Here is a 57646-nt window from a genome sequence, read left to right on the forward strand (position 1 = left end):
CCTGGTTTATTACAAATCACCAGAACCCAACGGATTGCCTGCTTGAAGCAGAAGTGGTGCTCAGATGACCACTGCTGCCACCTAACAGACCAGTGGCATCATGTGCATTCATCACTTGGCTTTTCTGCAGCTCAGTCCCATTCAAGTAAGTTGCATTGGCAAGCACAGCTACTATGCAATGTACAGCACTGAGCTTGATACTCAGTGAAAACTCACCCAAATACAACAGTCTTCAAACTGCTGATCAGACAGAATCCCGAATTTCAGACCTGAACCAATCTAATATTAATGACCTGTCATATGGATCATGTAAGTCCTGGAAAACCCCTTTAGGCTCCACAGGCTGGAAACGCCAGGCTAAAGCGCTGTGGGAACAATTGCGGCGTGAACACATCGTGGTTCTTTCTGCAGCGCTTTGAACAGAAAGTTCACAGAGTTTTCCTCTGTTGACTTTCTGTTACAATTATATCTATGGGAAAGCCACTGGCATTTCCATAGATATAATTGACATGCTGCGATTTCCAAAAAACGCGCCGGTTTTATAAATCGCAGCGTTTCTGCGCTGCAGTTTTAAACACAAAGTGGACATGGGATTTGCATGAATCCCATCCACTTTGTAAGTACTTTGAAACGCCACAATTTTTCTTACGGCGTCTCCGCCGCAAGCAAGTCGCGGCGTGTCCGGCCCCTTGGCGCCCCGACCTTAAAGGGGTTTCCAGGATATTTTGGTACTTCAGCAGGTGGGTGGGGAAGGTGAAAAATTAAAAAAAAATCATACCTGTCCCCGATTCTCCAGTGTCCCATGGCCGGTATCCGGTCCCACGGCACTCCTGGGCTTTTCTGGTGGAAGTCGCTACTGCATGTGACTACTGAGGCTAATCAGCAGCCTATGGAAAAGAACCAGGACATCACAGGTGACGTGAGTGATGTCCCGTGTCCTTTCCTTAGGCCACTGAGGCCACTGTTTGGTCACATTCAGTGGCAACTTTTGCCGGAAAATCCCCGGGGCACTGTAGGACCTAACAGCAGCCTGGGACACTAGATCACTGGGTATAGGTGAGTATGTTTTATGGGAAAATAGAAAAAAATGAATAGTTCTGCTCACCTCTATATATAGTTGTTTGACGGTTCAATTCTTCGGGGTGCAGACACACACTCCACTCCTTGCGTGTAGTCAATATACAAAAATAGTAGGAAAAAGGATCATCCGGCAACTCTCCGATTAATAGTAAAATATAACTTTTAATTAAACATTATAAAATGACCGAAAAAACTAACAGTGATGAAAAAGATGAAACGCTATGAGGAAGGAAAATAGTTTGGAAACGTGACAGCGTTTTTTAGGGGGTTAATTTTTTTTTCCCTTTTTTCATCACTGTTGATTTTTTTGTCATTTTATGATGTTTAATTAAAAGTTATATTTTACTATTAATCCTACTATTTTCGTATGTTTTATGGGGGTTTTCTATTTATTTTTCACCTTCCCCGGTCTCCACAGAAAATAAACAGTTTTTCCTGAACAATCCCTTTAAGCATTTACATAACCGATACATTACTGTATGGCTGGCTTATATTAGTAATTGTCTTTACTACTAATCGCACCCATTGCTTCAGGGAGGTAACACGCTAGCCACCAAGCCAAAACAGGGACAAAGTATCCTTAATTCCAGACCAACCTAACATTTATCGAATAGCGATAACATCATCCGCATTCCAGACGAGCTATTTGTTACCCAGACTGTACGCATTCACACTGTGACTTTTGGAGCTTATTTCTATCATTTGATAAATCTGGGCCTATTGTAAAATTCCCATTGTCATGTCAGGCCAAATGAATAACAGAACGATACTTCAAAAGCGGCGACCAAAAACTTGAAGTCCATCGTCAATGGGGGGCCTAGCCTTCACTAATGTAGTCCCCGCCTTCTGGACGTGTGTTAGGAGGAGGGGGGTCTGTTTTTCTGGTATTCAAGCTCCTTGGAGAATTTCTTTACTTGTGTAAAAGGCATTTCCTCCTCGGTGATATCTAGCTGCATAAGACCTCCCCAGCCCCGCTTGTTTCCTGGACAGAGCTCATCAGATAGTACTGGTTGTCACAGCACAGCAGAGCAATCTAGACAACTGTCCTCTCCTCCATCTCCTCTAACTCCTTAGACTTCCCCTCTCTGAGGCTTTATCTCTCTCTCCCTCTCGTCTTCTCAAGAGGAACAAAATCTGGATTTCTGTCACCTTGTGACTGCTCCCAGCTCCGTGTCAACCCGTCCTGCTGTGATCTTACTTTGTCGCCTGCTCAGAGCTTTTTCTGAGCCGGCGCTCCTGGACACAGGCTAAGAGAGGACTTGAAGGAAGCAGAGAAGGAGACCACTAAGAAAGATGAAGGTTCTTCAGATGATTCTTCTAGTTCTCTGTCTCCGAAAAGGACATACGGGTAAGTTAACAACAATTGTGATGTCTATTATAACATGTATAGTGGTGACATATTCTATAGCGCTGTACATTTACTTGCTTCCTATGCCTGGTGGGTTTCACAATCTAATTTCCCTATCTCAAACACACACACTCTATAAGATCAAATCAAATGCAACCATAAACCACCTAGCATAACCTATTCATACAAAGCGAGACCCAGAGAGCTCACAATCTATTCTACATATAGTCTACATTCATACCGACTCCATGCATCCTAATTCCTAGACACTTTGCCTACTGTCAACAGGTTGATTTGGTGGGAATGTTACGACTAAAACATCTGCATTGGAAGGTAAAATTGAGGTGGAAATGAGTCAATGAAATGTAATTGTTGTCCTGATGTTGTGGAACTACTAGCTGGGGTACTACTACTCCCATCATAATAAACCAGCATAAGTATTGCCCATACAAGGCTCGTTTCTCATTGTTCTGGTGGGAATGAGGCACAGAAATAGTTAATTTTTTGGATACTCATTGTAGACCTATAAGTTCTAGACAGCTTTACCACTCGTTCTATCATTTCACTATTCCCTAGGACTTGTAGTTCACAAGATCTTGTGAGTAATACGTTGCTTCATCTTGAGTTCCCAGAATTTTGGAAGGATGATTGTTCTCAAGTAGATGAAATACCCAGGAGGACCAAGCTATGCACGCAAACAGATGGTTGTCACTTTGGGAGGAATTTTTAAGACTTGTAAAAGCAAAACAGGAACAAAATGCTTAGAATTAAGAACATGAAGGTTCATTGACCTTTCTGACTGAGTTTGTGGCTTGAACTTCACCATATATATTACATTTTATAGCACAGAAGTATCCTCCAAGATATCAGCTAGTAGAACCTATTACCAAAAGGTCAAGATGTGTGATGGTGACATCCACCCAAGAAAATGATTGTAGGGGGTTTACTTGTCACCAATAAAAGTAGGACCATAATGTTTAGAGCCATTTTAGGAAACTAAAGCTGTCATACACCTTGGACAAGTATTAATTGTTTGAATAACAGCTATTCCTTCAGACCCCTAATGCATATACAGACTTGGTTTGGCCGAATGTTCATGTGTTTACAATAGGATGAGGGAAGTAAGTCGAGCCCAATCCTTCTCTATCTCATCCCACAAATGGCTATTAGATCAAATTTGCCAAACCTGACAATTTCGTAAGGAGACAAGCACATACAACACTTCCAAATATTTACCCTATGGCCCTAAGAATTGGTCTTCTTAGGTATCTACGATGATCCATATGAACTCTATATGCCTGTGCTGTGTCCATAGTTGTGAGGAGTATACCTGAGTGGTAGGAAATCAAGTTTTTAGCCTAACATTCTAACTACACACATGAGCAGAGAAGGGATGAGTGCTGCTAGAAACCTCCAGCACCCTTCATGTCCATGATGACGAAAAGAAGATTCATCATGGCTCTTTTTTTTATCCTAGGGATGCCCATCAAATTTCACCAGCCCCTTTATACATTAGTGTCTTTGTAGACAATGAAAATTATGAGATCAACCAACAAAGATATAATGTCATACTCTTGTCATATAGTCTTAAAGAACATTGGATACTAATGCCTCTGACGGTGCCATTTTGCTTTTATTAGGTTTTTCTTCTTTCATTGAACTTGCTTTCCAAAATGATTTTGGGAATGTCTCAATCATACGGTTCTCATATCCCTGCACCACCTTACCCAGCTTCTTCTTCCATCTCCTCTCAACTTTGGTCTTTTCTACTTCCTCAGTAGGAATGAACCTACATCCATCCTAGTCACATGTACAAAACATCTATTTGTCAATTGACGGGTTTACTGTCTTTAAAGTGTACCTAAACTTTTAAAGCTTTTGTTATTTCACAAATCAATATTGCAAAAGTGCCTATTTTTTTCACTTATTTCCCTCCTTTTACCCCAGTTCAAAACCAGACATAAGTCTGTAGGCGGTCTTTGGAGAAGGTAGAAAGAGGACAGCTCCTGGAGGTGTGATAAGAGACCTCTCTAGACCCCTCTGTACTATACAGTGTTTTACCCCAGAACAGAGCTGGAATATCAGTGAATTATTATCCAGCTTTGCTGTGAGATAAATCACTCACTAAATGCTGTAGACAGTCTCTTGTCTCTCTCTCTTCCCTCTGTCTCACTTAGGCTGGGTTCCACACCAGCACTCGGTTGCAAGCAAGACTTTTCTCTCTGCATTTTTTAGGTAGAAACCAGGTGGACCTCATTATAGTCTATGGGGGCCATGGGTTTCCACAGTTAACCACTTTTTAAGTCAATTAAGTTGAAAGCTCTTGGGTCCCCAAGCGAACCCAAAGAATGGAAACTTGAGCACAGGAGTGAACCTAGCTTTAGCCTCTTTCCTCCATCTCCCTTCTCCATAAACTTCATCTGTTTGTGTGTGGGACTTCTCTGTACAGACATGATCAGTGAATGCAGAAAGAGTAATAAGAGTAGAGACAAGAAGAAAGAAATAACTAAAGAAACAGCCACTTGTCCTTAATAAAGTATATAACAACGTTTGTTACCTTCACCTGCACTATTGATTTATGACATACAGAGATGCAAAAGTGTAGGTGCACTTTAAAGAGGACCTTTCTCCACCTTTATCAACTCCAAATCTTTGCATCTTTAATAGGTGCCGATCCACTGATACTGGCACAGTTGGAATTTTTTCTCTAACCCCTACTGTTCCCAAGCAATTGGTACAGAGTGTTTTCATCCCCAACATGCAAATCATTCTTTATATTGTCATTTGGGTGGTCCTTGGCTGGAACAAATAGTTTGGGACCACCCACTTGACAGTAGAGAGCCTAATTTCCTTACTGGATGCTGAAAATAACATCACCAGTTGCTCAGGAACGGTGGAAGGTAGAGAAAAGATTCCAAGTGCATTGGAATTAGTGGTGCTGTGTTTAGTAAGGGATCTAGTTGGTGGATTGAAGTATTTATGGCTTATCCACAAGAAAATGTCTGCTAGGTACAGGTTTCACCTTGAAAGTCTATTGACAGTAGATTTGTCATGTGTCCCAGCACTGGATATGGTGGTCAATCGACAGGTTCTTACTGAGGTGAGGATTCTGGCGATCCTTCAACTAGTACCGGCATTATATATAACAGCAGTCATGTGAGGTCTTCTTGTGTTCTCCATGGTGTAGATTTCATTGTCACGTCTTGAAGCCAAGTGCTACAGTAAGACAGGATGCGACCACAAATAATAAACAGCTTGTCCAAAAAGGGACCCTATTTCCTGTTGACATAAAAACATTGTGTAACATTATACGGTATGGAATTTGTTTTACAGTTTTACTTTAGTACCTCCTATAAATAGTATATAGTGTCTTGCCCAGACCTCCTTCCTTTTTACCAGTGTTGCTAAATTCTATCATGTGATTTTGGTCCAGTGATTCGCCTTTAATTCAGATAATAAATTGCAGTAGTTCTATACTTATGGCACTAAAGAATGGGGCAAACCAGCCTCATTTAAAGGGGCTTTCCAATCTTTAGTGGGTGTTTGATATTAATGACCGATCCTTAACTTTTATGTCATATGTATAGAAATCAATTCCGCTTCCCAGAAACAGCGCCACTCTTGTCCATAGTCTGTGTTTGGTATTGCAGCTCAGCCTCATTCAAGTGAATGCAATACCAGATACAGCCCATGAACCAAAGGGGTAATTTTATGGATGAAAAGATCAATGGTAGAGTGGGACTCTGAGCTGATTTAGGGGCCCACTCTTATCTTTTGTACAATAGGTAAACTCCTCAGGGTCAAACCAGTTCCATCTGAGTTACCAGAGGTGAATCTGACATCATATGACCAGACTGTTGTTCCCCGTGACTGATAAATAACAGCCAGGAGAGGATATGGAGGAGGGAGCGACATGGTGGAGCCGACACCAGCTTTAATTCAGCTGTAATGAATCAAATCATGTCAATGTATGTTCTGTGAGCTCTCCAGCAGATGTGAGGAAGGAAGGCCGCCCTCGGTCACTTCTCTATCGCCGAGCACAATGGAAAGTTGCAATTTGTCCATTGCGAATGGACTGCATATTAGGGACACTTTTCTACTTTGTTTTCACTTTCTAGGGAAGCAGGGATACAACTATGGGGTGCAGAGGTATCCTGGACCCTGGATCTACAGGGACATAAAAACCTTTCTGTCACATAAGAAGACACTAGTATTATAAATGTGACATTACAGGTGGAGCCCTGATACATATTTGACATTGGGGCCCATGAACTTCCATTTATGTCTTCGGTAGAGCACTGTAGAGAGTCTTTCAGGTTGGGTCTTCCTTTTTAGCAGCGTTGACATTTCTCTTTGCTTCTTTATGTAGGCCCAGACTGCCATCACATCTTGTTCACTACATGTCTGTGCACACAAGCTTCCCATTACTCCAATCCCCTGTCAGTGCCCCCCACATAGTAATGGTGTCACCTTTTGTGCCACAGACTCCTCTCCCCCAGAATCCTGCCTTGACTGTATGCTGCTGACTAGAGACGCTCCATAGAAATGAATGGATGCACCTGGTACTTCCGCTTTGACGGCGGCCGGCCGCTTAACCCCCCGCGTGCCGGCTATGTCCATTCATTTCTATGCGAGCGTGCTGTTCGGATCGGCTGATCCGAACAGTACTCGCTCATCTCTACTGCTGACCAACTACTATGAAATGGTTTATTTACTCCTCTTGGAAAATGGAAGGCTGTGTATCTTAAATCTTCTCATCACATGGCTCCAGAGAACAGGGGTCATACATTAACCGTACTAGGACTGCCATCCATCAAAGAAGTTTATCTAGTCCTAGTGTATTGAGGGCGACCCCCTTGGCTTCTGAATCCAAAAGCAGCTGCAACCTTACAGTTAGGCCAGTGGACTGCCTGCAATAATAGTGCTGTCTAATGGCCGTTAATAGTTGCAAATAGATTCCTATTATTATTACTTATATAGCACCATCATATTCCACAGCACTTTACAGTCACTTACCCATATAGGGCTCTCAATCTACATTTCCTATCAGTATGTCTTTGGAGTGTGGAAGGAAAACCACAGAAACACAGGGAGAACATACAAACACCTTGCAGATGTTGTCCTTGGCAGGATTCAACCCCAGGACTCAAGCGCTGCAAGGCTGCAGTGTTAACCATTTACCTGTGTGGTAATCCAGAGAAATTTTTTTTATGAATATGAAAGTCAGCCTGCAAATGCATGGAGAAGGGGATGGGTAGCCTGATTTACCTACAGTCAGTCCCAAGTATTCCAAATCTTTCTGGAATACCCATCCTTTTTGCTGGGATTGACATGTACTGGCAAAATCAGGCTCTGCCCCCAGTGCACCTGCAGGCTACTTTGTGTATTCATAAAACGATTATTATTTCTGCATTGCATCATTGCTTTGTGACATCAAATTTTATCAACTCCTCTTAAAGGCCTCTACATGGCACTGCTATTGTTTGGAAGCCAAGTTGATCCCAAGAAACTCCCTTTAAGCTCATTGCACGTGAGTATGTGACAGAATCAAGGAGTCAATGTCATACTATATACAATATAATAATACAGTATAATACTATAATACCATGTAATGTAATGCAATGATATAGTGGTTAGTACGCCTATATCCTTTTCTATATCCTATGGACTATAACAAGCTGGCGACAGTATAGAGGAGTTTACAGCCCCAAGAAACTTGTTCCAAGCGCCGCGTCTGTCCGTCTGCCTGGCTCCATCCTGTTAACATTTACTTGGGGTTGAAGTGCTCTTCCATCCTGTTTCTAGCTCAGCTCAGAGGATTGGGAGTTAGTGTTCACTGCTCTGGAGCAGACGCTCTGTGCTTTCAGTTCCTGACTTTCACATAAGTGCTTGGCTACCCTTTACATCATACAGACAAGGTGTACAGTGTATAATAGTAAAGTAGTGCAGGATGATTTCCTTCCTTGTGGAATTTACTATGTATCCTGATGTGTGGGTCTAGATAAGGGTTAATATACTGTATAAAGATCAATTGCCTAATATATTCCTATTATTGGAATCTCTCTTCCTACATAAGCTTCCACTTACAATCCTCCACCATTGGCCTATGAACAGAATGCAGCCTGCTGTTTCCAGGAGCCTGTAGTCTTCCTATAGAGAAGCAGACACAGGATGTCATAAAATTTCCTGTCTCCTGAGACAGGGCAGCCACTGGGAATACGTTTTCCTACAAAACAATAGCATGGTGCTGACCCTTGCCATCTGTATTGTTGGTTAAAGTCAGGTGCCTAAAGTTTTAGGAACAACACAGGTACTTCAAGACCTCCTTTAGGTCTGTATAGTGATGCATAAAATCCATACTGTTCCATAGGTACTCCAAGTAGCACTATAAGATACCTCCTTACAACACCACATCAGTGTTGGACTGGGTTTCCTTGAATCCCCCAGACAAAATGATTCTGGGTGTACACTCACCAACAACCCCTAGGAAATAGACCATAGCATGTCTCAACTTTGGGCATCCTCTACCAGACCATCCTCTGATACTGATACTGGTGGACCAGTCTGACAGTGCATCACATTCTCAAGTAGTGTTTCTAGGGGACTATACCACTGTACATTGTTTGATATAACTCTTCTCCACTGCAGCTATCTGCAGAAGATGGACAGAGATTCCAGTAATCCGCAGAGAACCCAGCAGTTGGACAACCATATTTTTTTTCCATATCTACCATACACCTCTCTGGAGCTATAGTGAGCATGCTCAGCCATTGCTTCATGTAGCCCCTTCTACTGCCACCATATTCAGGAATGGTGGCGGGTATCCTCGAGTTTAGTGAACTTCAGGGATCCCATCAGTTGTAACACTGTGGATCTGACAAGTAAACACACTTGGTTTTTTCAGTATCTACCATACACTTGTCTGGAGCAGTAGTGAGCATGCTCAGCTGTTGTGCCATAAAGCTTTCCACTACTAACATACACAGACAGACAGACAGAGAGTCTAATGATCTGCATGGTTTTAATCTTGGACCACCACTACAAAGAAGCAAACTTGTTTTTTTAACTTCAGACATACACAAACAGACATACACAGACAGACAGACAGTCTAATGATCTGCATGGTTTTAATCTTGGACCACCACTACAAAGAAGCAAACTTGTTTTTAACTTCCACAGAACGTCTGGAGCAGTAGAGAGCATGCTCAACCATTGCTCCATAAATCCCCTTTCTATAACTACAATGTATAGTAGGAATGACCGGTACCCTGTAGTCCAGGGGTGGGCAATTAATTTTCCCATGAGGCCACATGAGAAATTGTAACGGTTCTAGAGGGCCATGCGCAAATGTAGCTCCACTCACCTCTCCGCTGACTCCGCCCATTCTCAATCATTTTTCCATGTGCCCCACAAAGTAAAATCCTCCTACAGTCACCCTAACATTATACAACCCCACACTATAACGTTTCCCTCCAAATGTCCCACAGTATTAAGTCCCTCTCCTGGTGCCCCAGTATAAACTAGCACAAACTAGAGGGGACATTAAACTGGTGGCAACTAGAGGCAGACATGTCCCCCTCCAGCTACCCCCCATGGCGTAATATCCTCCTCCAGCTGACCTAGTTTAATGTCACCCTCCATCTGCCCCCTAGTTTAATGTCCCCCCTCCATGTGCATTCAGTTTAACTGGTCCCCTACATCTGCCCCTAGTCCTCCCTCTTGCTCACACATGCTGTCTCTTCTCTCTTTATCATCCAGCAGCCTCCATTGCCGGCAGCTTGCAGCAAGAACACAGTCCCGTGTGGCTCCGCCCACTAACGAGACATAGCCTATCCTGGTGATAGGCTGTGATGACATCATCACAGGTCCTTGAAAAAACTTCAACTAGCTATGCGTGCCGGATAGAAGCAGTCAGAGGGCCGGATGTGGCCCGCGGTCCGCACATTGCCCGGGTGTGGTCTAGTCTAAGGATCTGCAGTTATACTACCACTGATTAACATGTCACACTACTACATTGTTTACAAATCTACTTTACACTTGTCTAGAGCAGTAATGAGCATGCTTAGCCATTACTCTCTAATGTTCATATATACATATAAGAAAAGTGACAAGTACCTTCCAATCTTGTGGTCTGTAGGAATTCCAACTGTTGGACTTCTGCTACAACCAAGCAAACATGGTTGTCTCCATATCTCCCATAGACTTGTCCGGAGCAGTAGTAAGCATGCTCAGCAATTGCTTCATAAAGTTCTTCTCACCTCTGCCATATGCAGTAGCAGTGGCAGATATATCCTCATCTAGTGATCATAATCATCTCAAGAGCTGAACCACCACTAATGACATAGGTAAGTATACTTTGTCATTACTACATCTACAATAGTCTTTTCTGAAGCAGATAGTGAGTATGCTCAGCCATTGCTTTATATAATGCTTTTCTACCACCGTCATATACAGAAAGGATGAGATGTATGCCCCCCATTCTAGGGATTGTGGGGGTCTCAGTAGGTGGTCACTATCGGTCTAATAAGTGAGCACCTCATCTATCATAGAATTTTATGAAGTGAGTTGTGAGCAAGCTCAGACATTACTCCATACAGTTACCCTTTAGAGCCATTCACAGAAGGGGTGATAGAGATCCCTCAAATTTTTGCATTAAGTTCCGTATTAAATAAATGTATCAATTCAGAGGAGGAATCCATTTTCTTTCCGTGTTACATGCTTCCTCTCATTACTCTTGCCCTTGTATTTCTTTCCTCAAGTCGTGTTTCGACCCCTCAGACTGAACCCAACTGAGATCTCCATTCTTGGAGTTGTTTTGCTGATTGGTTCTTAGCTCTGGGGAGACACTAAGACGCGTCATGACGGGGAAGGGGTGACTATATTTATTTTTGCTTCCAGAGAACTTCCCTTTTTGCATTTTCCTCCCTATCTGATCCACCGAGTGCCTCTGTCCAGGCACCCGCCTGTGCGGCTTTATCTGATAATGATATAATGTGGTGCCAGCTGGCCTGTGGGTGACGCAGGGAACAACGCTGCAGAGGACTGGTCATGCCACTTTGCAGTCCTACTGGTTGGCTCGCCAAAGTTCACTCTTGACTTTGACAATGACAGTTGTGTTGGAAAGTAAAAGTAAGATTTAGTAGGAAATTCTATTTTATACAGTTTACTAGAAAGGACACTCGGCATGCTGAGTCAGTGTAGGATGTAGCCTCATGCGGCAACCAAGAATACCAAGGAGCAGCAAGCAGGGAGGCTGTGTAAGGAGCCAGTCTGGTGCATACAGATAAGGGTTGTTTTTTAGTGCTGGCAGGAAGCAGTGCACAATAGTGACTACTCTGGACTGTGACCCACTACAAGGTTTGGATGGGAGCCCCAGCCATTAATTAAACCTCCTATTAATCCCACATGGGGCTTCCGTGTGTCCATCCTCACCCCTGTTAGCAGGAAATTGCCCACACATCCAGAGGGCAGGAGGCTATTTTTACTATGCGTCTGACTGAAGAACACGTGGTGACACACAGGGGAACTCCAGCTCCCTAACATTGTCCCACCTGCTGTTGAGTGACACAGTAGGACTTGCCTGTCAGTCAGCGACTGTTCATGGAAACAAAGGGAAAACCAGCCGGCACTCTGCTACTGTCCTCACTAGGGCAACATATCGTCACCAGCTGTGACAGTCAGCATTCCTTACCGAACTATATGAACTCATGAAGATGAAAGCTTTGGTTGTGAATATGTTCTAATATGATCAGAAGATAATGTTGGTGGTGACGATGGTGTTTGGGAAAGGAGCCCCTTTGTTTGCCAAAATAGAGGGATGCTCTTAAAACCTTTGGCTTTGTTCTACATTTCCATATCCAGAAACTTCCATATAGTCTGTCCTCGGTCAAGGGAGATTCCTAAAGCCAATCAAACACATCCAAGCTACTCCATTTGAGGCCAACTTCCCCGATATACATGCAAGTTTGGTTTGGCTGATCATCTATGTGGATTTGATAGGGGGATAAGCCTACCCACCGCAGCTAATTTTCTTTACTTCATTCTCATTTTGATTCCCTACCTTCCAAAAAACATAATTTTTTTCCATTCACAGAGATGTATCGGGACTTATTTTTTTGTGGGACAAATTGCACTTCACAATTATACCATTTAATGTTCCATATGATGTACTAGCAAACTGGAAAAAAAACTCAGAATGGGCTCGAACTAGTAAAAAACTGAATTTTCACCATTTTCTTATGGGTTTTCTTCTTACAGAATTTATTGCAACCAAAATAACATGTGAGGATGGTTTCACATCCGCGTAACAGTTTATATTGGAGACTGCGTTGCAAAGACTGCCAAAAATCAGCAGAGAAAAAAGACTTTTCTCTGCACTGCTTTCAATATGAAAACCATCTATGGGGTGCAGTGGTGAGTTGGGACTTCCATTGATCAACTAAAGATTGGTGCCCTCTGATTGTACTGGGAATATCCAAACAAAGCTAAGGTAGCAAAGTGTCCAGTACAAGCTGAGGGCGTCTATCTTTAGTTGATTGATGGTGACATGACTAATGTGTCTTATTTGTCAGAAGATTCTTATGGAATTGTATTATATTTTTTAGAATTTATAGACATGTGCTTATACAGGGTTCTCATTTTTTGTGATCCATTTTTGACCCAGTCTTTTTATTCTAGTTCCTGTGCCATTGTGCGATTTGCAAAATTCTGAAGTTGAAACGGTGGCCAAACATTCCCTCACCTTGAAGGGTTGCATTGGAAAGTTTTCAAGCCAAGAAGTTTATGTGCTAAATGTTCAGTCGAAAGATTCGGTGGGTATTGTGATTTTTGTTTTATACATCTGTTATAAATCTATTATTATATTGAGACCCTTCACAGACCTTATAAAGGTGGCACAGTAAAAAGTTTCTACACAATTTATCAGTATCCCAGCTCTCGGAGCTCTCACTCTTCTTAGTATATGACATAGGCGGTAGCACATATCAGGGTAATGAAGTGCAGTTGGCTCTATATTTTTCTTTGATGATCAAAAGAAAGTACCAACCCTTTATTGTGTAGTTATAATAAAGATGATGTAACTATTGTCTTATAAAGGTTTAGAAGTGTCATAGCGACATATCAGAAGTTTTGATCGGTGGGTGCTGAAACCCTCAATGATCACTGAATTGAAAGGGCAGAAGTTCAGCTATGATTGGCTTTGTGTGAGTCTTCTGGGAGGGCCAAGCATGCGCTATACAGATCCATAGAGCTCACACATAGCTAAGCACTGCTTCTGCTTCCTTTGAGAGCTCAGTGGGGCTGTCAGCAACCGGACCCTCACTTCTGGCATGTCACTATGAAATAAAAAGTAATCCTTAACTTCTTTCATTGCTGATTGTCAATACTATTAGTTTGCTGTATGATGGTACTATTTGTACACTGTATGGTGCTGCTATTATTTGTGCGCTGTATAGTGACACTAATTGAGCACTGTATGAGGATACCATTTGTGCACTATATGGTGGTAATACTTGTTTGCTGTATGGAGGTGCCATTTGTGCACTGTATGTTGGTACTATTTGCAGGGCCAGTTTTAAACAAAGTGTTGCCTTGGGGAAAATTAAAAGCAGGACCCCAAATGCTGATATACAAGCAACACCATCGGCTTTTTAAAAAAATAATTATCATTATTATTATTGTTTATTTATATAGCACCATTAATTCCATTGCACATAAGGTGTACAAAATATACAAACAAATATAATACTAACAATGACCACCTGGCACAGTGGGATATTCTTTATAATAGATGCCTTATATATAATAGTTTCCTCCTTTTTATAGGCCTGTTATAAATAGTTCCTCCCTTATAAATAATAGCATGTCTTATAAATAATAGTTCACCTTATTAATAGCCCCTTGTATATATAATTTATCTTTATATTAGCCTCCTTATATGGCTAGTGGCTCCACAAAGTATAACATGGTCCACAATGGCTTCCACACAGTATGATACACTCCCCAGAGGAGTTCCACCAGTATAATGCTCCACAGTGGCCCCACACAATATAATATGCTCCAGAAAAGCCCCACACAATATAATATACTCCACAGTGACCCCACACAGTATAACAGGCTCCCCACACTGCCCCTTCCCCCCAGTATAAAGCTCCACAATGGCCTACAGTATAATATGCTCCCCAGAGGGCCTCCTTGTATAATGCTTCACAGTGTGCCACACTGTATATTGCTCCACAGTGGTCCCACACGATATAATAATCTCCCCAGTATAATGCTCCACAGTGGGCCCCATGCAGTATAATATGCTTCCCAGAGGGAAGCTCCTCAGTGGCCTCCCAAGTAATGCTCCACAGTGGCACCACACAATATAATATGCTCTCCAGAGGTTTCCACAATATAATGCTCCACAATGACATCCACACTGTTAGGGAATTGCCATTTGAGCAATTCCCCAGTGCTGCTGCTGAAACCTGGGAGGAAGGGAAAGACAGAGACAGTGAGTCCTAAACTCGACCCAGCCCCTGTCCCTACCTACTTGCCTCAGCTTTCCTAATAACAGGGACAACTGCGAGACAGTCCCTTCTTTAGATAAGTGTAAACACAAAACGCTACAAATCAACACAACACAGAAGAGGAGTCAGCAAACCAAGGGTCCAGTCCAGAGAGACAAAGCAGTAACAAATCGCAATTCAAAAGAGTAGGCAAAAAGCCAAAAAGCAGAGGTCAGTAAATACAATAAAGATCAAGCAGAAACGCTTAGCAAGGACAGAGTCACAATAGCCAGCAACTATATGTGAACTGATCAGTGGCGTAACTACCGCCATAGCAGCAGAGGCAGCTGCCACAAGGCCCAGGACATTAGGGGGCCCAGTGACAGCCGCTACCGCTGCGTTTTTTTTTTTTTTTTAATAAGCCGTTACGGGCCCTATTTACTTACCGGTCTTTGCAGACCCCCGAGTATAATGATCGGAGGCCCAGGAGAGGTAAGAAACATAAAAAACACTGTTACTTACCTCTCCATGATCCTGTCAGGCCTTCTTCCTAGTTGTCTGACGTCTCTGACGTCACATGAACCCGGCCTGTGTCCCGGGTCATGTGACGTCCGACGTCATTGAAGAAGGACGGCAGCGGAGGCCGACAGCGTAGGAGCCGGGGGACAGGTAAGAAACAGTAGTTTTTTAATGTTTTTATTCCCCCGGGTCTCCAATTATTATACTCTGGGGTTCCCTGATTATAAAGCTCCACAGTGGCCCAAAACAGTATAATATACTCCCCCCAGTCCCACCCCCCCAGTATAATTCTCTACACTGAACCCTCAGAGTATAGTATGCCTCACTCAAATATAATTAACTACACAGTGGCGCCACACGGTATAATAGGCTCCCCACACTGCCTACCAGTATAATATGCTCTCCAGAGGGCCCCTAGTATAATGCTCCACGGTGGCCCCACACATTATAATGTGCGCTGCAGAGGGCCCCCCAGTATAATGCTCCACAGTGGCCTCACACAGTATAATATGCTTTCCATAGGCCCCTCCCCCAGTATAATTTTCCACAGATTCCCTTAGCTCTATTATTACATTAGAATAATAATCGGAGGCCCAGGGGAGGTAAGGGAAAATAATAAACAGTAATACTCACCTTGCCTTACCTCTACTGGGCCTGCTCGTGCTGCTCCGCTGTCCCCACCGCCAGCTTCCTCTTCTAAGCAGCTGACGTCACACATTCTGGACAGGGCCCAGCCTCAGTGGTGACGTTCAGAACGCATAAGGTAATCTGGAGTCCAGAAGATGACGCTGGACACCTAGGACAGATGTGTAAAAATGTTTGATACTTTTACTCACCTCGGAATGGGGTCCTGAAGAATCTGATACTGGGTCCCTTTCTGTTATTGAGGCTCTGGATCCCGGGGGCCTCCTTGGGGACAGGGGTCCTTGGCAATTGCTCAGTTTGCCACCCCCTATAACGCCAGCCCTGACTATTTTAACACTATGGTGATACTTGTTTGGCAATGTAGGGTGGTGCTATTATTTATGCACTAAATAGTGGTACTATTTGTGCATTGTATGATGGTTCTAATTTGGCACTGTATCGTGGTGCTATTATTTATGCACTAAATGGTGGTACCATTTGTGCATTGTATGATGTTACTAATTTGGCACTATATGGTGGTGCTATTATTTCTGCACTATATGGTGGTAGTATTTGTGCACCATAATGTAGTTCTATTGGTGCACTGTATAGTGGTACTATTTGTGCACTTTAAGTAGTTATATTTGTGTATGGTGATATTATTTCTGCTCACTATGGGCATACTATTGGTATGCTAGATGATACTACTATTTGTGCATTGTATGGTGTTACTATTTCTGCTTTATATGGGCATTCTATTGGTGTGCGCTTTGGTGCTACTATTTGTGCACTATATGGTGGTACTATTTGTGCATTGTAAAATAGACATTGTCCACTGTGTAGCAGTATTTGTACACTGTATGGTGGTATTATTTCAGCTCTATATGGTCACACCATTCATGTACTATGGGGTGTTACTGTTTATGCACGGTTTCACAGTATTATTTATACCCTGTAGGGGTGTGCTATTAGTACACTATGTACACTATGTGACAGTATTGGCTACTACACATGGGTACTAAACAGAGGTTTTATTTGGGCACTCTGCAATGTATTGGTTTGGTCACTGCATGACAGTATTATATCTATATCTCTGGGCTGTTTGTAGAATACACTGTAGGTTTACTGTACTCCCTCCATTAGAGCCCTGCTCTGACCCACATCATATCATTTCTGCTCAGAAATAGCATACATTCTTGCTCAGGACCTTTTATGACGTATTTCCTTACAGTCCCTCTGCGTCGTGTACATGGGGCCTACATAGTATATAGTGCAAAGGGTATAGAGTATTGGGTGGGGGAAAGAGGCCATTCTTGGCTCAGAGAAGAATTACTGGAAATGCAGCTGAAGTTGCCGTCTTAATTCAGTTCAGGGGAAACAATGTCTGAAAATTCACTGGATAAAATTAGAAAATGAGTCAAATCAGCAGGCGGCATCATTAAGGGCGACACTATGGCGTTACGGGATGCAAATCTCTGGGTCATTCTAGTGACAAAACTCCCTCCTTTGTACGAGTATATGGTCGGAAAGCCCCTGGGCTCTCTGCTCCTCCGAGCTAAGGAGATATAAGAATCCGCCCACAAGATTTTTTTTGCAGCGTTCACTAGACTTGTGTACTGAGATGTTCATTTTCACATTTTGTAATGTTAAGTGAAAACAAATGTTTTGGCTGCAAATCCGGAGGCCGGAATGAGGGAAGATTTTAAGCGCAAAATGAGATTTATTTCTTTTTTTAATAAATCTTACTGTACATAATTGCATAGAAACTTACAATCTAATTTTTGGAATTTGGGGGCTTGTCCCGCAAAGAATAATTCTAAGCATTTTTTTATATGTATATTACATTATATTATATTATTATATATTATATTTAATAAACAAAGTGCTTTTATCCTTAGATATTTCAGGAAAAACTTTATAATAGTAATAGCGCCTCCTGCTGTTTCTATTGAACAGCCTTTCTGTGTCAACCTCAATACTAACCTGGACGCACATGCTCAGTCTTTCCTTTCTTTCTGCTCTACCAAGTATGCATATGATCCTGGTGTGGAGAGTCGACTCCATGCTGAAGCATCTTCTCCACTTCTCAGAGGACATGTAAGCAAGCTGTAAGGCAGTAAGACACAGTAATCTTGCTTACTCAGTAGCTTCTGAGAAGCAGAGAAGATGCCACAGCTTCTGAAACAGCCAGCTGACTATGCCGAGCAGAGAGAGATGCAAGACTGAGGATGAGTGTCCACTTAGGGTTTATTGAGGAGTTAGACATAGTGCCTAATCACCAGTAGCAGACACTATTCTAATGTCTAAAAGATGGGTCATCAATATTAAATTGGTGGGGGTCCAACATCTGGCACTCCCACCGAGCAGCTGTTCTCAGCAGATGATTCACAGAGAATGGAGCAGGAAGCAGACAGTGCTGAAGTGACTTGGTGTTGTCTGCTTGCTTCTCCGTTGTCACAGCTGATCGTGGGGTTGTCAAGTCCCCATCCATCTGATGTTGATGACCTATCTGTAGGCTAGGTCATCAATATCTTTAGTCCAGAAAATTCTTTTAAATCTGGATAGGAAACACAAAATTCTGTGCTGAAATGTGGATATTCCCTTCAAGGCTAGTCTAATAGGCAGGCTAGAAAGGAAGCAAATATCCACATTAAGATACTGTATCATCTGTACACAGATGAATTGTCAGGAAAGTGGGGGAAGGACACAGGAAGCATCTGATACAACTGCAGATGGACAGGAGGATACATGACATGGACTGTTTACTATCAATTCCAGTTTTGAAGGGGATATCCCATTACAGATACAGATTCCCTATCTACAGGGTAGGAGTTAACTAGAGATGGGCAATCCGCTTCGTCACAAACCAAGGTCAACCCGAATATCCTAAATTGATTGCTTTTTAATGAATCCGGACAATTGGTGGTTCAGCTTGGATGAACTAAAATGGCTGCAGTGACTTGTATTGTGGTAAATTATTATACTCTGGGGTCTGAAGAGACCCCAAAGTATATTAATTGGAGGCCCAGGGGAGGTGAAAAAAATAAAAAAAAAATAAATACATATTTACTTACCGTCTGTCACCTCTTTTGGGTCTCTTCGGGGCATCCAGCAGTCTCCTGGTGAGGTCATGCACCTGGGGGTCACCATTGTGGCCTGTGATTGGGCCACAGTGGTGACATGAAAGTCCCCATGCCTCCTCCCTGTGAATGAAGTACCGGTGCACTTGCATAAATGGCACTCCATTCACTTCTGTGGGATTGCCAGGGTTGCTGGATATTGTAGTCCCGACAAACCCTTAGCAATGAGTGGAGCACTGGTCATGCAAGCGATCTGACACTTATCCTCCATGCTGTAGATAGAGAATAAGTGACTACAACAGAACAACTCCTTTAAAGGACTGTAAATATTTTCAATGAGCTTCTTAATGGTCTCTTCTCCGGTCAGTCCAGCAGAATGATGTAGTTGGAGACTCATAACGCAGGCATACGGGCATCAGCCAGGACTGCAGCCTGATAGCAGAAGATAGGTGTGTGGAGAACCCCTCCAAGAGGATACACCTGCCCGGTCACCGCTGTTCCGGATAGTAGATCTCCACAGATGGAGAACCCCAGCTGTAAAGTCAGCCAGTGTTGCTACTGTGCACGCTATAGTTTAAGCATCCTGATAGGTTGCACTTGCACATTATAGTAGCACCCAATATAGTGGCAAATTATAAGCACCATACAGTATGGTGTCCAAATAGTAGTGCCATACATTGGGTGAAAAACAGTTCCATTCACTTGCCTATATAAGAGTGACAAACACTGCTGATAGCAACGTAATATATCCTACATTGCCACAATACTGTCATACTGTGCTGAAATAATACCACCATACAATGACCGAGTAATAGCTCAATATACTGTATATAACAACCTATAACAACTCCTATACAATGTCTAAAATTATTAACGATTCATAATTTATTAATTTTTTTACCTGGAAAGCCTTTTTAAATAATTGTCCTTTTTTTCCCCACAGTTCTTGATACTGGAGGTCTCCAGAGATAGTCAAGGAGAGGACATGTCAGCCAAACCTCCGGTGCTTATTGTAAATACAAACCCTGGTGTATTCCTATTTATCACTGGCAGCGCCAGCCACCTCCCAGTCATCCTACATGTATGTATACACATTATCGCCTACAATTTCTATCATACCGGATGTGTGCAATATAATACTGAATGGATTTGGCCGTGGTAAATCCATATTCCCTGGGGTGCTCGCTGTGGATAGGGCCACTTTTCCCTCTTGCGATGAACACCATGCATACAGTAGCTGTGAGCACTATTCTTACTTTACGACAGCTATGGACACTTCAATAAGTACTAATGGAGGCATTTATTGCCATTATCGTTGCCCCATGGAGTGAGTGGTAAGCTGTGTTCGCTACTCTGCTCCCCGCTAGGTTTGAAATATATGCCCTACTATAAGCCCGAGTTACAGTCAGTCCCTCCAGTGCTATATTATGTCACGGGACGTCACGGAAAAGGAGAATAGACATACCATAGCGCCCATCTGGCCTGAACAAATGCCACAATACCTCCCACCACGGCAGGGCAAAATCCATTTTCCAGAGTCTGGTCTCCTGCCTCCTGATCCCTCCTTCCGACTGTTGGCTCCTGGGGCTTGGCTACCAGATGTCAGATGCCAACGCTGCCTGCTCCTGCAGATGCAGCCACTCCACTATAGCTCCTCACTCTTAGTGTAAAGTAAAGCATAAAAAAGAGGATATATAGAGGGCACAGTGCCACTGCCACACAAAGTGTTTAGAGAGAGAGTGCCAATAAGTTTCTTTAAGACCCACTGACCCAGCATCATGCATTGTGAATGTAAGTTAGGGTAGGGTTACTCACCCTAACCATTTTACAAGATTCATCCTGAGCAAATCAGAAAAGATTCTGATCTGCTCTGGTGCCTAAAAAATAAGACCTAGTCTAAAAATAAGCCCTAGCACTTTTTATCAGAGAAAAAATAATAATATACGACCCTGTCTTATTTTCAGAGAAACGCAGTATATGTAGGGGCGTCATATAAGCCATTTTGTTATATGAGGGGAGCACTGTGGTGGTGATTATATGCGGAGGCTGTGTGGGGCCATTGTATTAAATGTGGGGTTCTTTATACTATTTATACTAAATATGGAGCACTGTGGGAGACATTGTGTTAGATGGGACTATTATAAGGGAACTAAGGGGACTATTATACTACATGTGGGAGTACAGAGGGGGCCATTACATAACTGTCTATGGAGGCTCCAAACAAAGCCTTACTTTGTTAACATTGATCATTACTTTGGGGGTTCTCCCTAAGGAGTACGTCGCTTGAAAAAAAATTGGAAACACTGTTCTATAATATGTTGATCATGGCTTGGTTTGCTGACTACTCCCTACAAACCATCTGAGTGCTGCATTCTACTATTTTTGGATATCTATCTATCTATCTATCTATCTATCTATCTATCTATCACTAATCTTGTATATCTATCTACTCATTCATACCTATCCATCGATTTATCTCATATGTATGCACCTATCTGATAGCTACATCTGAGATAGACAGAGAGATAGATAGATAGATAGATAGATAGATAGATAGATAGATAGATGATAGATAGATAGATAGATAGATAGATAGATAAAAAGGATTAGATTATGTAATGTAATAATTATATTGTGTCTCTTGTTATAAGATGAAATTCTTCATGTTTCATTTACTATAGATCTGTCTCTTCATTGTATCTATATTTGCTTCTTTTTGTCAGTATTCCAATCACACACTGTCAATTGAAGGTGATAAACCAAAATGGAAGGCTCTTCAGAGCAATCTGCCAGTAAATAGCGAGGAGCTTCTTCAGTGGGCCAAAGCCAATTACTCAGAAGTGACTTTCTTTGCTGAACTACAAAATCCAAAGAACATTTATCTGGACCTAAAGATGGGTGAGCAGTGATGTCATCAGATCAGACACTGACAAGCTTACATTATCTGTATAGAATATATATATATATATATATATATATATATATATATAAACAAACATACCTTATGAATGAATTTAGAGATAATAGAGGTGAGGGGTTGTTTCCTTTTCGGGACCCTAAGCCATTGGCAAGAACCGGGTGCAACTTCCTACATCAACTCCCTGAAGGGTTTAGTATGTTGATGCATTACAAAGACGGTTCACTGATTTTAATGGGATTTGCAATGCTTCAGTCTACCTGTGGGGGTGCTAAACTTGCTATAGGAATCTCCATCTATCATCATGAGAGACTCTATGATTACATTATTATTTCTTGAAGAAATATATTATTCAAAGTAGACAATCCCTTGTGTCTGATCAGTGGGGATATAGCCATTGAACTCCTCCTCCCAAACGATCACAAGATCATGGGACCCTTGTACCCCAGTCTGAACCGAGCAGGCACTCCATTCGTCTCTATGGGGCTGCCAAAGATCTGAAGTCAATAAGCTACTCTGAAAACTATGAATAATTTTCTTGGGTAAGGTAAAGGATGAAATCCTGTGGCGACAAAGCAAACCGCTGCATATTTTATTTTCCATTATGTGACTTTTATTTCTTTTATAGATAAAACTGGACCAGAGACGTGTGTACTACAGGATAACTTCTTTGCTACAGACATCCTTCAAACGGAATATCGTATTGAGGGCATACAGAAGTGTGACATTGCAAATAAAGAACCAGCAAAAAATGCTTACATTGTACATGTCACTCATCAACACCCTCATCCAAGGTACGCCGCAATGGCTTCTAGGAAATAAACACTTTATATAGTGGGTGTGGCCAAGGTGGTCCAGAGAAGGAAATTGTTGGCAAGTACCGTATGTATACATTAAACATATCTATAAGATGCACCTGAAATAAGCCAAAAATAGTCAACTATACTTTTCCATGCAGAGACATCCCAAAAAAACCATATACTATGCAGTATATAGATTTTTAACATAGGAGTCTATAGTCTATGTATGTTACTGTGTGATTATACAGCCATATGTGACGGAGCATTTCATGTGAGGCAGAAGCGTAACTGAAAGCTCTTGGGCCCCAGTGCAAACTATATAATGGTTCCCCCACCTACCATGTGCTATCTATAATACTGGTGTCCTTTTATTTGTGGAGTGGCCTTTGACCCCTCTAAAGCTTTGGGGCTCAGTAGCGATTGCTACCTCTGAACTCTCTGTAGCTACGCACCTGTACATGCCTTTGGGCCTGCATAGACCTAGAAACAATTGCTACTGCTGCGCCCTCTATAGTTATACCCCTGTATGTGGGTTAGAAGGGGAGATGGCGTGAAGTAAAATATAGCTGCATGTACAGTCCACACTCGTAGTCTGTAACCAGAGAGACAGATAGGTCTGTAACCAGAGAGACACTTAGGTCTGTGGTCTTTAACCATAGAGATCAATAGGTCTGTACTATGTAACAATAGAGACAGATAGGACTGTAGTTACCTAGGTTCGTGTTTTGTAAACATAGAGACAGATAGGTCTGCAGACGAGCTGTGTACACAAAAGTGTAGTTTTATTGTAATCATGACTCTTGGTTCCTTTGCAGTCACAAGGTAATAGATATTAACGTGACCATCAACAATGGGCCTTGTGAAAAGCCACCCATGGTGTATATGAAGAGTGAGGAAGGCTATGTCTGGAACATCCATAACAATGAGAATATTGGAATATTGGTAAGTTAACACATAAATGTCACCTTTAAGGCTGCACATGGGGGTTATTTGGTGCTATATTACTGCAAATAAAGCAGTCTACGGAGCCCGATTTTACACAGAAGTCTGATTTGCAACACTCTGCAGAGAAGAGGTGCCTTGTTTGCATGCAGCTCTCTCTATTGAAGTTTAAGGGAGTCACTGTATGGGCTATCTTTGTAATTCCCATATACCAGATGAAAGTACCATTTCTCATGTGGTCACCTCTTCTATATACAGCTGCAAGAGGGAATCTGGTGGGGTCTGGGTCCTTGAGGTGTAATTCAGCAGCGACAGGTACCTCCACTAACCCTGCCCTACTGACTTGACCATCACATTAGACTACCTGGCACTGTTCAAAGTATGCTCTTCACTAAATCCAAAAACTAAACAATGACAATATAAGATGAAGATAACTTAAAACTGAAATTTGTCCTTTTCTCTAGGCTTCTGGCAATTCTACGCTGCATAGTTTTCAGATACCTGCCACAAATCTGCCAGAAACTAAAGATGAACTTATCAGGGTTGCAAGTCGCAATGCAGATCTGAACAGCATATCATATATACATGTCTTTGATGCGAGATCTGTGATTCTTCCTGTTTCCTGTGGTAAGGCCAAAACTCTTATTATTTTACTATATTATCAATCTTGAAGTATTTCACTGTCATGAGATAGTTAAGGAAAGGTCTTACTAAGAATATCTCTTTCTACAATGAAGCCAACATGGCAATTGGCTGATTGTTGTAGTTCCATCTTTTCTAACTATCTGTGGTCAGCTGTTATTAGAGATGAGCGAGTACTGTTCGGATCAGCCGATCCGAACAGCACGCTCGCATAGAAATGAATGGACGTAGCCGGCACGCGGGGGGTTAAGCGGCCGGCCGCCGTCAAAGCGGAAGTACCAGGTGCATCCATTCATTTCTATGGAGCGCGCTGTTCGGATCGGCTGATCCGAACAGTACTCGCTCATCTCTAGAGCCTGTTATCAGTGAGGGAAAACACTCCTCGATGGAAATTTTCATATCATGTAGCCTTACATGCATATAATGCATTGACATACTGGGCCTGCAAAGAGGGTCTCCATTCTGGCTCAAAGATGTTGGACCTAAGCAACTAAACATCTGAGTTGTTACAAAATTGCCCCTTCATTGTAATGGATGCCATGTAATACACGCATTTACTCCCTAAGGCTAGAAAAGCCACAAAACTGTGCAGGTGAAAAAATAATAAATTGGGGGGATATAGGGTGGGTGGTGGTAGGGACAGAAACCATAAGGGAAGGTGGAAAGAAGCCATGTTGTTGGCATAAGAAGTGTGTATAGGTTATCTGAAGGAGTAGAGGTTACTGTTCCACTGCCCATACCTGATGGCGGAAATCTTAGTTGAAACTACCATTTTTGGCAGAATTGGCCATTCACCTAATAAGGGTGTTCCCCCCAGGGCATGGGTTAATTCCGATATAGGGGGATGAGGACTGCATCAAGAAAAGCAATGTCCAAATCTTGCTATTCAAAGGTTGAAAGCAGCAGGCAAATCATGGTTTTGAGTATTCTCCCACCCCCACAGTGGCCTTTAGGACTATATGTCAGATTTTGGTCAAGGTAGAAGGAATGGATATTGGATGTCCTGCTGCTGTGGCATATCCAGTAACATCTGATGTATAGGTTAATAGGTAGTGATGTAGCTTTGGAGTTTGCAGATGTGGCAGCTGGTCCTCAACACCTTGGGTATCGACCACATCTGAGACAAATGGTAATTTATATTACGTTTTCTTGTGTCAATTGAGATTAAAGATCTATCGTTTTCTCTTCTTGGGACTGTAGTTGAAAAGAAAATCATACCAACAACTAAGAAACCAGAAGACCAGTGCTCAAAACTGCTCAGCTCAAATGAAAATTATGTGTGCAACAAAGAAAAGCTGATCTTCTCAATGAACAAAAAAGTCTTAGAGGTAAATCATCAACGTGGAAACACATTGGACATAATAGAAACTGTAGAAACTTGCTCCATCTTTATCGTAGTTAATGGAAAAAATAAAAATGGTTGCCCTGATAATGTATTATTTCAATTTTGACACTGAGTGACCTTATGTAAAATATGTTTTCCCTGCAGGTCCTGTGTTTGGATTGGTAGCTATTTATGGAGTGCTGAATATATTATAATCCATTCATTTTTGTATATTTTAGGTTTGTAATCTGCAGGGTCCTGAAGAAATCTCTTTTGAAGACTCCAATTGCACAGCAAAAATTATACAAGACAATCTAATGTTGTCCACATCAAATACAGAGTGTATGAGCAGGGAGGTTGACAATACTGTATACAACAGTGTAAGTGATCTAAAACAATATAAACTACACCAAAACATACCAGTCACGTTGCCCCCATCATTAGCCAACCGCAGAGCCACTGTAATATGCCAGCTACAATTAAGTGCCCACCTTAGCACCTGCATCAATTGTTAGGGGCCATTCACATGGTGGAAAATGAAGAGGAATTCCTCATTGTGCAGGATGCTTATTTTTTCTCTGCGTCCTGCTGTGATCTCTGCCTCCCACTGAAAACATTCTGAGCAGAATCAGCCGCTGATTTGGAGATAGCATCAGCGTCAATTTCCCATGTGTGAATACCCCCTTAAAAACAAGGATCACTACAGGGGTATACAGTAGATATAGCAGGTGCAGAGGTAGCAATTACTCTTGGGTTCCAATGCCTGAGGAGACCATTGGCCTTTCTTTTTTTAAAATACTGACCAGCAGTGCTTAGAGGAGTTTTCTTAGCTTAGAATCTTATATTCACAGGGCTCCAACTGCTGGGACCCCCACTGATCACAAGAACAGGAGTGCTGCCTAGGTGCGCCCTCTAGTCAATTCAATGGGACTCCCTGAGACATCCAAAGTACAGCACTCTACTATCTTCAGGCTGAGTTCACACATAGTTTTTTGGTCAGGCTTTTGAGGCTGAATCCGCCTCAAAATCCTGACCAAAAAGACGGCTCGCATGAAGACACTCCCTCCTCCCGACTAGGCTTATTCATTGGGCCTAATCCGGAGCGGAGTATGAGACTGGATACTGGTGCACTGCACCGGCATCCAGTCACAGCTACCCGTTTTTTTGGTCTGGAAACTGAGGCGGCCTCTGCCTCAGTTTCCAGACCAAAAAACCCTGTGTGAACCCAGCCTTAGAGATCCCAATGAAATTATACTTATTGTGCATGTAATTCCACTTCTAAGCTTGGGTGTACAAAAACTCAATGAGGCCCATCATAATATTCTTTGATTTGCTGTGTTTTGATCTTCCAACTCCATCTGTGCCCATATCATCACACAGTTTCAGTTTTACCTGGAGTGTTCCTTTAAGAAGAAAGTGAAACGTTGCATTGCAATTTTGTTACTGTATTTTGGTCAGGTCACCACCTTCCTTGTATCTCACCACCTTCATTGTATATAATCTTGTTGTGGTAGAAATGTGTTCTAATATTTTATCATGTTTTTGTGTTCTTATGTAGATACAATTAAGGGATAAAAGCCAAGAATTCAAGGTGAGTAAAAAAAATCTTATATATTGTATATTATATTATAGCATTATATTTTATTATATATTATAGCATTATATTTTATTATATATTATAGTATTATATTATATTATACTTATTATACGTATTATAGGGCTTTATTACAATACACATGCTGCTTTAGCTTGGTGCTTTAGCATTTCTTTGTATATAACAGAGAATACTTTGTATCTACAGAAGCTCAATAAATCTTATGTATTTTTTTAGCACTTTCTTCAATGTAAAATTCCCACGATGAAAATAGAAGTATTTGAAAACCTGGACTTTACCTCGCCCACCAAGATATTTGATGCTGACAAGATCACCTATGTGCGGGTAAGTTCTTTAGGATCTGGAAACAAGACAATGAAAGGAATTACAGTGAGAGGAATTTTTGCTTGTGTCCGTGTTGCCATTGCACGTGAAAGTTGAAAAATTTGGTGCATTTTTAAGACTAACACTTCTGCCTTGAGATGTTATCAGTATGTGACAGTGTTTGCAACTTTTTGAAAAGCAGCATATAAGTATCTGGTTTACATGGGATAGGCAGGCTAACCACTGTCACGTTATGAAAGTGAAGTGAGTGTTGAAAAGTGTAAAAAGTAGCAAAATATTTGTACAAATAAGCCCAAAAAATTGCAAAACCAAATTTAGCAACTATGTTGACACGATTCTGGAGTTGATGGCTTGGTAAATTTTCGCCACTGACATCGCTTGAAATCCAGTCATATGCATGATACATGAATACATCTACAGTATACAGCGGCATTGCTATAGGGGGTGCCTCAAGTATCTAAGAGGGCCCAAAGAAGGTATTATAAATAGCACATGGGACGTGTGGGCCCTGTTATAGATTTTACATTGAGGTTCAGGAGCGTCACAATACCCAGTTCTGTTCCAACAGGCCTCATCAACCAACCTTAACCCATCCCTGAGCTTGGAAGTTCTCAATGACCCACATCTTCATGACATCATTTTTGTATTCATAGCCATCATCCCCTGGGCTGTCACTTTGGGAGGCAAGAAGGATTGGTGGAGAAGTCATTTTGTATACTCTGTACAGGAGACATCTACCTGATATATTTTGTTCTTACTGTATTCTGATAGGTGAAGACTAGCGTCGCCAACCGTTCAAAAAGTCGATGTGAATTAATGGTGGATGACAAGATGCTGTGGCTGAACAGTGACCGGCATCAGCATAGTTTTGAAGATTTCTCCTGGATTTTTAACACACAAGGATTATCACTGCCAGATGCAAATTCTGCTAAACTCAACTGTTCATTTTGTTATGGATACGATATCCAAGTGGTAAGTTCTGAGATTTTGACAACTAGATCTGGGCTGTGGTACCAGGTGTTTGTTGTGGTAGAAATGTGCAATAGAGTCACAGTGGGCCCCCTGTCTACCCTACCATTACCATGACAGATATGGAGCTCGGTTGTTCAGAACACCAAAAGGTCTCAAGCCCAGTGAGCCTTGGTATTGTCTTGTGATATGAAAAACCTTTGAAGACAGTGACTGAGGTTCCTTGGGGTCACCAGATGAACTGATTCTAGGGGTCTACCCACCAACAGTCCTTAGGAAATAGACCATAGTAGCCTTCAAACTTTTGTGTCTTATGCTGCACTATTATTTTTTTAGAGCCTGGGCCTACCGGAGGACCAGGTCCTATGGTGGGCCAGTCCAACAGTCCATGTGATATAGATGACAAAAATATGTATATAGTTTAAAGAAAATTTCAGATTTTTATCTTTTTGGATTACCGTATATACTCGAGTATAAGCCGACCCGAATATAAGCCGACCCCCCTAATCTTACCACAAAAAACTGGGAAAACTTATTGACTCGAGTATAAGCCTAGGGGGGAAATGCAGCAGCTGCTGGAAAATTTAAAAAATTAAAATGGTCGGAGTTCTTGGGTGCAGTAGATACTGGGGAAGGGGAGGGGGTGCTTTGGTTGTCTGTCTGCCCCTTCCCTGAGCTTGAGGACTGGGTTTTTTACCCCCAGTTGGAATTCAGCCTGGCTGAATATAGGGTATCTGCAGTGCTCCTATTAACCCCTTCCCGACGGAATAGGAGCACTGCAGATCCCTATATTTAGTAGACCGGGCACTTTCAGACACAGGGATATCTAATGTGTATGTGTGTCACAGTCATTTTCTACTTTGAGGGCAGGTTCACACTAGCGCCCAATCTCCGTTATGCATAACGGTTTCGCCATGGGCAGAAGACGCTCACCAACAGACACTGAATGTCGGTTTCTGTCCTCTCCCGACAGAAAACGGAAACCTGCATAACTGAGATCAGGTGCTGGTGTGAACCCGCCTTTATATGAATTATAGGGAAAGGAGTGATTTAGAACTTTTATTTATTTAGTTTTTTATTATATATATTTTTTTAAAAACTTTTTTTTTTTTTTACAATTTTTTTAGCCCCTCCTGGGGGATTTGAACCTGCAGTCATTTGATTGCAAGTCCCATAGATGGCAATACAAGTGTATTGCCGTCTATGGGAGATTCTCTACATTACTACGGCTGGTCATAGACCAGCCGTAATAGTAATATAGCGATGACAGGCCTGGGAGCCTTCATTAGGCTCCCGGCTGTCGTCGGAACAGGTCGGCTACTGCGAGCTCGCTGCGCAGGAGCCGGCCTGCATCTTTAAAGGTATGGGGCAGGCCTAAGGGGGGAGGACATCTCCGGAGGGGGGAGGACATCTCCGGAGGGCACCTCCGCTGTAACGCTTATAGCGGAGATGCCATAGCTTATGCCTACAATCAGAGATCGCAGGCATAAGCTTCAGCATCTCTGTTGTAAGCATTACAGCGGAGGTGCCGGTTTCTATGGCGACCGCTCTGCAGAGCAGCGCCATTACACTTACATACCCGGCATCCGGACCCGGCATCCAGACGGGGCGGGTGCCGGGGCCCAAAGCATCGCCACGCTCCTGCTAGGAGCGCGGCGATGCTGTACATTAAGAGCTGCAGAAGTACTTACAGTACTTCTGCTAGCAGGGCAGGAAGCAGCCACATGCCGGGTGCGGGCCTGAACTTACGTGGCTACGTCACCCGGCGTGTGATGGAGCGGTGGGGGGGCGGAGTCTGCTATCCTGGCCTGCTAGCAGAAAATTACCGTAATGACCCGAATATAAGCCGAGGAGCACTTTTTCAGCACAAAAACTGTGCTGAAAAACTCGGCTTATACTCGAGTATATACGGTACATCCTTACCTTGACAAACAGAGAACTTGTCACAAGCGGTCTGCCAAACCCATTGGGCCCTGGTATTGCCCATGTGCTTTAGCACACCTTTAGGTCCATGTGGTATAGATGGTGATTGCAGCAATATATTTTTATGTTGAATAATTATTTAGATTCAAAATGGTTGAAGGTCTTTTAATTTTTTGAACTATGTATTATATTATTTTCCTTGCCGTCAGATAGAACATATGATGTTAACTGGCAATGGCATATATAGTGGTAAGGCCAAGTGTATATTATGTGGCAGGCACCAAACCTTCAAGCTGTGCCTATGTCTGTAATACATTTTATATATATGGCCAGTGTTTTACCAATGCCCTGTAATTGCTGTGTGTGGGTTATTCACCATCATTATGTCCGTCTCATTGTATCTCCATTCTGTTGTATGCTAGGAATGCTGTATACACGAGTCAATGGATGTAAATATTATCAAGTCTAATTCTCAAGGTAAGTGAAGGCAACTTCTCTGATATTATATCACAGCTTAAAGACAGTCTATCAGGTCCCAAATGTGAATAATAGGAGCAGAAATGTTCCTTTGTGGCCACAAACTGATGAAGCAATGTAGAGATTATCAGCTTTTTATGAATATGCAAATTATCAACAAAGTGCACTGGGGCGGAGACAGTTTACTAGTTTTACCTACAGACAGTTGCAAGTGCTCTCCTCTGGAGCAGCCACCAATGCCACCCTTTTAGTTAGTGATTGCCATTTTCAGAATCTGCTTGCTCCATAGTTGTGTGAAGGCAAATCTGGCAAACAAAGCCCCGCCCCCAGTGCACTGGCAGACTAATTTGCATATCCATAAAAATATGATTACCTTAGCACTGTTTTACCAGTTGGTGTGTTTCACAAAGGTATGTTTCCACTCCTATTAGGCCGCTACAAGGAAGTATTACTTATTTTGGACCTGATAAAGCAGCTTTAATTTGTTTCTATGTTATTATGAATGGGTGTCGAATATAGAAAACACATTGACTGACAGGTACCAATATCCAACTCAGATCTATTCAATGTCGTATTTGGATTTGGCATAAGCTGCACTAGTTATACTTCAGAACTATTGATTTTACTCTCAGGCAGCAGGCAGCAGTCCTCTTCCATTGCTCCCCAGGGACTAGTGATGTCACTGGCAGGGAGCAGTCAGCACAAGGTCCATAGCTGCCCTCAGGAAGCAGTGTGTGCTGACCCCAGTAGATGGGGAATGGGGAGATGTGAGGGCAGGAAGGAAGCAACCAGAAGCCAAGACAAACACAAGGCTATTGGAAGGGAGAAGAGGGGAAGAGATACTGAATGCTCATCAGCGTATACCGGGAGGGAGAGTGATAGAGCCATGGTGCAAGAGAGATAAGCTGGTTGGCGGTATGTAACATGGACAACATGCCAAATACACACAGCAGGGACGGAAACACATAAAACGTGCATTGCAACAGGCACAAAATGTTAATTTAAAAAACAAAAACAACACAGGATCCTAATGTTGTGTCTCTCCAGTGAAAGGTCTCAGCATGGAATCAGTCTTGGGAATCACATTTGGAGCCTTCCTGATTGGAGCATTGCTTACAGCTGCCTTGTGGTTCATCTATACCCGCACACGTGAGTATACTATGATAACACCCAAAACATGTTATTACATCCATGACAATATTTTAGTGTATAGAGAACAATGTGTCAAATGCGTCAAATGTGTCACATGGTCAGACCCACTAGAGGCAAACCAACATCTGCAGCCACAAATTGGCCTATATCCTTAGAAATTTGGGTACATGAAAAGCATACTTGTCAGCTCTCCCAAAATGTCCTCGAGGCCTCTGCAAAAAAAGGGAAGAGTGGGAAAATCTCCCAGGCCCGGTGGAATACTCCCAGTCATATTATACTTTACATGGGCACTTTATGTGTCGATCAGGTCAAAAAAGCAGCGTACTCGTCACATGACCCTGGCCATAACACCCTCAAAGGGTTGTGTCTTTACAAAAAGGGGGTGTGGTCACCAAAAATTTTCACAGAGCACTCTGTACAGTGGCATTGCCAGATCTATGCCAAAAGAAATGCTGGCAAGTATGGGTTAAAGGGAATATTGAACAGTCTGTCTAGTTTTTTACACAGCTGAAGATTTTCCACATTCTATCCAGTCTAGGCAATCTTATGTGACCAGAACCACCATGCATATTAAGCTGCACTAAAAGGGCTTATTTGTTTTGTAAAAGGGGTTGTCCACTTTGGGTAATCTCTTGTCATCAGAGTTCCCCAATAAAAAGATCATCAGTGGGTGTTTTGCTGCAAGATTTAGTTATGATCTGTAGGATTACCTGGCAACAATTGCTTCATTTCTCTGCAATGCCCCAAAAGGAGAAGTGAGGTATTATACTGCTTAAACTGAAATCAATATTTCCTTAAGTAACATCTCCTTAAATATATTCCTTGTAGGGTCCTCTTTTAAGATGCAACCAGTTCCAACAGTACCTGGAGGGTCTGAGAGCAGTAGCACCAACCACAGCATTGACAGCACACAAAGTACCCCCTGCAGCACCAGCAGCCGAGCGTAACTGTGAAGTATACTGCCATAAGGACCAATGCTATACAGGAGACAAAGAGAACAGGGCCGTATCAATTCATAAAGCTGTGACTTTACTGTGAGGATCTTAAAGTAGATGTTCTCTTTGATGTGGCCAAAGCAAACTTGGTGAAAACCCATAAAATACTGATAATGGACATGAGCATGAGTCCCGCTACTACATTGCAATATGTCAATTTCAACATGGGAAAATAATGACGGTTTTCTGCAAGATTATAGTCAATGACATCAGATTTGTTCTGATAACCTAAACCAAAGGAGGAGCACGGACGGTTCCAGTTATTAGTGTTTTTTTATTAAGCTACATAACCAACCTGAATATAAACCTCTCAATTCAACCTACAGTATTCGCTTTTACATATCGTAAGACTTGACAGTCATTTGCCGCAGTCATACATATCTAATAGGAACACATTTTACGTGTAGACTATAAAGCAGCATATGAATGTGCCTTATGGTGGCTTACCAACTATCCATAGTATATATTGTAGCAAATGACAAATACCTCAGGAATACTTGGTAATGTATACAACACCTGGTAATATCAACTATATACAAGAAGGATTTAAAGCTGTAGACTCACCAATATATACGAGTCCCAAGGTGTGCACGATCACATAGATCCCGAGTCCGTGAGGGTCTGGCTTTCAGTCTGAACAATATAATAAAGTTGATCCGCAACGTCCACGGCTCGTTTTTTCAATAAAAATTAACTTTTAATGGTTCGTTTTAAAAAAACATATCAGCAGACAAAAAAAGACATACTTCACGAACAGACAAGAACGAAAAAAATCACATGCCCATGGCAATAAAAAACGCTAACGCGTTTCGAGGCAGAGACCTCTTATTCATGGCATAGACATGAATAAGAGGTCTCTGCCTCGAAACGCGTTGGCGTTTTTTATTGCCATGGGCATGTGATTTTTTTCGTTCTTGTCTGTTCGTGAAGTATGTCTTTTTTTGTCTGCTGATATGTTTTTTTAAAACGAACCATTAAAAGTTAATTTTTATTGAAAAAACGAGCCGTGGACGTTGCGGATCAACTTTATTATATTGTTAACACCTGGTAATGTCTAAGATACATAGAACAATAGTAATCCTGGCACCGACCCTCTCACAAGTTGTCCTAGTATATGATCACGTGGGTATATATGTGCTTAGACAAAAGGGGCATCAGCTCATGGAGAAAGCATGGCGAAAGAGTATGTTCATTGGCACTTACCCACATCTAAAGGTTGCCCATTGCAGTGGGGTTGTCTCATCTCTAGGTACACTGTCCAAGCCAGATTTACATGACAAAATATGTTACGAAGTGGATGTTCAGGTCTAGAAAAATTACACATAAGACACAGTCTTTGAGTCACCTGCTCCCTAATTAGAGACTACTGTCCTGCCCCACCGCCATGCTTTACAGTGCAGCTCTGTATATTCAGATACGCTGCTGTATTAAAGCACAAGCTCACCAAGAAGTAATTCCAACTAGCAGCAATGCCACTAGCAGGGGTGTGACTTGAAGGGGTGCAAAGGGTGCAGTCGCACCAGGGCCTACGACTTTAGGGGTCCCATAAGCACTGGCATTAGTATTAAGATTGCAACTTCCATCTGGCCCATAAGCCAAGGAGACCCATAGATTACCCTAACTACACTACGGTTGATTAAACTCCTTAGCACCCGTAACCATCACTATAAATAATTTGCTGTAGAGATGAGGTACAAAAGACTGCAACAAGGCCCACAAGACTTTCGTTACACCACTGGCCAGTAGTCTAGTGTCTAAGTTTCTCCCTGAATTGCTGCCTACATAAAAAAAAATACATAGACTCATCCTGACAGTGCATAGACCCCCTCACCATAATGCATACTTGCCAACAGTCCCAAATTTCATGGGATTGTCTGAAAAAGAGGTGAGATTTATGTTGGGACTTATATGCCCCTATTTTACCCACAAAAATGATGGTAGCTACAATACTTTATGGAGATAAGCAGTTAAAGACCTTAAAGATATATATGTTGTCTTTGGGGCTGATATTTAGGAGCCCCGATGAGGTTGCAGGACCTCTTCCCTGTGCCTATGATCAGTCACATGGTACAGTAACCGCTCAGTCTCGTTCAAGTGAAAAGGGCAGATCTACAATACCAAGCACAGGCACTGTGTACTGTATTGGTGTTGTGCTTAATATTCAGTGAAAAGGCCGCAGGACCTGAACGCCGCACCCTCTTTAACCACCTGATCAATGGGGTGTCTGGTTATTGGACCCCGCGCTGATCACATATTAATGACCTATCCAAAGGATTAAGTCCTGACAATCTCCTTTAGCTCCCTTTTATATACCCTTCCCTTAGGCGTTCTTAACGCTACCAGTAGGTCTCCTTGGGTGCAAAAGTCATATTTTACCAGTCTGTAAAAAAATATTCTCAATGTCTTTAATTTATTTATTTTTACTATGTAAAAGCTGTAAGATTGTTTATAGTATTGTATTTTATCAGGTTAGAGTTAAACCATGACATCTGACATGTACGGCTATGCTGGAAATGGCGCAATGGTCAGGTTACATAGAAAAACATAGTGGTGCGCTATGTAGAAGAAAATTTCTTCCTGTAGCAACCAATCAGTGCTCAGCTTTCATTTCTAAAACTGCTCTGGTAAAATAATAGTCACAATGTGATTGGTTGCTATGACCAAGGGAGACAGAGCTAAATTAACTATCTCATAGAAAACCTAACCTTGTTCCCCTCAGCACGATGTAGCCTTCATATTTACCATAGTAGTTCAATGCTAAGAACTGAGTAGTTTCTATGGGTAAAAAGACTGGCCTTTCTGTTAAGCAATGAATTGTGATAACTGAGGTCTAGAATTTTCCTTAGCAACCAATCAGAGCTCAGCTTCCATTTCTAAAACTGCTCTGGTAATATGAAAGTTGCTCTGTGATTGGTTGCTGTGGGCATTATGCCAAAAACTAGGCCTTACTTTCCCTAAGTACAATATAGAAAACCTGCTTTTGTTTCCCTTAGCAACCAATCACAGAGCAGCTTTCATTTTTACCACAGTACCTCTGATTTGTTGCTATGGGCTACAAGGCCAGCTTTTCAGTTAGATAGTTGACATCTGTGTTGGGGGATCCGTTGTTCTGGTTCGTCTAAAAAAAAATCATAGTAGTCAAAGATGGACACAGTCACATGATCATAGCGCAAAATTTCCAATGACTTTGATGCCAAACATCGCATGGCACAGGTCATGGTTCAGTTCTAGCACAAAGGTTGGATTTTTGTATTAACCAGTATTGTTACTTTTGTATAGATACTATAATTATTGGGGTCATGATGGCTGCTTAATACGGCCGCAGAGGGCTCAAGAGACCTCGGCTGTAAAGAGATATGACAACGGTTGTATATATTTATTCCAGCAATTGTATTATTTGTATGGTTGTAGAAAATATATTTTACCACGTTTAGAATATTTGTCTATATATGTTGGTTGTTGGTACAGTATATATTTTGTATGCTCCCAATGTTGCACTTGATGTCTACATTCCCTGAAAAATACATCATGAAGTGTACAATACATATAACACAAAGATGAAAACCCAAACGACCAAGAGATAAGCTATCCCGATGTATCCAGCATCAGACATCTTAGGATAAATTTAATATTACCTGAATTATTGAGTCATATATTACACATATTATAGAAAGTAACATGGTCTTCCTCCACATTCTGATATCATGGTTAACATGGTTACATATCTATTGATACACTATTAGTTGTAAAAGTTACCCACAATGTCATGTAAAAAGTTTAATATCAGAATAAAAATTCTTATGCCATATACTTTTAGCTTAAACTGCGTAAGAACAAAAATCTATGTATGTCGTATCTATCTATCTATCTATCTACTTCTTGATATCCATCTACTTCATCATATGTATTTAGCTATTTGTCTATCTATCTCATATCTATCTAACCATATTTATCTATCATATCTATCTATCTATCATATCTATCTATCTATCTATCTATCTATCTGTACAAAATATCCTTGGGTACGTGCCTACAATATGTTTTTTTGAGGTTGTCCATGGTATGGGATATAACCTGAGCCGTCCTCAGTACAAGAGCCATATGTTATAAGAACAATCAGCCTGTGGACCTGCAACAGAAAAATGGTGAAGGATTGAGCATTTTTTGTTATCATTTTTGGCGTTAAAAAAGCGCCAAAATCCAAGTCAAAGAGATTAATCTAAACACACTTTCAGAAGAGGAATTATAGGAAGCTTATTGTTTACAGGAGTCTTAATAGAGACAATTAGTTTAGTGGTTTCTGAAAGTTTACTAATGAGATCATGCTTCTTAGCGGTTATACGTCTTTACTGAGATACATGACTGATCAGAACAGTCTCTTGAAACATAGTCTCTTAAAACGTAATCAAATAGGACATTGCTTGTAGAAACAGTTGTATTCAATAGGCAGATGCCCAACCACTTGTAATCCACGGGGTCAATGCCTAATCACTGGCACAGATATAGTCCTCAAAGCAGATGCCCATGGCACAATAAAAACCAGTTCAGTTTAGCCTACTTGTACCTCTACCTCTTCTTCTCATTTGGCAAATCGATTGCTGGTGGCATCACAGCACAGTCCAAGCTCCATCTTAGGCCACAGCTTGTGCACTCTGACACATTGGCCATTCACTCTGTGGCTTCACAAGTCATCAAGCTGACTAGTCACTATATACTCCTGAGGCACTCCACGAGCATCTCACAGGACACAGTGAAGGGGAATTTGTTAAGACTGACATTCTGTACACCAGTTTTAATAAAGACCCCAACTGGTGCAAGGCGCACTCTCCTCCCTACTCTACTCACATTCTCTAAAAGAAAGTGCCGTGCACCAAGGATGCACCAAATTTACACCCAGAAAACTAGTGTAGACGGATTAATAAATTACTTCAGGATCTTTCTCGCTCCAGCCCAGGTGAAGACAGTAGGGTCTTGGTCTCACACTTCACCAGTCCACTTATTGTACAGTAAGACTATCTTTCCATAGTTCTATTGCTGCTCTACCCTTGCCACTACCATTCTCAGCAGTTTCATGAGGTAAAGCTTGGACATGATCTGTGAGACCAGTTGTTGGAACCTGACCGATCACATACTGATGACTTACCCTGTACATAGGTCATCAATATGTAAACTTGATTTTCGGCTAGAAAACCCCTTTAGGCTTAGGCCCCACATAACAAGCTTTTTGCTTCTATTATACCTATACAGAATATGTCAGCGCTTTTGAAATCACAACATTTTCGCTGCAGATTTTTTTCTGCAATGTGTGGATGAGATTAGACGTGGGGCCCGGGCTTAAGGCTACATAAAAACTACCGTTCTTGTGTATGGGTTCATGAAAAACAGAATGCACATGGCATTTGTATCTCTTTAATGTATGAGACCAGCAGAAGATCACATGGCAGTGGGTCCCTCAGATGGATCTGGTTGGTAACATCACTATTGGTTCTAGTTGGCAAGAATCAGTTTCACAAGAATTACATGTTTACCAAGCAAGAAGGTGGAGAATTAACCCAAGGGTCATAAAAAAGGGTGTATTTGGCAAGATACGTCAGACTCATGGGAGGCCTTCGTCTATGCATATATGTAATGCTTAAATAATAATAATAATAATAATAATAATAATAATAAATAATAAATGCACATCAAAGTCCAAGTCTGTCTACACTGATAAATCAAGGACTTGTAAACTACTCCAGAAGGGTCAATCCTAACAAGAGATGGGGGCCCCTCAATGCTGACAACTGCGCTCCTCCAATATTCCCACACTGGTGGGCTACAATAGGTGTCAGTAATGGATTTCAAGTTTGAGCATGATGTCAGGGCTGTACACAACATTATACTAAATGGGGTACACAGGTATGGTTATGAATATGTGGCATGGTGCACATACACATACAAATACGGATATACAAGCACTCATTATTACCCCTAGTGTCCTCACTTTAAAGTCAATGAATTATGTCCCCTGGGTATAAATATTATGCTGCCATAGTGCATGCTGGTACCCCTTTGGGTGCTTACATACTAATAGTCAAGAACAATTCCTTTTTTCTTATATCCCCTATGTAAACCTTTATAAGAAAAACAATTGTAACTAGTGACAGGAAGAGTTCGCTGAAGCTATTTATTATATATGTGTTTATATAGAGTGTCTTTGAACTGCACAGATGTATAGACGCCACACGCGGGCTGACACGTCCCCTTATGACCTCTTGAAGATTTCAATCAACACAGTCAATCGTTTCTGCAGATGATTATCGTGTTATTTTCTAATTGTTACCCGTTTATAATAGTAATAATGCCCCCTGCCCGCTCTGCCAGCTCGCAAAATAATAGGCACTTTCTTTCCTTCATGTTCTTTCTCTCGTCTGCCAGGAAATGCCCAACCCAAGGTCACTACTATCAAGATATACAATTTCATTCCTGTATACAGCAGACGTCACGTATCTCTCATATACATCCTGAGAAGTAGTATTCTATAGACAGGACCAATCCTTATTTCTGTACTAGTGTTGTGTAGCTGGCCATATGGGCATTAGTATAGGCCACAAAGTCCTATGGACATGGGCGAACTCATCAGGACCCCTTTATTTTTCCATATAAGTCATCCTTCTTCTAATGTCAAGAACTCAGTAGTAACTAAGGTCAGTTATACACAGATAGATCCTCTGCATACAGAACCACCTATGGACTGTAGGTACTGCAACTGAATTTACTCACATGAATGCCCACTCTTGAACCATTTTTCAAAGGTCCAAAGTTAATTAATAATTTCTATATATATGCATATACATAGCTGTGAACCCTATGAATAGACAAGGGCAGTGGCGTAATGATTGTGGTCACAGGAGGTGTGACCGCGACCGGGCCCGAAGGGGTATGGGGCCTGTGGCCAGCTGGAAATTGGAAAAGCCTTGTTCCCCGACCACTATACATATTGTTAATGGAAGAGGGTCCGACCAGGCCCCTTTCTATGAAATGCTAGCCTAGGGGAGGTGTATAACAATTAAAAAGAAATACTTATACTCACCTCTCCTGGGCTGAGCATCTGCTCCGACCTCGCACGCAAGCAGTCACATGGGGCACGCGGCATAATTACGTCATCGTGCCCCATGTGACTAATGGAGCAGAAAATCTCAGTTGGAAGACAGGAGTATGCTACAGAACACAGGACAGAACAACGATGCGCCGGAGAGGAGAGGTAAAGTGAGTATAAGTGTTTGTTATTTTTAAACACTTCTCCTGGGTCTCTACTTATTATACTCTGGGGTCTGATGTGGCCTCAGAGTATAATAATAGCACCAGCTCTAAAGGGGGAGCACTGTGAGCATATAATACTGTGTAGGAGCCATTGCTGAGTACATAATACTGTGTGGAGGGCCATTATGGAGCACATAATGCTGTATGGGGGCCACTGCGGAGCACATAATACTGTTTGGGGGCCATAGTGAAGCACGTAATACTGTTTGGGGGCCACTGTGGAGAACGTAAAACTGTGAGAGGGCCACTGTGGAGCACATAATTCTGTGTGGGATCCACTGCAAAGCATGTAATACTGTCTCAGTATTGTTTACAGGCCGGGTGCTGCACTACTCACTCACCGTATTCTCGATAACTGTAGTTGTGGGTACTAAAGCTGCATCTCTTCAAGTATTTGAGATTTCACTTCAGTGCCCGTAACCGCCACTATCAAGAATTCACTCTAGGATGAGAGATGGGGACCCTGGACAAAAGTTTGCACCTAGACCCACAAGACTTTAGTTACACCACTGGACAAGGGATCCAGAGGATTAGCCTTATTTGTGACTAGGCACATCCTTGTCATAAATAGGGTGTGCCTAGTGGTCATAGTGGTTTTTTACACCACTGGCATAGGGTGTTAATAGATGGACTCCAGCAGGGGCGGATACAGGGCCGAGCGAGCCGGGCAACCGCCCGGTGCCCCGCGGCAGGGCCCGGACCTAACAAAACACAGGTCAGGTTGGTCTGCAGGGCAATTGCCGAGGGCCCCAACACTATTACGGTAGTATAGGAAAAGTATATGTCGTAAACACACACTGTGTACCTGCAGCATCGGCTAATAGATAGCAGCCAGCGCAGGGAGCTGCAGCTATTGAGGAAGCTCCACTCAGCGCTCTCAGGACGCTCCTCCTCACTCCCCTTCTCTGGCTGCCCTCTGTCCACCAATGAGAGGGTGAGGAGAGCCCAGGAGGCGGAGCTTATCGCTATACAGAAGATGGACCCTGCCGTCCTGCATCCTGCACACATGAGAGGGAGAAGAGGAAGCTTCAGCAAAGTGAAAGTAAAGAAAGAACACACAGGTACAGGCTGGAGGGGGAGGGGGGTTACTATACCTATTACCGTATTTTACGGACTATAAGGCGCACTGGACTATAAGCCGCATTGCCCATGAGCGCCTTATAGTCCGTCTCGGTTCATATATAAGGCGCACCGGACTATAAGCCGCAGTCCGGTGCGCATTATATCTTATTGAAAGCGGCGGCAGGCAGACTTTGCCAGCGGCCGCTTAACCCCCCGCGTGCCAGCCGCTTCTATTGGAAGCGCTCGGCAGGCGAGGAGGGGCTCTATCAGCAAAATCATGCTGATAGAGCCCAACCGTAAAAGTTAGATTAAACTACCCCCCCCCCCGTTTTAAAATAAAAGCCTGAAACAGAATGTGAAACTTACCGAGCGGTGTAGGGTGGGCGGGCATTCAGGCCTCCTCTTCCTCCGATGTTCCGTCCTCCTCCGGCGCTCGCAAGCTGATAATGGCCAGGGCACATGCGCAGTAGAAGCATTATGATATTGCGCATGCGCCCCGGCCATTATCAGCGAGCGCCGGAGGAGAAGGACGGAACATCGGAGGCAGAGGAGGCCTGAATGCCCGCCCGCCCGCCCTGCACCGTTGGGTAAGTTTCACGTTCTCTTTCAGGACGGCGGTGTCACAGCAGGGCTGCCGGACACTTCCTATTCATTTCTATGGGAGCAGGCATGCGAGCGCTCCCCATAGAAATGAATGGACTGCTTTTTTCCATTCATTTCTATAGGGAGCGCTCGCATGCCGGCTCCCATAGAAATGAATGGGAAGTGTCTGTCCATTCATTTCTATGGGGAGCGCTCGCATGCCTGCTCCCATAGAAATGAATAGGAAGTGTCCGGCAGCCCTGCTGTAACGCCGGCGTGTACGGCTGTGATACACGCCGGCGTTCGGTAGTGTGAATGCACCCTTACGGTGCCTTTTATGTATGTATGGAAGCGGCACGCAGTCTTTGCCGCCGCTTCCATCCATATATAAGCCGCACCGGACTATAAGCCGCACTTACGATTTCTGAGGAAATCGTAGGTTTTTATGTGCGGCTTATAGTCCGGAAAATACGGTAATGTCAGGCATTTGGAATTATTCATTTTGTTTTAGTAACTCCATGTGCCTCACATTAAAAGCAACCAACCCCATCATGTCCCTCACTTTAACCCCCTGTGTACTTCACCATAAGGGTTACTGATGTGTGAGATACAGTCCTATGAAAAAGTTTGGGCACCCTTATTAATCTTAATCATTTTTAGTTCTAAATATTTTGGTGTTTGCAACAGCCATTTCAGTTTGATATACCTAATAACTGATGGACACAGTAATATTTCAGGATTGAAATGAGATTTATTGTACTAACAGAAAATGTGCAATATGCATTAAACCAAAATTTGACCGATGCAAAAGTATGGGCACCTCAACAGAAAAGTGACATTAATATTTAGTAGATCCTCCTTTTGCAAAGATAACAGCCTCTAGTCGCTTCCTGTAGCTTTTAATCAGTTCCTGGATCCTGGATGAAGGTATTTTGGACCATTCCTCTTTACAAAACAATACAAGTTCAGTTAAGTTTGATGGTCGCCGAGCATGGACAGCCCGCTCTCAAATGATCTGAAAACAAAGATTGCTCAACATAGTTGTTCAGGGGAAGGATACAAAAAGTTGTCTCAGAGATTTAACCTGTCAGTTACCACTGTGAGGAACATAGTAAGGAAATGGAAGACCACAGGGACAGTTCTTGTTAAGCCCAGAAGTGGCAGGCCAAGAAAAATATCAGAAAAGCAGAGAAGAAGAATGGTGAGAACAGTCAAGGACAATCCACAGACCACCTCCAAAGAGCTGCAGCATCATCTTGCTGCAGATGGTGTCACTGTGCATCGGTCAACAATACAGCGCACTTTGCACAAGGAGAAGCTGTATGGGAGAGTGATGAGAAAGAAGCTGTTTCTGCAAGCACACCACAAACAGAGTCGCCTGAGGTATGCAAAAGCACATTTGGACAAGCCAGCTTCATTTTGGAAGAAGGTCCTGTGGACTGATGAAACAAAGATTGAGTTGTTTGGTCATACAAAAAGGCGTTATGCATGGCGTCCAAAAAAAAACAGCATTTCAAAACAAAAACACTTGCTACCCACTGTAAAATTTGGAGGAGGTTCCATCATGCTTTGGGGCTGTGTGGCCAATGCCGGCACCGGGAATCTTGTTAAAGTTGAGGGTCACATGGATTCCACTCAGTATCAGCAGATTCTTGAGAATAATGTTCAAGAATCAGTGACAAAGTTGAAGTTACGCCAGGGATGGATATTTCAGCAAGACAATGATTCAAAACACCGCTCCAAATCGACTCAGGCATTCATGCAGGGGAACAATTACAATGTTCTGGAATGGCCATCCCAGTCCCCAGACCTGAATAGCATTGAACATCTGTGGGATGATTGAAGCGGGCTGTCCATGCTCGGCAACCATCAAACTTAACTGAACTTGAATTGTTTTGTAAAGAGGAATGGTCCAAAATCCCTTCATCCAGGATCCAGGAACTGATTAAAAGCTACAGGAAGCGACTACAGGCAAAAGGAGGATCTACTAAATATTAACGTCACTTTTCTGTTGAGGTGCCCATACTTTTGCACCGGTCAAATTTTGGTTTAATGCATATTGCAGATTTTCTGTTAGTACAATAAACCTCATTTCAATCCTGAAATATTACTGTGTCCATCAGTTATTAGATATATCAAACTGAAATGGCTGCTGCAAACACCAAAATATTTCGAACTAGAAAATGATTAAGATTAATAGGGGTGCCCAAACTTTTTCATAGGACTGTATATGGGGGTACTAATCATGAAGATACTTAATTATTACCTCCATGTCTCTCACATATCAGTAACTCCTATGTGAGGCACACAGGGGGTTAATGTGAGGGACATGATAGGGTTAATTGCTATTAATATGAGGCACATGGAGTATCTAAGCTGTAATGCACATGACTGTACTTTTTATCCTCAATTGTGGATAAAAGTATGGACTATTACATTTCAATGGGCCCAGTACAAATGGCTGTTGTTTTTGCGGTTGTGTGTTAGGACCAAATTGAAGAGCTGTAAATTATGGAGCAGGTCCTATATGTGTCCTATACCTAGACCAGTCATGTCCTCATAAATGGGTGGTATTATATACTGCACTGCCAGCTTTCACGGTGCCCTTGGTGATGGAGATTTTAGTGCTATTAACCCTTTCCTGACATCCACCGTAATAGTACGGCACATGTCGGGTGTGTAACTATGGCGACCGCCATAGCCACCGAGTGTCTACTGCTTTACACAGTAGACAACTGGCTCTAATAACTCCTCCAGCGCCGCGGTCAAAGGCACTGGAGGCGCCATTTTCCAGGCGGCGCATGGGCGCCGCCATTTTGCCGGTGATCGCTGGCGCCTGGAGCAAGCTCCAGGGCCGACGTCACGTTTCCATGACAGCCAGGAGCCTTGTAAAGGCTCCCGGCTGGTCTGCAGCCTCTTTCTTTTGCAGGCTGTTCTATGCCTGCTCTACAAATCTATAAAAATATTTTTCCTATACGGTAAACGCCGTAGCAGGAAAAATAGTCAAAAGTGCCAAACCGCCGTTTTTTCACTGTTTTGATTCTGATAAAAATTTGAATAAAAAGTATCGTAATGAAACACAGCATACAGGGGGACATTTCATTTTGGTTGCACAGTGAACGCCGTAAAACCGAAGCCGTAAGAAAGTCGCAGAAATGCATTTTTTCTTCAAATTCACCCCATTCTGAATTTTTTTCCAGCTTCCCAGTACATTGTACAGAATAATTAATGGGGCCTCATGAAGAAAAAATGGCCTGCAAAAGATTAAGACCTCATATGGCTCTGGAAGCCGAGAAATAAAAAAGTTATGGAGTTTAGAAGGAGGGGAGTCAAAAACGAAAATCAAAAAATGCCATCAGTGGGAAGGGATTAATTTCGGCAGCAATATCTCTCCACTCTCAGACGAGCGAGTCTTATAGCTCAGTGTTATTCCTGGGCTGTGAGGAACTCCCTCCTGACTGTACTATTCCATAGCCTTGTACTGTCAAAGGGGCGCTTTCTACCACCCAGTGATGCTGCAAGGCTAGAAGGCTCACCTTTCCAACAGTGGAGAAACTAACTGCACCAATATCTCCATCGTGGTGAGTACCGGAAAAGTTGGCACAGCACTGGATTCAGTCATCTTTCTAGCAGTATATAATACCGCACATCTCTGAGGACATGAAAGGTTCTCTTTGAATACACATCTGCATCAGTTCTCTGGTTGTCCAGGACCATTGTCCAACCTGCAGAGGTGCGGGGTATGTCATTGTAAGGCATCGGCACCCACAAGTGAGGAGTACAAGGCTCCTAGGAAGATCCTGCTTACTGCAGCATCCTAGTTCAGTACAGGGCAGGAAGAGGTTAATTGCTGGCTAACATTATGAGGGGGCATCTGCAAATAAAAGGGGTCTGGTTATGTTCTTCATATGGGGAATGGAGGAAACTGATAGTTGTGAAGTTCTTGGTGCTGTGAGGGGAACATTATACAGTAAAAACAGCTATTTGTGGATTGTATTATGCAGGCAGAGGTGAATCTGGTAGTAAGTGGCTAATGTGAGAGTATTTAGTCCTGGTATAGCGGTCAGCGGGTGACGTGACAGTATTTAGTCCTGGTATAGTGGTCAGCGGGTGAAGTGACAGTATTTAGTCCTGGTATAGTGGTCAGTGGCTGACGTGACAGTATTTAGTCCTGGTATAGTGGTCAGTGGCTGACGTGACAGTATTTAGTCCTGGTATAGCGGTCCTATTTGATAACTCTGTATGTATATATATAATTTTTAGTGTGGGAAAGGGCATGTGCCTTGTTGCTTTTGCACCTGATCTTTAAAGATAAGGTACAGAAGCAACTACCGTGTTTCCCCAAAAGTATGACACCCCCTGAAAGTAAGGCATGCGGGGGTTTCTGTTGAATTGCCTAATATAAGGCATCCCCCGAAATTAAGGCATGCCCGGCAATGGTGTGCGGGGTTTCGGGGGGCGGGGCTTAGTGGAGGTTTCGGGCCGGGGCTTAGCGGAGCTTTTGTGGGCGGGGCTTAGCGAGCTCCACTTCACTGACACAGCAGCCATGCTCTGTGCTCCGTGTGCACAGCAAAGCCGGCTGCTGCCTCTGCTGTTGTAGGATGAGCTCTCCCAGCTCATCCCAGAGGCAGAGACAGCAGCTGCCATACGAGGCAGCAGCCGGCTTTGCTGTGCACACGGAGCACAGAGCACGGCTGCTGTGTCAGTGAAGTGGAGCTTGCAAAGCTCCGCTAAGCCCCGCCCCCAGCCTCGCTAAGCCCCGCCCCCCGAAGCCTAGCTAAGCCCCGCTCACCACTTCCAGGACGAACAGCAGCACCAGCGCTGCTAGGAAGAAGGGAAAGGTAAGTATGATAACTTCCCCCCCCCCCCCCCCCTACTCTACACTACCTACCACCGGCAGTCATGCTGACGCTCCACTAAGGAAGTGCCAGCATGACTGCCGGTTGTAATAAGGCACCCCCCGAAAATAAGACAGGTCCTATATTTAGAGTGACAATTTAATATAAGACACTGTCTTATTTTCGGGGAAACACGGTAGTTTGCCTAGGCAAAAAAAACCTTACAAATTTACAAACAACCACTTAAAAGACATTAAGAACACCCCTGTAAGTACCAGTGAGAGGCACTGCGGCACATCGAATTAACAGAATGTGACTATGTGGTATCTACAAGTGGGCCCCACTTTTAATTTTGCCCAGGGCCCCATTTTGTCTAAAACCGGCCCTGTCGGTTGGTTAGAAGCGCGAGGCCCTTAAAGGGGTATTCCCATGTCCCTTACTCACCAGTCTTCGCTGCTGTAAACTCTTCTTTCTTCCTGGTTTTCTTGCGTCAATTGGTGGGCGGAGTTTCATATGCAAAGCCAGCAGCCAGACGACGTCGCTTCTATCCCGCTGGCCTTGCATGCGCGCTCCCAATGCAGCTAATAGTACACAAATAAGGTCAGTTTTATAAGTTGGTCAAACACAGCTAACTAGTTTAAAAAAAAAACACCTTAAAAACACATTTTTAGAGCTAATTTTTAAAAAAATCCTTGTGGGGAAACCCCCAGACCTCCCCCCCTTTCCCCTGGGGGGAACCCCCAGACCCCCTGGTAAGTAGGGCCCCGCCAAAGTCAATTGCCCAGGGCCCCACAAAGCCTGGATCCACCACTGGACTCCAATGGATTAATTAATATAATTCTGGAGTTTATGTCCCCACTAGGTGGGGTGTATGTAAAACAGCATGCAATGCGCACCTAAGATTCGCCCAGGGGTGGCTGCATGCACACAAAACTTTCCCACATTCCCTTTTTCAAAATCTCATCTGTTTTGGTGGGCCTCTCTTTTTGTTGTATCGCGTCCCTTATATGTGGACATACAAAGTACTGGTGATGTTCTTTTTTGCAACATCGCTAGTGCATACATGTCACATAAAATATGGCCCAGAGCCTGGCTGATGCAGGAATATTCCATCAGGTGAAGGAGAGTCACCCACTCTTCCAGGTCACTGGGTGGTCACCTCTTTTTACGGGAGCTTTCCGAACATTTCATGAGCATTGGCAAGTGTGTCAGGTTTGGAGCCCCTGGCTTCTGACGTTTATGGCCCATACCTGGCATTTTCAGTCCCAGGCATTTCAACAACTTTGCTGAAGCAGAGTCCCAGACACTTGGTCATTGCCAATGAAGTCAAGGACTGACGGTGGAAGCAAAGCAGACATAGGCATTCAGTGATTGTAAGACACCTACCTCACCTACTGTGTACATAAGAATCTTCAAACACCGAGAAAGACTAAACATATAGTAATGCTGCACAGCAAGGAGATGTCATGCGAACATACTGTGGAAGTGGAACTGCTAACTGACCGTCCCCAGAGATAAAACTTCCTCCCATTAACTGAACTTGTACAACACTGAAATAATTGAGATTGAGATCTAATAACTTAAAGGCGATGTCTATTTTTCCCATTTTCATTAAGGAATCGCTGCTTTTTTAATTTTTTGGCCATAAATTAATAGCACAAGCAAAGGTAAGAAACTTTGTAATATACCTTATTTCAGGAAAAAGACCTTTCTCCAGTTATCAGATCCTCTCCTGTTTCCCTGCGCTGATCACTTACAATTCACTGCTAAAATCCCTATCACTCCTGAAACAGAGATCAGATGGATTTTCAGCCTCACGGGCAGGGGTTGTGCGATTATGGACACTTAACATCCCATATGCCACTTCTACAGGACACATATACACACATACTGTATATACAGTTGAAACCAGAAGTTTACATACAGTGTTGGCCAAAAGTATTGGCACCCCTACAATTCTGTCAGATAATACTCGTATTCTTCCAGAAAATGATTGCAAGCACAAACTCTTTGGTATTAATATCTTCATTTATTTTGCTTGCAATGAAAAAAAAAAAAAACACAAAAGAGAATGAAAAAAAAAAGTCAAATCATTGATCATTTACACAAAACTCCAAAAATGGGCCGAACAAAAGTATTGGCACCCTCAGCCTAATACTTGGTAGCACAACCTTTAGACAGAATCACTGCGAACAACCGCTTCCCGTAACCATCAATGAGTTTCTTACAAGGCTCTGCTGGAATTTTAGACCATTCTTCTTTGGAAAATTGCTCCAGGTCCCTGAGATGTGAAGGGGGCCTTCTCCAAACTGCCATCAGGAGATCTCTCCACAGGTGTTCTATGGGATTCAGGTCTGGACTCATTGCTGGCCACTTTAGAAGTCTCCAGTGCTTTCTCTAAAACCATTTTCTAGTGCTTTTTGAAGTGTGTTTTGGGTCATTGCCCTGCTGGAAGACCCATGACCTCTGAGGGAGACCCAGCTTTCTCACACTGGGCCCTACATTATGCTGCAAAATTTGTTGGTAGTCTTCAGACTTCATAATGCCATGAACACGGTCAAGCAGTCCAGTGCCACAGGCAGCAAAGCAACCCCAAAACATCAGGGAACCTCCGCCATGTTTGACTGTAGGGACCGTGTTCTTTTCTTTGAAGACCTCTTTTTTTTTCCTGTAAACTCTATGTTGATGCCTTTTCCCAAAAAGCTCTACTTTTGTCTCATCTGACCAGAGAACATTCTTCCAAAACGTTTTTGGCTTTCTCAGGTAAGTTTTGGCAAACTCCAGCCTGGCTTTTTTATGTCTCTGGGTAAGAAGTGGGGTCTTCCTGGGTATTCTACCATACAGTCCCTTTTCATTCAGATGCCGACGGATAGTACGGGTTGACACTGTTGTACCTTCAACTGTGCTCCTGCTGTGGCATGATAGACATCAACTTTTTTCACCTCCCACCGGAACCGCAAGGTCCCAAGCTACATTGCCAGGTCCCTCGATGCTCTCATGAGTTCAGATTTTCGCCTGCTCTTCTCCCTCGGGTCTTCAAGAATCTCAAGACCGAAGGGCTCATTCTATCCTGGTGGCATCAGATTGGCCCTGCCAGGAATGGTACGAGGATTTCATGTTGCTGATGGCAGACGCTCCTTAGCCTCTTCTTCTGCAGGTTGACCTTCTGTCTCAAGGACTACTATTCCACCCCACCTTGACTCAGCTGCATTTAACTGTGTGGCTGTTGAATCCGAGGTTTGAGGCATTTTGGGTTCTTTCGGAGTTTGCTATCCTGACCGGAATTCCCAGATAGCTAAGATCTGCCATTGCTTGTGGAAGGCTTATGTCCACCGTTGTGAGAATAATGAGTCTCATCAGATGTTATCCAGTCCGGTTTGGATCAAGGTCTTAGTCTTCTTTCCTTTAAAGACTTTCCTATGGTAGTGGTGCATTGTGCTCCTCCCCCCCTTCCTTCCCTAAAGTCCACCCTTGGAACCGTAGGATCTTACCTTGTCCTTGAGGTGCTTCAGGTTCTGCCGTTCGAGCCTTTGATGATATCCCTCTTTGCCTTATGTCCTGAGATATAGAGTTTCTGGTGGCCATTACCTCCATCCGCAGGGGTCCCAAGCTGGGTGCCTTTTTCAGCAGCCCCCCTTTCTGGTCCTCCACAAGGATAAGGTTGTCCTCTGTCTGCCACCGTCTTTATTCCTAGGGTGGTTTTCCTCCCTCCACATCGAGGACTTGGTCTTACCCTCTTTCTGCTCAGTCCCCAGGCATCCGTGTGAGTGCTTGCTCTTCCCTGCCCAGTTATTGTCCAGGCAATTTGGATCTATATTGTCCCTCACTGATCTTTTTTTTTACTGTTCAGACGCTTTGTTCTTTCTCCCTAAGGGCCCTTGCAAGGGCCTGCCTGTTTCCAGAGCTTCCATCTTCAGATGGCTTTGGTCTGAGATCTATGAGACCTATCAGTTTAAGAATAGGGCTCCGCCCTTCCATGTGACAGCTATCTCCTCTAGAGCTGTTGGAGCTTCCTGGGCCGTCGGCATCAAGATTCTGCTTCTCATTGGGCCTCCATCTAACTTCGCTAAGTTTTATTGGATCCATTATGTGGCCTTTACCAATGCCAGTTTGTTTTTGTTTTTTTTTTAAACTGTCATTTTTATTGAAAGGATTTTTGTAGAATACAATACAAGCCAGTTTGGGTTTTAAGTTTCTGAAAGTGGCTGAGCGCTAAAGGTTTGCATGGCCATGTTATTCCCACTCTCTGGGACTGCTTTAGGACATCCCATGGTGCTGTGTCCTCAGTGAAATAAGCCAGAAAATGGGACTTTTGTACTCACCGTAAAATCCTTTTCTCATTGTATTCACTGGGAGACACAGATCCCACCATTGTTTTTCAATATTGTTTCTGCCTGAGCGGTGTTGGTTTCTTTTCCGGTTCAAGACATGTTGGTGGTTGTTGGTTCCATGTTCCTTTGTTTCTCTCTCCTACTGGTACAGTACAAACTGATTCATGCGCAGTGCTGTGGCAGGGTATAGAGGAGGAGCCAACAGCTTTTAATTTCTCTGGTCTGTCTCCTAGTGGCCAGGTCTCTACCCCATGGTGCTGTATCCCCCAGTGAATACGAGAAAAGGATTTTGTGGCGAGTACAAAAATCCAAAAATTTTTTCCAGCTAGGAATAATTCCACACAGAGTTTTTTGGTCAGGAAACTGACTCAAATTCCTCCTCCTAAAAATGCCTCTCCATAGGATTGTATGGTCAGGCGTTTTTTGGAGGAGGAATTTGAGTCAGTTTCCTGACCAAAAAACTCTGTGTGAACTTAGCCTAACACTGCCCCAGTCTTTGAACCAGACAGTACCAGATGCCAAGCTCATATAGAACTACCTAGACTTACGGTAGCAAACCCTCAGCTGTAAGAAGTATTTGGGTGTGCAGGTTTTTAGCATCTGGATGGAAATATGGTGGAACCATTTACTGTCAGCAAGCAGTGATCTTGAAAATCATGAGGTGTTTAGTATAGCTGAAATCTGCAAACCAATATAGAATAAAAGTCACTAAGGATCAGTTCCATCAACAAGACGCCATAACCGGCTTTAATACAGATTGTTATTGCCATCGCTGTTATTGTAACTTTCAGCACGGATCACATGACATGGTCCAGCCAAGTCTGTGTTTTGGCTGTGGCTGCCGAGTGAAGTCATGGCACGGTACACAGGGCTGGTGCCGCATTGTTTTGCAGTCCAGCACTTTTACTGATAGCTGACTCAGCCTGAGCGGCTCGTGTGGTGAAGTCGGAACTCGGACAGAGACATCTCCCAGAGCAGTCTGGGTCCTAGCGGCCTCAACGTGGCGCCTCATTCTTAAGATTTTATCCCCATTGACTTGAGAAGCTCATATCCTGGAATGCCTCTTCAAAGCAATTGTGTTAGGTCTAAAAAGTCTGATACTGTCAGCTCCTGTCCTGTTGTCACGCTGCTAAATTTCCTGAACTCATTACAGGAAAGTATAGGTCTATATAGTAAAAGGGAAAAAATTAAAGGAATTGTCTGATTTAGACACTTGTTTGATGGGAAGAGTCTCTGGATGACAAGATGATAACCCAGAAGCAGCTGGCAAGTCTTCACATGGGTTAGCTCTGGCTGGTGCGAACTCTCGGGTCCACCAAGATCTGTTCTTCACAGTAAGGGTCTATGTACCTGTGTGCTTTGTCAGTGTGCTAGCCATGTTTCTCACAGCTAGCATACTGACCCATTTGGCCCCAAATACACTAGGTATTATTATTACAGGCGGTATGCGGCCGTCAGCCTGGAGCAAAACTGAGGACAGGTCCTATAGTTATAGATGAAGTGAATGGGTCCATGGAGGAACGAGCAGCATACCTATGCCATCGGACTGGGCACATTCACACAGTCATGTGCATATTTTCCTCTGAAACCACAAATACCTGAAATTTTCAACGCTATTAGGAAATTCTGGATTAATAGACTGGGCTCACTATATAGGATCTCCCACCATTAGACAATGTGTACAGCGACTACAAAGGCCATCGCTCACTTTGGAGGACCCCAACATACATAAACTGCCTATAGATTTTAGTGGGAAATGTGTAATTCTTCATTTTTCCTGTGGTGGTACTGCAGAGAAAAAAAAAACAAACTTAAAAGGGGATCCTACTAATAAAAAATGGAGTGTCCAGGTATTTAAAGGAGTTGTCCTGGGCTAGAAACACATGGCTGAATTCAGTACCCCACCAGTCTACCGTTTTGTCTGGTACTGTATCTAATTCTAGGGTTGGATATCTGGGATTCTAAGAGAGCATTTACACGGAGGAAAATAGCGCAGAATTTGGTGTGGAAGCCACATCAGATTTAGCGCTGAAAAAAAAAAAAAAAAAAACTCCCATTGACTTCAATGGGTTCCTTTCACACCAAATTAATTTTCCTCCGTGTGAATGCACCCTTGAGTGGAGACTCCCAAGTACTTCTGAGTTCCCCATGTAAATAGAGCATTAGTGTGTGTGATCAATTGGTGCTCCATGCACTTCTGTGGGACTGCCAAAGATATCCATCTTGGAAGTCCTCTACAAGTGAATACCAAGAATTCTCATGGGGCACTTGGAGGATTTTTTTCTTCTTTCACTTCAGCACACTGTATGCACCTGAACATTTTGCTTAAAAAAACATTAGTGGTTTTTGCAAAAACCACATCAAAAAAATCTAGGATGCATTTTTTCTACCTCCCATTGATTTCAATGGGTTTTCATGGAGGAATACACCTACAGATAGGGCATGCAGCTTTTTTCCTCTTATGTGAATATGTAGCTGCAGACACAAGCTGATACCCCAGGCATTGATAGGGTTAATAATACGTTAAGAATGTGGATCCTTCACAGCAGTGATTTCCTTCCTAGCGCTGTAAGACTTTGATCCTTTGTTCTTGGCGCAATTCAATTGTACTTTTATAGGTTTCTATAAAGAGTTTTAAAGGAATAAGATTTGACCGGAATTTTTTTTTTCTTAATGTAATATATATATTATATACACACACACATTTATATATTATACATCAGCCCATCTAATAATTTGCGCATCACTACCTGATTAATAACACTTCACGTGATCATGTATTTTCCACTTTTCTGAGTTACAGCCTAGAGCTGCATTAACAATTCTGCTGTCCCTACACTGCATTCACATGTCTACTGATCCTAAGCTACAGCTCAGGGCTGCTTTCACAATTCTACCGATCCTAAACTACAGCTCAGGGCTGCTTTCACAATTCTGCTGTCCCTACACTGCAACCCAGAGCTGCATTCACATGTCTACTGATCCTAAACTACAGCTTAGAGCTGCATTCACAATTCTACTGATCCTAAACTACAGCTCAGAGCTGCATTCACAATTCTGCTGATCCTAAGCTACATCTCAGGGCTGCATTCGTCTACTGATCCTAAGCTACAGCTCAGGGCTGCTTTCACAATTCTGCTGTCCCTACACTACAACCCAGAGCTGCATTCACATGCCTACTGATCCTAAACTACAGCTTAGAGCTGCATTCACAATTCTACTGATCCTAAACTACAGCTCAGAGCTGCATTCACAATTCTGCTGATCCTAAGCTACATCTCAGGGCTGCATTCGTCTACTGATCCTAAGCTACAGCTCAGGGCTGCTTTCACAATTCTGCTGTCCCTACACTACAACCCAGAGCTGCATTCACATGCCTACTGATCCTAAGCTACAGCTCAGGGCTGCTTTCACAATTCTACCGATCCTAAACTACAGCTCAGGGCTGCTTTCACAATTCTGCTGTCCTTACACTGCAACCCAGAGCTGCATTCACATGTCTACTGATCCTAAACTACAGCTCAGAGCTGCATTCACAATTCTGCTGTCCCTACACTACAACCCAGAGCTGCATTCACAGGTCTACTGATCCTAAGCTACAGCTCAGAGCTGCATTCACATGCCTACTGATCCTAAACTACAGCTCAGAGCTGCATTCACAATTCTGCTGTCCCTACACTACAACCCAGAGCTGCATTCACAGGTCTACTGATCCTAAGCTACAGCTCAGGGCTACTTTCACAATTCTACCGATCCTAAACTACAGCTCAGAGCTGCATTCACAATTCTACCAATCCTAAACTACAGCTCAGAGCTGCATTCCCAATTCTACCGATCCTAAACTACAGCTCAGAGCTGCATTCACAGTTCTACCGATCCTAAACTACAGCTCAGAGCTGCATTCACAGTTCTACCGATCCTAAACTACAGCTCAGAGCTGCATTCACATGCCTACTGTTCACAATTCTGATAGCAGCTCCAAACATTCAATAGTTTGTAGATAGGCAATTCCCCACAGTTTTTTGCTAAGTTATTTAAAATGGCTGTACAAGCTTAAATTAAAAAACAAACATGACTGCTTCCAGAAATAGCGCCACTCTTGTTCTTAGACTTGGAATAGTATTGCAGATTATTAGGACTGTAACATCATGCACTGGCCTGAATATGTTAAGTGCTGGCGACAGAGGCCTCTTTGTAATTCTAGAGCACCATGGATGGGCCCGTGTACCAGGTATAATCAGCCTAAGGGAGCTCATTCTGAACATAAACTCGTTCAGAGTGAGCGGCGTAAAAAAACAGATCCCATTGACTTCAATGGGTGCCGGCATACACACGCTACCCATTGAAATCAATGGGAGGCTTTTTTATCTATTGGTTTCAATGTGATACGCGCGTATCACACAAAGCAATAGGTTTATATATTTAAAAAAAAAAAAAAAAAGCACCTCTCATTGATTTGATTTTAATGGGTAGCGCGCATATGCCGGCACCCATTGAAATCAATGGGATCTGTTTTGAAGCACCACGCTCTGACACGTGTATACGTGTCTAAATGAGCGGCGCGTTACTCCGTGAGAACAGAGCCTAACTCTGACTTCTTCATAAATGGCTGACAACCATAGTCAGACAGAACCAATGAAAATCCTATAATTCATTAACAAGCCAGTGATTGATTCCTATCAGAGTAAATATGGAACCAACTTTACATGTAATTTATTGTACAATAGAATTAAAGGGGTTATCCAGTCTGTAAGATTGATGACCTATCCTTAGGATAGACCTGCCGGGGTCCGGTACTAAAGCAGAATGGAGGAGCTGCAGTGCTGTCCCATCGATCTTCCTAAGGATAGGTCATCAATCTCACAAACTAGATAACCCCCCTTTAAATCATTTTATCTGGCATCGGTAATATTTTTCCACCCAAAATTAATCCCGACTCAGACTGAGTTATACCCAGGGCTGTAGAGTCGAATATTCTGACGAGTTAAATCAGATGGGTCGAGTATGTAAACCCAAACCCTGGTAGCCACTGTCCCAACCCATGGGGATCAGGTTACTGCAGGTATAGGGACAGTATGTGGAGATATAACTTCTAATTTCATATGGCCATATTCTTCTACAGTGCAAATTCTGCTTTGATTCCATATCTTGGCTGGAATTCAAAGAGCCGACTGCACTGGGGAAACGGAGTCTTATTTAAAAGACCCACGTAACAGGAGGTGGAATTTTCCATCTGGCGCAGACTCTACGTCTACGTGGGGCGACTCAACGGAGGGGTCAAAAATAAAGAAAAAAAACAGATTAGGACGAGCCGTTATCAGAATGAAATTTTCAGCTGCGTCAGACAGAAGAATTTTTAAACAAAATAGTTATGTTTCCCCTTCAGGCTCACTGACAACAAAGGGGGTCCCCATGGCGCCATGTGCGAGGGTCACGGCTCAATCGAGGCAGCAGGCGGTGCTCCGAGCTGGGCACAAGGCCAAACTGTGGCTTCCTCACAATACACAGCACAGGAAGGCCTCGAGGTTTGCACTAACTTCCAAGGACAGGGCTGAAAGGAAAAGAATTATATACAGAAAATATTTGAGCTCCATATGCTAACCTGCTGGAATGTCCATATTCAGTCACTACACACTATAGGGCGGTTAATAATCCTTAATTTAGAGGAATAATACATTCATTACCCGTTTCACATGGTCAGATTAGGACATGTCCCCCGCAGTCTCATACATCTACTAAAAGACTTAGGGCACAGTTAAAAATCAAGCACATTTCGGGGGGCTGCTTGACATCACATCCATAAGCACCAAGAACTACAAGTCCTAGTCCCCCATCTATTATTATTCATTTACACCAAGCACCAGGGCTGTGGAATCAGGAGGCCAAACCGTAATTGTTCACATGGATGACCTAGCCATAGAAGTGGTCATCAATATTGGATAAGGAGGACGTGTGTGGAATTCCATAGGGGAGATTTATGAAGACTGGGTTATTTCTCAGTAGTCTTCATATCCACCATGTTGGATAAGGGCGCACCACATTTATGAGCAGGGGGGCACTCTCCATCATGCGCCTCTGTCAGGCACCACTTATACGGTAGTACTGACTCATCAATTTTGGGAAACATTCTTTAACCTGTGTTGCCAATCCATCTCAACTATACCATTCTACAGTTCACTATACCTTCTGAGTCCGAAGGAGGGAATTGTGCACCCCGAAGTCTCCTAACATTGTATGGTGAGCTCCAAACGGCTTTTCTTGTTTTGGATATGATTCTTTAACCTCGCCTGTCCTTCATTGCAAATAAAG

The 57646-nt window shown here is 42.9% G+C and overlaps 1 protein-coding gene across 1 annotated transcript; it reads left to right on the forward strand.

Moving 5' to 3' along the window:
- Window positions 1-2006: 2006 nt before the first annotated feature.
- On the forward strand, window positions 2007-33947 carry ENG (endoglin). The gene is made up of 15 exons (XM_075260328.1): window positions 2007-2428; window positions 13106-13239; window positions 20086-20223; window positions 21866-22040; window positions 22688-22853; window positions 23675-23801; window positions 24266-24428; window positions 25644-25771; window positions 26007-26147; window positions 27326-27358; window positions 27599-27706; window positions 28478-28678; window positions 31021-31075; window positions 32123-32224; window positions 33056-33947. The coding sequence occupies exons 1-15, from the start codon at window positions 2374-2376 to the stop codon at window positions 33172-33174; spliced, it is 1845 nt and encodes a 614-aa protein (XP_075116429.1). The 5' UTR covers window positions 2007-2373; the 3' UTR covers window positions 33175-33947.
- Window positions 33948-57646: the final 23699 nt, after the last annotated feature.

Source organism: Leptodactylus fuscus, chromosome 11, assembly GCF_031893055.1.
Source record: "Leptodactylus fuscus isolate aLepFus1 chromosome 11, aLepFus1.hap2, whole genome shotgun sequence".
Lineage (NCBI taxonomy): Eukaryota > Metazoa > Chordata > Amphibia > Anura > Leptodactylidae > Leptodactylus > Leptodactylus fuscus.

What these genes read in the sequence shown, in the direction of transcription:
- ENG (XM_075260328.1), top strand. Translation starts at nt 2,374, where the DNA reads ATGAAGGTTCTTCAGATGATTCTTCTAGTTCTCTGTCTCCGAAAAGGA. An exon ending in CATCAACACCCTCATCCAAG is followed by an intron (nt 22,854 to 23,674) that starts GTACGCCGCAAT and finishes GTTCCTTTGCAG; the next exon opens with TCACAAGGTAATAGATATTA. An exon ending in ATGGATACGATATCCAAGTG is followed by an intron (nt 28,679 to 31,020) that starts GTAAGTTCTGAG and finishes GTTGTATGCTAG; the next exon opens with GAATGCTGTATACACGAGTC.